Below are 71,129 nucleotides of genomic sequence, written 5' to 3'. Positions count from 1 at the left end.
AGTACATTCCACAATTTAAGCTAGCTTGAGCTATTATTTACCAAGAAGAATAAGAAGAAAAAAAAAAGCCGGGTTTGGGATTCTACGCACCAAAAAAACAATATGATTATGATTCACGCCGAAGTGGAGGACTGCGGATTAATTTTGGCCGTCTGGGGTTCTTTACCCCGCACATGAATCTACCGGTGTCTCCGGCTGATCACTATCGAACGCTATAGAGCACTCTAACACGTGATACCGCATTTGGCTGATTGAAACGAAGTGCTCAAAAACGCGTTTGGCTGGTTCCATCAGTGCGATTGGATCCAGTCGAGAGTGCTCGGAGCGGCTCCGAGATCTGGCCAAGCTCCGATCCCGTGACAACCGCCACTTCTGTTTCTTGAGCGGCGACAGCAGAAGTCGTCATTTTTCTCAGATATGTGCTGCTGCAGTCGCTTATAGTTGAGAAAGTTGTCCGTGGATCCGTTTCCGTCGCTCTAGGCGTGTTTGAATGAGGCTGCAATGGTTTGGAAAGTTGCCTCTGGCTTTCACGGAGAGTGACTCCAGATCTGACTGCGTCGACTCAAAGCCTTGGAGCGATCAGCCGAAGCTACCAGGAGCACACGAGCGTTTTGCAGCGAAGCTGTCTATGACTAGGATCCCGGAAAAATTTCGCGTCCGTCGACACAAAACCCAACCCAGATTGGCCCAGGTTGGCCGACCCTGGCGGCAGTGTAGGACAAGGAGCCATGGCTAATACTCCCCGTAAGGAAGAGGCGTGAGGCGAACATACAGCACAGCTTTTGTTTCAATACGAAACGCAAAAAAAAAAGCCGTCAAACCACGTGATTGATGACGAGGCGCGCGCACTTCCGCGTTGATCAACGTACGCTGCCGCCAATCCCTCGCCGGTGGTCGTTGTTGGAGACATTAGCGTAGACATCTGAAAACCGGAAACAAAGTAGTGGTTCACCCACTTAATGATGGAAGAGTTTGGCCTCGGTTACTTCAATGATCCGAGCCATCCAACTACCGTACACGGATCATGCATCGATCGTTCCTTTATTGTATGGGCATAGGGTAATTAAGTTCGTCCAATAAAACGTGATGGGTTCTCGATTCACCTTTGACAGCTAGTGCTTAGTTTCTTCGTGGTCACTACAACGTGGCAATACAGATCTAGGGCTCAATTCACAAAACTTCTTGTTCGAAAGGCTTGTAACAGCCTAAAATTTGTTATTCGCAGTCTCTAAATAACTCCTAAACCGACGACGACGCGTGCAATCTGGTGGTTAGCGGATATTACGCAAGTCTCAGTTCGTCGCGTTGGTTATATTTTCAGTGTCCATGCGCAACCGTGGGCGACGCCCAATTTAGGAGCTCACGACGAGGAGACACGCGTTTCAAGTCATGCGTCAATTCCGGCGAAAAGTAATGACGGCGTTTTTAATAGCTAAGCCGTTTAAGCCAGCCGTAATTTAAGCCAGCCGTAGTTAAGCCAGTCGTAATTAGAAGGAGACCACGTGCATGCACACGCGGTCTCCTTCTCGCCAGCTCCCTGCCATCCCGACCCCCGCATCTCTTCTCTCCGCGGCGCGCTGAGCGAGGAGGAGAAAACAAACACATAAACAAACAAACAAACAAACAAACAAACAAACAAACAAACAAACAAACAAACAAACAAACAAACAAACAAACAAACAAACAAACAAACAAACAAACAAACAAACAACAGACAGGCGGAAGCTTGCACTAGGCCACGTAAAGCTCAAAACACAGCGAAGCTGGCCGATTGATATCGAGCCGCTTGCCTCCAACGCGTTCGGCGTCGGCAAGCAGTAGCGTTTATGGCACTGTGCCAACCTTGGTTAGCCTACCTGCGTTTGTGGCATGCCAGGAACGCTGTCGCTCATAGGCGCCGACGCGTCCAGCGCTAGTCACGCGAAATGTCGCCAACGCGTTCGGTGTCAGCAAGCGACAGCGTTCTTGGCACTGTACCAAACTTCGTTAGCCTGCCTGCGTTTGTGGCATGCCAGGAGCGCTGTAGCTCGTAGGCGCCGACGCGTCCAGCGCTAGTCACGTGAAATGTCGCGAAAGGGAAAGTGCCACCGGAAATGATCACTCGAGAATACCTTCCTACATGCGTAGTTAAGTTAAACCAAGTTAAAACCTAGCAGCAACCAAGTTAATACCTAGCAGTAGCAGCCAGTAAGTTTCGCTGTGCCTAAGCTTTGCGCGACCGAGTGCAAATTTGCCCGTTTTTTCAGTTCAGTTTTGTTATCAAAACGTCTACTTTTGCAAGCCTTTCATTACGCGTCTACTTGTATTTCTAACGTAAAATTAATGTCTTCTCTTTCGCTCTTTTTCTTTCACTTCCCCATCCCCCTGCCCCCGTGTAGGTTAGTAAATTCGGCAAAGTGTAGTTAACATCTCTGCCTTTCTTTCCATCCTTCCCTCTCTCTCTCTCTCTTTGTAGAGCGGCTAATATCGATATACGATATCTGAAACTGGACTTTTTTTACGCGGCTCAGAATTTTGTTGCGCTCGGCTTGCGGAATCTCGATATCTGGCCGGCCTTCTCCAAAGAATGGCGCTGGCAAAGCTTACTTTTGTCGTGACTCACTTCAATTGCAGCACATACAGCCTGAGTATACTATATTGCATGCTAACAAAGCGACCGCAACAGCATGTATACTTGTGTGCACAGCGCTATCAGGGACTGATTCCGGTGACAGACCTCATCGATGAACAGCACCAGTTTCGAGTCACTGTCGTATCCAAGAGTGGGCCACTGAGCCAAGCCAGAACAAGCCCATGGACTTACTATTCGGAGAGTAAGCGTGTTCAAATTTGTTTTTTATTATCCTTTGTCGACTTCTAGCAGTACTCGCGTATTGGTTTGTTTTCTTTTTTTTTCAATTCGAGGCATTAGCTGCAAGGTATACGTTGTTAAACATTAATCTAGAAAGGATGTGAAATATATGCGTGTGGCCCTGAGTAACGCAAATGCTGCACAAAGGAATTTGCGCATTTGTTGACTCTTGTATAACAGGTGCAATGCCCTGGAACTTTACGCAGGGCACAGTCACAAAAGATGACGAGTGCGTGCCATCGACACGGAAACCAGACACTTAAGACTATTTCTGTGGTGTTCAGTTGTGAAATTCTAGAATGTGCGTATTGCAAGTTAGGTGTGACTTACGCCTAGCCCCGGGCACCAACAGCAATAACCGTCGGACAAATAAAGTTTATTCCTATCCTATCCTACGTGTCTGCATTTCAGCGATTTCGTTTTCTAAAAGGGCTTCACCCTTATGTGTATTCCCCCAAGGCATTGATTAATGTTTCCGACTTACAGCTTGTCTTTTCCTGTGAGAGAGCGCTTGCGCCGCTGTCCTTCAATGAGTTGTTCCTGTTGTTTCTTCCACGAGTCTACCTTTATCGCAGATGCCGCTGCTCCGGGTGAACCACTGAACGTCTCCGTTTCCAAATCGACGCCAGATGGCCACTTCGTAGTTTCTCGGCTTACGTGGGCAACTGGCGACAAGTGTAAGCGTCAGAACGGTGATAGCACCTCTGCATTACTAAAGCTGGTCTGAAGCCAGCACGAAGCGAATGTGATGGCCAGTAGGCCTTGGATGAATCTTACTCACAAAATTATTACCAACATTGCAATGAACAAAGCAATCAATAACAAACATATGGAACAACAACAATACAGCTCTATCGTGCTGCTAGAGGGCGGGGGGGGGGGGGTGCCATTCGGTAAGAGTCCGACAGCATTGCCCCCCCTCCCCCCTCCCCCCACCCACCGCATGATCCGCAATTACTCCTGCAGTGTATTATCGATGTACCAGTTACAAGGAGGTCCCATATCAACCTTGAGCTAAGGAACATTGGTTCTGTATGTTTTCATCCAATTTACTAATTACCAATAAATCAATAAAATTTGTAAAAAAGGAATAATAATAAAAAAAACAGCGGCTTGGATTTGCGCTTGCGGAACCATGAGTCGAAACCTCTGATAGATATTTCCTGCTTTTGCGACAAGAACATTTGGCATTGACGATTGATGTACCCTATCATTCGAAAAGAGGTTTACATGATTAAAAATTTGGGTTTTATTGTGTGTCTCCTGCTTCTACACCACGAAGTGTATATTATGGAGAATATTTTTTTTTCATTAAGTGACGAGCACACTTAACTTTGCCTTTCTTTAAAACCTTATTTATCCTGGCCTTCTCTTTGTTTCATCCAGATCCTTCGTGTAACTACGCCCTTGACCTCCTACCGGACAAGTGGAATGTCCCGTCTTCCCATTTTATACTTTCGAAGGTAGGTCTTTCGGTGTCACGATCCACAGACTACTGTTTGGAAGTAGTTCGCGTGCTTCTCTAAGACTTGCGAGAAAGGAAGAAATCAAACGAAGGTGGCAAGTTCAAGCCAGTGCAGTGCTTACAGTCATCCGCACTGTCCCTGGCGTGCGTGTGTAGCCCGATGGAAAAACATGGATCGCCAAAGCGTGCTTCTCCGCCATAAGAGGCTTTGAGTGGGGATGCCCACTTTAAGAAGAAACTCTGTTTTACAGCTTACCGACTGTGTAGATGTCACCGTCGGATCGGCGGCAGCGGCATAAATGCATCTTGTGGGAAATCCTTGGCACTCAACTGTTCTCAAAGGGCTTTGTCCTAAACTTAATCATAGCGGATAGGAACAATAGTATGCGAAGAAATTCAAAGGTGAGTGGTCCTGTACTCAGGTTAACGGGCGCTTCTATTACGTTAGCAATTATATGGACACTCCAAGCGCATTTCTGCCGTCGCTGTCGTCGTCGCCGTGAGGTTCCGTATAAATTGCAAACACGGTAACATCGTCGCCGCGCGCTGTATGTGCGAGGGAAAGCTTGCGAGGGTCAGCCGACGATCGCGGCTCAATATTTCGCGCGTGAGGGACGAAGAGGTGGTGGAAGCGCGCCGTCTTCGTCGCGCGCGTGAGTAACGGGGAGGGGGGGTGAGGAAGAAAGGGGGGGGGGGCGGCGTTCTACTCCGGCGGCTGTAGTTGACGGCTGTAGCGGGCGCTGTATCCTGAAAGCGATCTGCAACGTGCACAAAGTGCGCCCCCGCGCGGGCCTCATCTTCAGAGCGATCTGCGATGTGGACAAAGTGCAACTTGTGCCGGTGGCTTCGTATGCGCTGTGCCTTCAACGTTTACATCGCGTTGAAGTGAGAGACAGCACGAAGGTCAATTCGCTCGCTGCTTCTGCCGCGCTTCCTCACTCCTGCGTTTTGACAGCGAGTTTCCGTGGTCATCGAGCGAGATGTGTTCATTTTTACCTGTGCGCGCGTTACACCGCGCTTCCGAAGTCAGCGCATGAGCATGAGTTCTCGTGACGGGTGTTCTTTTTTTTTTTCAACGTAAGCTCAGTTGCAAGTGAGCGTTTTTCTTATCGTGTCTATTTCCTTACGTACGGAGGACTTCTGCGCTCCCCTTTGCAAGAAACTTTCGTATCTCTTTAGGCGTGAAGGTACACACAAATTTACCTCTCCACAGCCATTATTACACTTGGATTAAACAAATGAAGATCATTCAAACTCGAGGTTTATTTGTCTTTCACGTCAAGTTTACCTCGCAACAGTGAAATCAAGATGACAAGTCAGACTTAAAAGTGCAATAAATATATCGTTATTTCTTTCTCGGTCCCCTGCCCTCCTCTTTCTAGAGCCTTTCTCTCTCTTTTTCTTGCAGAGTATGATGCGGGTGAATATTTTACAGCAGCAAACTCATCTGCTTTTTAATAAAGAGCTCTCTTTCTCTCCTTCTCCTAGGTGCGGTAGTTACTTTACTAGAATCGATGCCCCTGGGTCACGAGATTAATCTTCGCACCTGTATTCGGGGGCGTTTCTTCTTTGCTTCGCATCCAGCCGTACGACGTTTTTCACTACGACATGCGTGGCCTCAGCTTCGACACCAACTACACGGTGGTCCTGCGAAGCACGGACACGACGGAGAAAGTCAATGGGGGCGTGGTCACCGTGTGGTTCAAGACGCCCAGCTGCCTCGACTGCTACCAGTTCAACTTCAGCCTCTGCGGTGAGCAACTGCATGACCTCAGAGATCTCGTGGTGCGCGTTTGCACCCCCAATCTTGGAGGCTTGACGAACAGCTGCGGAGTTTTTTCACCATGTCGCTTACCGAGTAAAACCTGGTGCCACCGTTTATGGGAGTTTCTTAAGGGTCTCAGTGGTCATATTCGAATATTTTTCCCTGACAGTTCCGACTGCCCGAGGCGGAGCTTTGAGCCAATCAGCGTTGCGTATGCCACACCTCGGGCAGTCCCGGACAGCCCGGGATGACAAATTGAAGAAGCCCAGTGACACCGAGGGACGCTTGGGGCGCTATTAGTGCCAGTTTCAACTTGTTTCATTTTGTCAAGTTCCCGCCACGTTCCCATTTTGACCCAATCAGAGAAGGCATAGCCGTGATATGAGCCGATCAAATGTGACAAGATGGTGAATTTGACAATATAGCACCCTGGGGATGTGACATTCCCGGCTTGGCTTGAACCTGGTCTGGGGTTAACCGTTCGGATAACTTCGCAAGTGAAGCTTCATTGAAAATAATTCTTCGTCGTTTGTTCTCCTGTAGCAAGTGTTCAACTAACCTTGGCTCACATTTAATGTACGAGTGAATGAAGAAAGTGAAATTTGAAATTTCGTAATTCAAATCACTTGCGATTCGGCAAATAACCTGACAGGACAACATGCTCTTGACAATCAAAAGAATGCAGTTAACTGGCGCATGCGCAAAACGCTGGCTTGCGCTTAGTAAATGTGCGTTTTCTGAGCAAATTTTAAATTGCCAGAGTACCGTCGTTTCTCATGTGCCTCCGCAGAGTGGTTGTTTGGTTTGTGCGGTGATGGAGGATCATTGTTGACCATGACATTCGTGTCTGGTGGGGTCTCTACTGGGTTGCCTTTCCCTCACAGCTCCCGGACCCCCCAGTGAACTGAAGGTACTCGAAGTCCAACGTCCATCCTCCACATGGGTGGCGCCACCCAGTCGTGGCCTCCAGATCGCCTGGTCACCGCCGGCGTACGCCTCAGAGGAGAACCGCGTACTCGGCTACCAGGTGACCATCGAGGAAGAGCGCTCTATCTTCGACATACAGAATAAGCCAACGCGCAGGATCAGGCGCACCGTGGGGGCCGTAAGCGACATTTCCTTTTTTTAAACTTTAGTGAGCCTTTTAAAGCGAAAGTCTTATATCTTTGTTTCAAAGTCGCGTTGAGAGGTACAGAAAGTCATGTGACCCAAGGAAGGTCAGAAGAAAACCAAGGCATGTCCAGCCGTGTGTAAGAGATGATTAATGATTAGCAAAGTTGTGTAGTTATTGATTAGTGATTGGATTTTGGTGGATTATGGTGCATAAAGGTGGATGAAGGAGGATTAAGGTAGATTAGGGTGGATGAAGGTCATTAAGGTGGCTAAAAGAGGATTAGAGCGGATTATGGTCGATTAAGGAGGATTAGGGTGGATTAAGAAGGATTAGGGTGGATTAAGGTCGATTAAGATGGATTAAGGTGAATTATAGCAGGCTTTACAAGGCTTTCACCTTCACGTGTCTTAGGCGATAGCAAAGGACACCTGGGAATTTGTTTTTATTGCTATGATCCTTTTCTTATTATTGATTCTTCTTCCTTAATTTCTTCGTTCTTTCTGTCTTCTTTCCTTCCCTCCACCTTCCTTTTTTCGTACTTGCTTCGTTTCGTCTTTGTATTTCTCCTTCCTTTCTTAATTTCTTTATTCAGCCCTTTTCTTCTTCTGTCATTCCATTTTACTTAGTTCATCAGACAAGCTATTATTTCTTCCTTTCTTCTGCCATTCACGGTGTTATTCCTTCTTTCCTGCTTTGTTGTCATCAATCAGTAAATTATTCATTCACTCCAGTCTTTCTTTATGCTCTTTCAGTTTTTATTGCATTATTGATGCCTTATTTTATAACATTCTTTATTCATTCATTGGAGCATTTAACCTTTTCTTTCTTGAGTATATTTCATTCCGTAATCTCTGGCCATTTCCTTTCTTGATCCGGATTTCCTCTCCCTCGTTCCTCGTTTCACTAGGTTCTTTCTCTTTCGTGTTTCTTTCCTCTCATTAATTTGTGCTTGTCATTATTGATTGTATTACTTAGGTTCTTCCTTCATTCACTCCAGTATTTTTTTTCTTTAACCATTCTACTCTACTTATTTCTCTTTTGTTTTCCTTTCTTCATTAGCAACTTTCACATGGACGCGTGCTGTTATCCCTTGTTTTTGTCAGGCCTTGCAGCGTATAAATGCATGCCAGGCTTCAATTTCGCACTGTGTTGTATTTCCCTTATCTTGTTTTCTTTTTCTTTCACGCTTTAATAAATAAATTAGCATCGTGATGTATCTGCTGCGTTTATGTGCTTACTGCGTCTATTTTGTCTGCTATGACCAGGGCGAGTATATATTGAGAATTTAGAAGCCACAGCACCTAGCAAGCCGCGGTTGAATGCGATTGGCTGAAACGCTGACGGCGACGCTCGGCACCAGGACGCCCTTAGCAACCGCTGTGAGAGTAGGCCACACCGCCTAACGCTTAACCTGACCTAAGCTAACCTAACGCCTGGAAACGAAATCCGTCGCGGTGCGTGGGTCGTGCGCACCAAGCATAAAAATGGCGGCGCGTTGCTACGGTGTGACACTAGAGCGTCGCCAGCGGCGTTTCAGCCAATCGCGTTCTACCATGGTTGCTAGGTGCCGTGCCTTCTAGATTTTCAATATACGCTACCGGCGTACAGGCCCAGTCAAGCCGTTTTTCTCTGGCATTTTTTCTGTGCTCCTTATAAGTGTACCTAGAATGTGAAATAAAGACTTGATTGAGTGAATGATCTTTCTTTCATCGACTCACTTCTGTCATTCGCCATGACCAGGATATACAGCAGCTAGGCGTGTCGGAGATCCTGGATGGCGCCCTCTACCGTGTGCTGGTGCAGGCGGAGAGCCCTGCAGGTCTGGGGCAGCCAGCTGTCACCAAGTACAGCCGTGAGTGAACCATTATGCTCATCTAGCAACTTGGTTGTATGTTCGATCAGACCCACTCCTGCCAAATCACCGCATCTAGTCCACATGCTCAGAGTTAGCAAACCGCTTCATAACACAGTCACTTATTCAAAGTCCCGTCGTTCTTAAAGGACGCCATGACTGAAGCTACCTCTCTGTCTCATCATAGCCAGTACTACAGTCACTGATCGTTTCCGCAGATCGTTGCCAGCACAATATAAGTAACTACCACTCTTTGTGCCGAAATCTGTTTATTTGACATTTTCTTGGTTTTGAATTGTTTTCACGTGTAATGGACTATTACAGTGGTGAATAGTTTAGTTAATGACATTGCTGTTTGCTCGTTCTGTGTTTTTGTGCCATTTCGTTCTTTTTCTTTTGTATCTTATTACAGCCCATGCCGTTTCTAGTACATTGCATGCCCTGAGGATAAAATAATACACGCAAAGCGAATACACGCAAAGTTCTTTGAGCGGCCAATCGCGCGACAATTTTGCGTGTACTAGCGGTCTTTCACGCTCAAAAAAAAAGACACTTTTATGAAGCCCGTATTGAGCAACACAAATCTGTATCTGGAGTTTTTCATGTTTCTCTACAATTTGCTCATTTACATTTTTCATCTAATTACAATACTTCAGAAGTTGATTAAATTATTAAGACTAATTATGTAATTAGGCGGAATGCAAGAAGTAATCTGAGTATCACCAAGCAACGGCAAACAACATTATCTTGGTCCTGCCCAGTTACCGTGGCATTTGCATATTTTAAAAATCTTGGTGCATGATAGTTAGGACACCCTGTATATCCGATAGTACAGCTGGCATTGGGGTTCGGATGTACATGTCAGCATGACAGTAATTAATGCGCGTACTGCCTTTCTCACACAAGACCCCTTTTATATTCGGACATTAAGGGCAGACAGGGTACAACACCGTCTTGCTCTGGAGCATCGGGACCTGCGTGGTGTTCGTGGCTATAGCCACGGCGACCGCCTCCGGCTACGTCGTCCAGCAGCGGCGACGTCGACTAAAGGCGATCTCCCATTGGGTGCGTACGCTCACTGCCACACCTGGGTCTCGTGAAACTTCTCGCGAACGTATTGCGTAAATGTTTCTTTCTGTTCTATATTGTGTTCTTTTTGCACATCGGTTGATGTGGGGAAATTGAGGTAGGGAGTACCTTGGCTACATTTCGGCTCTCCGTTCAACAGAAATGAATGAATGAATGAATGAATGAATGAATGAATGAATGAATGAATGAATGAATGAATGAATGAATGAATGAATGAATAAATAAATAAATGATCAGTCAGTCTGTCAGTATATCAGTCAGTCAATAAATCAATGAATGGATCAATTCTATCCTCCGCAACCATAATCTGGATCGCGGACTTGCAGGAGCTGGGTGCATCGCCAGCAGCCGCTAAGAAGAGTGCCGATTCGGAGCTATCCTCGCCACGCGAGTTCCTGCAGCTGCGCAGGAGTGCCTTTCGCCTGCTGCACAGGTCCTGGGACACGTACGAGATCCCCTTCGAGACGCTCGAACTGCACGAAGAGATCGGTCGCGGCGCCTTCAGCGTCGTGCATAGGGCTCACGTCTGGGTCGGCAAGGTCCGCGAGACGGTCGCCGTCAAGATGCTCAAGGGTAGGACCCGTCTTTTCTTTTTTTTGATCATTTCGATGCGCCTCATCCTACGCTACACTACGGGCTGCCAATGAAAGCAGATGTTGCCCCTACGAAAACAAGCCGCCTTCTCTAAAAGATGCTGCCAGAAACGTTCCTTTTTGATCACTCTGGACCACTTCAACCCTCCATGTTCCTTAAACCTCTATCTAGCTTATAATAAAAATAACACGTGGTCCTTCATATCGCCTACTCATTCTATCCCCAGTGGTGATCGAGTCCCAGTTGGGGCAGTGCATGACACTTACAAAAGGAATTCAAGTATGCTATGCGAGCTGTTCAGTCCCTGTCACTTCGCAGACAAGTCATGGCGCATTATAGCTGTGACGGCTTCCGTGTCATTAAAATCTGAGTCTGTCATAATCATCGCACAGACCTGCCGACGTCCGAAGAGAGGAGGAACCTTCAGCGAGAGATCGAACTCCTCAAGCTAGTGGGCAAGCACGCGAACGTTGTCAGCATGCGAGCCTACTGCACGATGGGTCCCAGGCTGGCGCTGGTCGTCGAGTACTGCCCACTGGGCGACCTCAGGACGTATCTACTTAGGACCAGGGCACGACTCGGAAAAGAGGTAGGTGCATCTGGTGGCGGACAATTCGTGAGTGCAAACCTTTTTTTTTAATTCCGACTAATAGGAAAGTTTTGATGCCTAGTGCCCCGAAGTGTCGCGGTTCGTTCATCCATTAAGTGACTCACTTATTGCCTCCCTAATTCCCTCAGGCACATTCCCCCACTAAGCTCTTGTGATCATTGCATTGACGAAAAGCTAATCCAACAAATGCGCACCAGAAGTGTCGGTTTGTACTGTGCAACTTTTAAAGTCATTGCCAAAGCAACTTTTCTAGAAGATTTCACAACATTATGTATGTGCACATCATCTCGAAGTTTTGCGGACAACATAAAAGCGAAACATCCTATGTTACGTCAATTTACAAGTGAACTCCCAAGCTTATCAAATCTTCAACTTCGAATTCTCATTTCCTGGCCTGAAACTGTGATGCTTAGCATAAAGGAATTGCAGTCATGAACTCTGTTTGTGCCTCAACGACTGTCTAGTGTTCAATATTCCTCATTGCTCATGCAGGCTCATGATTACGGATCGGATAGTGGTGATCTAGGTTTGCTCAGTGTATCTACAACAAGCACCGATTCTGGAATTCCAGAAGGTACGTTCCAGAAATCCGTCACGGGAAGTTGTCGAAAGCAGGGTCTATTGGATTGTGTAGGAGGCTGTCAGCAGTGTTTAATTTAGTTCTGCTTATTGGATGTGTTACAGAAGTACTAGCGTAGCCAGGGGATAGAAATCTTACGAAAAACTTTAGGTTCACCACCCTTACTCTGCTGCCTTACATAATTTGGGTAGTCGCTGTTTCTTCCATCAGTTACATACTACAGGATATTTAGTTTGTTCACCAACCGGGCGCATCCCGAGTACACAACATACTGAGTATGCTTTGTTCAAAGGCTGTCGTCAAACACGACCAGATTAGTGGATACCAGATGCTAGACAAGCTCCAAGTTGAATGTTTATTCCAGGAAACCCTTGACCGAAAGGTGGTTCAATACCATGCGTTTTAAGCCATTCAGCTTTGCAATACGGTTAGTCTCGTTGAGCTGTGTCGTGCAAGCCTGTTGACTTGGTTTTGACGTTTGGGTGTGTGGATGGTTGTAATGTGGTCAGGCCCGTTTGGTCAGGCCTACGTGGTCGAGACAGGTAGATACTAAAACGAACGACTCGAAGCAGTATTTACAGCATCGAAGCAGTATTTAAAAGAAGAAAATTGGCACTTTCTTGACGCGTCGAATAAAGTTGTTTCACTCACTCACTCACCATCATTACAAAATGTGGCTGTTGACGATTTTTTTAGAGAAGCATATACTTGTCTTCAAGAACCGTAACCAGTTAATTAGCGACATTTTTTAAAAAGTGGGAATGATAGCTAGGTTTTGTGATTTCAGTGTGTCAAAACCATAAATCAAGCTAGCAGATAAAGAACTTTACTTTTTAGGAACGTGAATTGTGAATACGGTGAACATTCGCGGTGAATCCACGTATGAAGCAAGGTTTACGTCAATAAACAATCAGCCTTGTTGATTGTGCGCTGTGTATATGAAGTCAAGGTGCACTAACTTGCTCAAACTGTTGCACTAGCATAGCAGCATGAATTGACATTTCATTTTCTTCTGCGTAAAATTAAAGCAATGTAGACAAGAGCGAAAATGAAAAAAAAATATTGCAAGATAACATTCATTTGAGAACGTTGGAAGTGCGCTGCAATTAACCTTGCCTCTTGCTAACTATCAAGTCATTGCCGCATGCTCTGCATGCTAGGTTTAACAAACACAATTTGTCGAAGCGGAAATATGTGTACAGGCAAGTAGAACATGGCGGGCTTTATAAATGGCAGCGGTAGAGTGGTAACAGTAAATCAAATGTCCCGTGAATCCGAATTAGCCACACAGTGATCTAGAGCATGGTCCACAAGAATGATAAACTTAGGCAAAGTATTGGCGTCAATTTGATGGGCATTTCAGTTATCAGTGTTCAGAGTTCCCACAGGTTGTACATTTCTTTTTTTTTTTTTTCAGATCTCGGAGAAGTGCCGTCACTGCTGCATCTTCTGTCGCTAGCACGGCAAGTCGCCCAAGGAATGGTGAGAGATTTGAGAGCGAGCCAAAGTTGTGTATCAGTCGCATTGGGAAAGACGTGCTAAAAGAGTGGCCCTAAAAAGATTAAGCTTGTAGAGCTGATAGCTCAGGTTATAGAGGGATTTCTCCGAAAACGCTGTGGTGCAGAGTTTGATCCCCAAATCACGAGGAATCTATCCTCAACTGCGAAGATTTATTTCTGAAGATACTGTTCCGTTCTGACTCCATAGCTTCGCGGTTTACCTTCAGGGTAGGTGCCAACATTCCCTTCACTTCCCCTTCGCCTAACTTCGGTGAGGAGTAGAAGACTAGAGTCATGCTCTTCCACGCCATCTCTCAAATCTATTCATTTACATATCTATCTGAGACTGAGAAGGCTTAGGAGTGAGGATCAACGGTGAATATCTCAGCAACCTGCGGTTTGCAGATGACATTGTCCTATTCAGCAACAATGGGGACGAATTACAACAAGTAATTGAGGACCTTAATCGAGAAAGTGTAAAAGTGGAGTAGAAGATTAATATGCAGAAGACAACAGCCTGGTAAGGGAACAAGAATTCAGAATCGCCAGTCAGCCTCTAGAATCTGTAAAGGAGTACGTTTATCTAGGTCAATTACTGACAGGGGACCCTGATCATGATAAGGAAATTTACAGAAGAATAAAATTGGGTTGGAGTGCATACGGCAGGAATTGCCAAATCCTGACTGGGAACTGTCGTTGAAAAGTGTACAATCATTGCATTCTACCGGTGCTAATAAATGGGGCAGAAACTTGGAGGTTAACAAAGAAGCTCGAGAACAAGTTAAGGGCCACACAAAGAGCGATGGAACGAAAAATGTTAGGCCTAACGTTAAGAGACAGGAAAAGAGCGGTGTGGATCAAAGAACAAACGGGGATAGCCAATATTCTAGTGGACATTAAGCGGAAAGAATGGAGCTGGGCAGGTCATGTAATGCGTAGGATAGATAACCGGTGGACCATTAGAGTTACAGAATGCATACCAAGAGAAGGGAAGCGCAGTCGAGGACGGCAGAAAACTAGGTGGGTGAAGTTAGGAAATTTGCTGGCGCAAGTTGGAATCAGCTAGCGCAAGACAAGGTTAATTAGAGATCACAGGGAGACGCCTTCGTCCTGCAGTGGACATATAGGCTGATGATGATGATTACATATGTATGTATGTATGTATGTATGTATGTATGTATGTATGTATGTATGTATGTATGTATGTATGTATGTATGTATGTATGTATGTATGTATGTATGTATGTATGTATGTATGTATGTATGTATGTATGTATGTATGTATGTATGTATGTATGTATGTATGTATGTATGTATGTATGTATGTATGTATGTATGTATGTATGTACTCTACCCTACTCTTTTGGGCTATTGGTAAATGAAGCTCGCCTCCGTTCTGCTCTGGATGGACTGCAGGACTTCCTGGCCTCGAAACGTGTGGTGCACCGCGACCTGGCCGCCCGCAATGTGCTGCTCGTAACCGAACAGCATGCCAAGATCGCCGACCTGGGCCTCTCTAGGGACATGTACGAGGAAGGCCTGTACCGCAAGCAAGGCGCCGGTCGCCTGCCGGCCCGCTGGATGGCGCTCGAGTCGCTCTCCCACATGACCTACACCACCTTGAGCGACGTGTGCGTGAGGAGTGCCTGTTGCCGCACTTTCACACTCAATATCAGGCTGTTCGTCACAAGCTGAGATGTTTGGAGGTTTTAGGGTCAGTGCATCACCAGCTAAAACTATTCGCCAACAGTGTTATGGGTGTCAAAGAAAGGTCACTCCCCGTCCAGAATCGGATGCCTCTCGTCGTACTAGTGTCACGGCGGCGGTAATCTGAGCATGCTAAGTTGGTTTTTACACCGTGCAAATGTTTTCTAAGACGTCTAAAAAATTCAATATTATTTCATTAGTGCACTTTAGGTAGTATATACTGACACCCGTTCACATCCCCCCTTTTTTTTCACCCACAGGGTTCTTGACGCCTGTTAGTTCATGTGGTTGCTTATGGTCTTTCTTTTATGTTCGTCAAAACCAATTAAGCGGGCAGCTCAGTCTTCCAGATGAGAGCGCACCACAATAAAAAAATAAAAAAAAATTAAAAGAAAGCCGGTCGCAAAGTCATTATTTGGGCGCAAATTCTAACTAATCAACCAATTCGCTGACTGACTATCTGATACACTAATTGATAACTAATTCTGTAAGTACTGGTTTCATCTGTATTTATCTAACCACCGATTTCGACTTTAACAACACTGATTCGAATTTCATTATCAATTGTGGATTTCACCGATCATACATGGCAGTATGCGAACCCAAAGCACAAGCCAGAACAGAAATGATTGGCTAATTTCGTATTCATTTCTCAAATAGCACGTGTCAGTGCACGCGTCATTGATTCGTTATTTACATTTCTTTATCTTGGCACGTTTTGCTGAATAAATAGCAAGAAGTTTGCGTTCGGCTTGATTCTTTAAACCTGTGTAGAAGTGAGCTTTTGTAAAAAAGGAAAAGGCGGGAAAGGGAAACTTGTCATCCATGCTACGGTAGCCCAAAATTACAAAGGAAACGACAGTAGCTTCATGCTACATACTGTCGTTTCCTTTGTGATCATCATGCAGCTGACAGTATACGTTCGAGGTACTGTAGAGTAGATGACAATGTTACATTTCGCGAAGATCTATAAACCTTGAAAATTTACGCAGAAACGATGTGCAAAAAAAAAAAAAAAAAAAAATCGCCGACTATTACGATACTCCCTATGCGAAATTTGAGTGCAGCTCTATACGTGCTTTCATTTCGCGATATATTCAGGCAAACCATTTGAGAGAAACATGTTGCAGAGTCGGCAATCGTCGTATATCTGATCTGTGGGTCAAGCGCGTCGGCTTTTATACATGACTCATCGAAGGTTCCAGTGTAATTACTGGCGCCGCTTGGCTTCCGCAACGTACTACACAGTTCGCGTCGCGCATACAATCAGATTACAAAACAATCGCAAACCAGCACAGTCGAAACAAGCGCGAACGAGACCACACCAAGCTAACCAAACTAGCGCGAGCGAGAGGCTGACGCGAGCAGACGATAGTACGAAACTAGCGGTCCAGCTGAGATCAGATACGAGTACGCATCGAGCTGTCGGGCGGGTTCGCACGAAACCAGTTTCCCGCGCGCACGTCACCGAAGGAGCCGCTCTCGTTGGTCTCCGCCGTTCGCGGCTCGCGTCATTCTTTCATCTTTCGTTGTTGTGGTAGTTCGCTCGATTACGCCGCCGCCACCGGTTGCTGCGGGAAGGGGCCATTAAGAGCGGCACTCTGAAAGTAAAATAAATAAATAAATAATAATAATCAGGCCTGCTTGCATCATTTTCGGCGACGGCAGTTCGGTGACCTCTTCCTCCTGTTGTCTAGGTGGTCCTTCGGCGTGCTCATGTGGGAAGTGGCTAGTCTGGGTGCCGTGCCTTACCCTGGCGTCGCCAACCACCAGCTGTTGGACTTTCTGACAACAGGCCATCGCTTAGAGAAGCCGGCCAATTGTCCACAGGAAACGTAAGAACGTGTGTTTTTGGTTTTGGGGTGTCTCTTGTTCACAGCTCGTTCGTTCGATGAAAGTTGACGACGATGAGGGTCATCAAGACCATTAAATTAAATTAGGAAGGTCTTACGCGCCAAAATCACGATCTAGTTATTAGGCACACCGTATTGGGGTACAGGGGAATAATTCTGACAACCTGGGTTTGTTACCTGACCCGAATCTAAGCACACAAGCGTTTTTGGATTTCGCCCTATCATTCCTGCATTTCGTCCCCACGGGTAAGGTTGCCTATTGTGTGCAAGTATAACCTCAAGCCAATTCCGCCGATAGAGTTGACAGTTCGAAAACTTTTGTTCAGTTTGCCGCGTGTTTAGCTGAACTTTTGGCTAGACGAAACAAATGTCCAAAGTCCCATGATACTCGTCTTTAATGGTGCATACATTAGAATTGCAATGTACAGATGCAATGTTCGTGGAAGGCGCAAATTCTGACTGCTTAAACGAATCACTAGACAACGCGTCTAAATCATTACTTTTTCGACCACCGTTCATGACTTCACTTAAAAAATTGCTTTACAATCTGAGACGAATTTCTTCGCGCGAGCGCATTTTCATTGCAGCCGACGCACAGAACGCGACAAACCGTCAACATTGAACTGTATTGAAGCACGCAGTGGAGAACAGAGATGTAAGAGCCAGAAAAAAAATAATAAACCCGCAAAGGTAGGAAAAAGAGGCAAAAGTTTCTTTAGAATATTTTTCAGCACAGAAAAAATGTATAATTGAAAAAAAAAACATAAACATGAAAAATAAAATTTTCGCATACAGTTATCTGCTGTGCAGCATACAATTCTAAAAGCGACGATGACAACAAACACAGCACAGTTTTCAAGTGTGTTCCTTGTACGCTTTAGTTTCGTTGCAAAACGTAGCGTAGCTTTCAAACGTAGCGGAACACAGGACGCCCTCTGAGCCATTGTATGGAAATGTTCATAACAAGCTTCGTAATAGGCTCATAAGTAAACGTGTTCGAAAACGCGTCTACGTACAAATTTCAATGTGGAAGCAGCCGCTATCGATCCTAATGCGAATGTGTCCAGCGAGAGTGGCTCGGACACTTAGTGACCTTTCCCTCAGTTATCAGATTGGCAATCTTTCGTAGAAGAGAGCTCACATGTAGAAGAGAATCACGTGTATTTAAGAATGATTATTTGTCATTGCTGGTATAATAAATATGAGCTCGAAATTCTCAAAATTTTGTGAAAAACAAACAGGAAAAAAAAACTTGTTCAGGAAAAATAAAGTGATTTTTTTTTGTTCCCGCTCAAAATTTCTGGACATATTGCATGCCTAGTCGAGAGGGCTATTAGCTGCAACTGCTGTCGACAACCTTACGAATATTCCAACTTGGCATGCTGTGTTATCTTATGATTGTGTGCTTATTTTCCGCGTGTGATCGTTCATGTTTCGCTATCGCTTTCGCGGCTTCATTCCAGGTACGACCTGATGACTTCATGCTGGAACGCCATCCCCATCTGCAGGCCAACGTTTTCAGCGATCGTGAGCAAGCTCGATGAAATCCTGGAGCAGTCGCAGGGCTACTTTAACTTCAATTCGGAGTCGGAGTAGCATGGCTATGCTGCCACTCATTGCGCTAGCAGTGCTAGCAGTCGTTTGACGGTTCCCAAGTTCAAGTTGCGCGAAGCCCGGCTTCACTACTCAAGGGATTGAAGATAATGTTCACGCACTACGGACAGTTTTGGCATCGAAGGAACTATTTGTAGTTTTGTCAGCAGCCACTACCGATAAGAAACCCTACTGCTCAGCCTTCTTCCGCCCCCCCCCCCCCTTTTTTTTTGTGGTACATCGTGATTCTTGTTTTGTATATACGTCTAAAAATTTTGTTTAGATTGCTTGAACGGCGCTCTTCACGAAAATAAATTAATATTTATTGCGTCATTGGTCCAGATCTTCAGATAGGTATACCCAGACGGGCACACGAGAAACATATTATGCAGCCCGAGGAATCATCATTCGCAATTGCTGCAACAGCAACTTTCCTTGCGACCTGCAGCACTGTGTTTGAGAGCTTAAGCCGCAATCGTGGCCATCTGTGTAAGCGAATCGTCACCCAGCGATGGATTACGTAGGCTTCTTTTCTTCCAGTGCACTATAGTTGAACCGGCCAGACTGTCTGGCTGGTTCAAATGGAATACTTCAAAGGCCCGCCCGGAGCAATAAAGTTTCGCTATCTTTCTCGTGATGTAAAAATAGGCGTTAAACGAGGGGGAATTGGCCGTGGTTAGTTTTGTAAAGTCGCGTGATTTCACGGAAGTTGATGGCCGTGTTGGGTTCTGGAAACTGAGGCGACTGGTGTTGAAGCGATGCCCTGGTGATTAAGCGCGCGGGCTGAGGCATCGGCAGCCTCATTACCACGTAGAACCGTATGGGCCGGAGTCCAAGATGACGATACGCGTCTCCTGATGGTCTCGGTAGTCGTATTGTCGAAGAAATTGGGCGGCGCGGCTAGCCACATTCAAGCATAGTTAGAAACTCTAAGCCGCAACTTGCCCAAGAAGTTCATTTGGAATATCTCTCTCGCGATATTGGGGGCACTGTGCTGATGCATTGTGGTATACCAAGAGCCTTCGGGACTCACTCTGACTGAATTTCGGCCCCAGTGATCAGGCAGCGCTCACTGATGGCGCAAAAAGCGTCGGCCGCCATGCGATCCGATTGTCGCGTTTGAGTGGCTCAGCTCTGTACGCAGGACGTTGCGGCAGATCGCTGTTTTTTTCGTTTGAAATTTGAATACGGGCTTCGTTCTTTCGAAACACAATTGAGAGCGTTGCAATCCAAACGCCCTAGAGCACGGTCACGTTATGTTTTTCTCCATATTCTTATTCAGAGCCCGAACAAAAGGACGACGTTAAACATAATTTCATGAAAACAACCTTTACAAGTGTTGCTAAACATGACTTAGAACATTTCAATAAGGCCTACGGCCTAAAATGAATACTCGAAATTTTGCGTAAATAAACGTAATTGGCTAACTAATCTCACTTCAATAAATAGTCACGAGTACCAGCAATATGGTGTTGGTCTCATTTGCTAAAATGCATTACTGTACATTTAAATTTAGTTCAGTAACATGAAACAATAAATGTTGCATTAAACTATTTCGTCATTCAGCGATGCGTTATAAGTCTAGACAACCTACGACAAATAAGCGGCAAATGACACGACAACAGCCCGAACGGCGAAACGGATAACACCGATTTCTGTTCTAGACAAAAACACAGGTCTGTGGTGTTGGCTGCTCAGGGCGACAGTGGAACGATCTGCCGAACTCGGAGCCATTCATGGCCAGGTTGCACCGCCGTCGTCCGTCGGGCTCCCCGCAGTAGTGGCTGCAATAGCTGACGTAGAAAGTCTGCGTGGCCGTGAGGAACTCGAGCGACTTGAGTCGCAGGGTCCGCTTGTCCCGGTTCTCCTGCGAGCTAAGCTTCATGGCGGCCAACGCCACGTCGAGGGCGAAGAGGTCAGCGATCGAGCGGCGCTCGGCGACAGACTTGGCGGCGTCCAACCTGCGAGTAGCACACGCGCCGCAGTGTATATAGCTGAGTGGCCATGACATTTCGCAGCCGAGGTGGCAGGTTCGATCCCACGGCCGCGGCGTGGGATCTGTAGGGGCTTTGGGTTCGCTGTCCAAGACTTAGGATGCCAAGCATGTCGTTGCTAACATTTTTGATAGAGAAGCTATATATACCTTTACCAACCAACGGTTCTTTCGTGTGCCCAGCAAAAAATTTCCGCCAAAGTAGGCCGATCCTGGCGATAGTGCAGAAAGGGTCCAAGCTCATTGGCACATACCAGGGACGAAAAAGAGAAAGAGAGGAAGAAAGATAGAGAGATAAAGAGAATAACAGAGAAAAAGAAAGACCGAGTGAAAGAGAGAGAGACAAAGAAAGATAGAAAATCACCACGAAGGTCAGAGAAAGAAAAAGAAAGAGAAAGAAGGAAAGAGAGAGAAAGAGAGAGAACGAAAGAAAATCACCACAGAAGTCAGAGAAACAAAGAAATAGAGAAAGAGAGAGAAAGGAAGAAGGAACTATAGAAAAAAAGAAAGAAATAGAGAGAGAGAGAGAGAAGAAAGAAAGACAGATAGAGAGAAAGAGAGAGAGAAATACAGAGAGAGAGAAAGAGAGAGAGAGAAAATCACCACGAAGGTCAGATGCACACACGACAAGCTTCGCATACCCCCATTTTCGCCCCAGAGGAAGGGCTGGTGATTTTTTAATGATGTCCCATGAGGCAGAAAAGCCGGCGTTGTCCTCAACGATCGAGTGACAGGAAAAAATTATGAGCGTCTTGTTTGTTTGTATGCCAAGATTAAAGTTGGATCACATTAGAGTACGGTCGACTTAAGGCGGAGTAAAGTGAATTAAAGTGAAGGTGTGGAGGGGGGCGGGGATTAAAGTGGATGAAGTTGGATTAAAGTGGATGAAGGTAGATTAAAGCGGATTATGGTAGATTAAGGAGGATCAAACGGGATTAAGGTGCATTAAGGTAGATTAACGTGGATAAAAGTGCATTAAGGTAGACTAAAGTGGACTATAAGTTAGATTAAGGCGAATTAAGGTGGCTTTCGCATTCTAATCACGTAAGGATACTTAAATGACTCAATTTCATTACAGTTGGCACTTTCCCACAAAACCTGGCGATTTCGGCATATTGACTTAAAGCCCATGTTTTTTTTTTTTATATTCATAGACTTGAGCCCGGCCGTTATTGCAGTTCAGGAGGAGCGGCATTTTCTCTCAATTTTGTTCGCTTTTAATTCGCAACAAGCCGATCAAAATAGAGTTTGAAACTGGGGTGAAATTTCGAGTATTTAGATTTAGGCGCAAAGTAAAAAAAAAAATCTCAGATGGCCAAAATTAATCTGGAGACTTCCACTACGGCGTGCCTCATATGGAGATTGTGAGTTTTGCATGCATAACCACAGAATTAAGTAAATGAACCTTCTATGCGATGACATCACCATAATTTAAAAAAAGGTAAAATGTTCACCAAGAGTAACACAAGTGCTACACTCGACTAGTTCCTGCCGTGCTACGACTCGGTATTTAGCGATGCGGAGCCCTCTTCAGATTGGAACCAGAGAATGGATGCCCTGGCCGAACGTTCAGCTGCTCCACGGCCGATAAGTGGAGCCACATGCGCGGAATTCTGGTAGAGTTTGGTTGCCATCCCAGCTCGACGGTGAGTGCGCCTCTCAGCGCTCTCATTGAACCAGTCGAGTGTGTGCCGAGCGCTCGATTGTGACCAGCCGAATGTAAACGGCAACACGAGATGGCGCCCCATAGAGCAGGTTTTGTAGCGCTATTAGGGGGCAGACAGAGAATTCGGGAAATGGCGAAACGAACGAAAGAATTAACAACCGCGATTACGCTCTGCGTGTTCTTATCGTATGCTTGTCGACTGTGCTCGCTCGCCATGACATTGTTGTCAACTGCCCCGTCATCAAGCTCATCGCGGGCAGCGTCGACAGCTGGCGACAGAAATCTCGAATGTCATGCAGAGGAGTCTCGCGTTCTGGGTCATGTGTCCCATCCGGCGAGTGGTAATCGAAGCGTTGTTCTCAATTAATTAATTAATTTATGGGGTTTTACGTGCCAAAACCAGTTCTGATTATGAGGCACGCCGTAGTGGGGGACTCCGGAAATTTGGACCACCTGGGGTTCTTTAACGTGCACCTAAATCTAAGTACACGGGTGTTTTCGCATTTCGCCCCCATCGAAATGCGGCCGCCGTGCGTTGTTCTCAGTTTTGGCATCAAGAACATCCACCTTTTCGCCCTTCTAGTTAAGCATCCACTCGTATTTCAAACGAAGATTTCGCGCGGAGGCTCTTCTACATCGGCACTATCTGAAACTGCGCTTTTGACGCGGCCCAAAATTTCATTGCAGATTTAGAGCGCAGCTCTTAGGTGCCCGTTCCTGCGACGAGCGTCGGCGGCGTAACCAAGCGAACGAGCACAGCGAAAGATGAAAGCGAACGCGTCTCGCAGCGGGGGATGAAAGACGCGAGGAGGAAAGCGGAGAGGAGGGTGCAGCGGAACCATGAGGCGGAAAGCGGAGGTGGGTATGGCGAAAGCGTGAAAAGAAAAGCATAGTGCGGCGACGATGGGCACGAGATGGCGCTGCAGTAGCGCGCGTCGTCTGGTAGATTTGTCGGAGGCGGCTGCTGTGCATGGCGCCCACGCGTCACCCACGCGCCGGCTCTCGCGATCTCCAGATTAGCGAGGCGGTCGCGCCACGCTTCGCTCCGTTTGCGACGCGCCCCACGAGACAGACTGTCCGCGCCAGCCAGTAATATCGCGAAATGAAAACACGTATTCAGATGCGCTCAAATTTCGTATTAGGAAGTATCGTAATCGTCGGCGAATTTTTTTTTCTTTAATAGCTACTGACCTGCAGGGGCTTTCTCCCGGCTTGCCCGGTTGCCACCACGAAGTGTTGCGGCCTGCGCTGTCCAATTCACGTCCACGCAGGTCCACCGAACGCAGTGCTTGCGTTGCCAAGTTGAACCCGAGACCTGCGTACGTCATGGCGGCCGATCCGCTTCGCCGGTATGACGGTGGGAACAGGGCGGCCAGGCTAAGGCGAAGCTCGTTCAATGCGTAAAGATAGAGCACGCTTCCCGAGGGCCAGCGATACCTGTCAGAGATCACGCGTGATTATTTATGAAAGCGCATAAGAGGCACCAAGAGCTTAAATTTGAGTACAAGGGGTGAGGATAGAAATATGCAAATACGCAAATTTTGCATTCGTATGCGGCTTCACGAAAGTGTAAACTAATTATCGCCGTGAAGACGCACTCAACACAAGAATGTGGGTGCGGAAAATGATAATACCTAAATTTTGCTTTTGTGTATGACTCCGCGGCAGTGAATTAGTTGTCTTCGTGGTGCCACTTTTGAAGGCAGTATTCACCCATAAACGCACTTCGCATTTATTGGGGAATATATTCATAATTACGGTGTGAAGATGTTTCAATGGTGCATCTCTGTGCGAAACACCAGTATGGAAAGTAAAACACCAACTCTTTCACAATGAAATTGAAGGTACACCTTGTCGGTACCTGTTCTTCGAATCAAAACTTTAAAGGATACATTTAGTTAAACCTCTTAATTCAAGCAATAATCAGAAATCTTCACCTGGACGTCATTAGGTTGTCATAATACGGCGTGGCAATCGTCGTCCTCAAGGCCTTCCTGGACTCGAGCCACGTTCCGAAGAAATTCTTGGCATCCCCAGTAAAGTTCGCGTAGATCAAGTCGAGCGATCCTCCTTGCAAGTGATGTGGCTCGGGAGGCCACAGTTGGCGCGACGAAGCCAGTGAATAGACCTTGCTCTGTGCTTCCGTCTTCGTCGATTTTGCGATTCTCGGCGAAGCCCGCACGGATCTGAGCAGCGCGAGAGACGTCCACTTGAGTGTGGCGTTCACCTTTTGCCTTTCGTACGGGTCGAACGCTCTCCGGTAGAGTGGAATCGCTTGTACGATCCCGAACGATTCCTGCACCGCAACGAAGCACTGTATGTACTCCGCGAGGCCTTCAGTACTCGGTGAAAGGAAGTCGAAATCGGCGTTGACGATCCAGGCGTATGAGTAAGCGAACATCCACCCAACAACGTTAAGGATTCTCGATGCCGGCATCGAGTCTACCAGGCCGCCGATCCTCGCAAATCGCGGCTCGTTTGTTATAAGGAGCCTGGTGTCGGCGGAAACGTTGACGGCGCCGTTCAAGTGTTTGTTGAGGAGTCTCGTCCACTCAGCCGAAGACGCGCCGTTACCGAAGACGACGGTGACGTCGCTCAGCGGGACGAGGTCGTCGAATCGTTCGTCTCCATCGTCTCCGCTGAGTAGGACCTTCCTGAAGGCTGCTTCGTCGCGGCGCAGTTCTTTGAGCGCCACGTCGTCCAGCTTCACTCGGCCACTGCTGAGAAATCCGGACAATTTCCTAGTGACGTCGTCGTAAGCGGTGTCGTTGAGCTCTTCTAATTGTTCCATGCGAAGCCCGGGAACGTCGCCGTGCTCGCTGATTATGACGACGGGGGCGCCGTCGTGCGCCCAAGCTGTCGACACGGTGACGTCGAACCACAGAGCCACCCTCCACTTGACGGCGAGGTCCAGCAGAACGTCGAGCACGTCAGATGACACGGCGTTCTGACCGGGAGCAACCGCGGAAAGCGGCCACGGTATCCACCGGTTGCGCATAAACGCCACGAAGTTCTCGTCCTCCGAGCTTCTGCCCCTATCTAGGCACTGCCTAAGAGCAGTGAAGGCCGTGGTTGACGCAGGAGGAATGGACTCACCGGCCAGGAGTGCCTACTCGATGACCATGAGCAACCGTCGTGCATATGGAAGCTGCACTACGCTGCACACGCTAGCACAACGCGAAAGACGAAGCACGTAACTGACACACTAATACAACGCGCAAGACAAAGCACGTAACTGAATCGTCACCGAGTCAAATCAGCGCGTACAGCGCGTCGTAATTGCAGCCTCCGCGATCAACTTCAGAAACATTTTCAGAGCTAATTGCGGAGGCCACGCTCCGCTGTGCTGAGTACGGTGAACGCCACCTAGGTGGCGTTGGTAGTGCTTCTTGATGCCAGCGTCCCTTCGAATGCTGGCATCGAGGCGTCGTAGTGCTGAGACCACCGAAGCGTTCACTGTCGGTGCGCGGTAAGGCCCGACCACATTCGGCGTTTTCCCGGCGTTTCCTGGCGTTTCGTGACCCGGCGCCGCTCAGCGTCGACGCTGAGGGAGGCGCCAAGCCGAAACGTCGTACTCAAGGCACACCAGAAATCTCGGCGCCGGCGCCGCCGCCGGAAGCGGATCGATGAGCGCCGACTTGGCGCCGACCAATCAGCGCATGGCTGCGGCCGCGCTGCTGGCAACTTTTGCAAGCGACTTCCGCAGCAACCATTTCGCGTGCGTGCCACCATGTGGCGCCAGTGTCTCGTCGGCGAGGTGGCGCCGTCTGAGAAAGCAGCCGCTCGTACCTTCGAGCGCGCTGCCGTGAATGTGTGTGCGTGTGTGTGTGTGTGTGCCGCAGAACTATAAACAGGGCTTAAAAACCTTAATCGGGAACATTACTCATAGTTCACTTGAATGACATTGCACACTGCTTCTGGTTAAATCTGTCTGGTCACATTGTGCGACGCTGGACTGGTGCTGTTTGCGTGCGTCTCATGTGGCTGGGTGACCTCTCCGGCGCCGTTGATGCAACGACGCCGAGAGACGCAACGGCAGGAAGCGCCGGTGAAAACGCTGAATGTGGGCCGGGCTTTAGTGTCATAATGCAGTACTTCTCTTTTCTGCTCGTAGGCGGCGGCACCGCCCCGAGCAAGAGCGCGGGTACACGGAGGAGTGTTAGATATATAAGGCGCGTCTGTGTAGCTCTCTGCAAATGCGTTTGTGGCGCAATGGGTTAAACGCTCGGCGATCTATCGTCGCGGACCGAGAGGTCGTGGGTTCGATTCCCAGATTTTGCATGTTTGTGGAACTTTTTCTTCTGGTTTCTTTCTTTGTATTATGTTCGTGTACATTGTAAGCTGACGTATTTCCGTGACGGAAATACGTCAGTGAAGTCTTGGTGGACCCCGGCATAAAACACCTTCGTGTTAAAAAGAAAAAACACTTTCCACTGTAAATGCGACTGCATTCCACGTAAGTATAGGAACTCTAGAAATAAGGTTGAATATGAGACCAACTGTTACACATAAAAAAAATCAGAGTGGCAAGTTCTAAGAGTGTAAACCGCTAGCACTGGTCGGCGGAATAAGTGGACACTCACTCACAGTCACGTACGTGCACTCACTTGTAACGACACTATCACGTTCTTACACACTACCGCACACACTCACCGCTACTCGCTCGTGTTTATACTCGCTTCAAGTTACACTCAGTTATACTAACTCATTCTCAAAGTACACTCGCGCTCCCTCGCACTCACTCTTGTACATAGTCATGTACTCTCATGGACAGTCAATCAATTTCGCTCACACTCAACATGCATTCTCTCCCGCTCAAGTACACCTCCACTCACACCCTTAGTCACTCATATCAGCCACGACTGTAAGATTAGCGTAAGTATAAAGTTGTCGCAGTTTCACCTGAAAGGCGAAGCATCAATTGCGATAGCAAACTTGTAGAGAGCTATACGGAGTAATAATATTAGCTTTATCAGCTGTATAAACTTGGACATGCAGCAGCATCGGCAACACGCAGAACTGTTGTCGACGCCATCGGCGTTTTGCCCGCGTTCGCTCAAAATGCGTGCGGCGTTCGTGACTGTTGCCGGAGCCTCTGATATAAATAGGCACTGCGTGCCGCAGCTAAACGCCGCCTCCCTTCCCTCCCCCTCCCCCACGGCCTCTCGCTCGTCGGAAGAAGGCGCGTTTGCTCTACATACATGGTGATTGTGAAGGAGAACAGAGACGCCTACTTCTGCAGCCCTTAAGCGAGCACGGCGCAGAACGCGCGTTTGTTCTCCGCCGTGCGTTCACTCCCCGTGAAAGACGCGCCCCTCGCGCCCTTTCACTCGCACATACAGCGCTCGGCGCGCGGCGACGATTTCTTCTCCAAATGACGTCATACGGAACCTCACGGCGACGGCGACGGCGCCGGCGACGCCGACGGCAGAAATCTGCTTTTGAGTGTCCATATAATTGCTATCGCAATAAAACGAGTGTGCTCATGAGTGACTATGACAACATAGGAGCGTAAGGAATTCCAATCAGACTCGCCTGTGGATCGCCGAGAGTGTACATGACTTCCCGGCTGTAGGCGTGGGCCAACGTGCCCCTGCTCCCAGATGTCCACTGGCCACCGTGGCCGCAGACGCGCGCGTAGAAGTCCACGCAAGGGTCTGCAGACTCGTCCAAGGTTGCCAGGATCGCCGTCGCGTGCTGCAGGCAGTCTTCAGTGTCGCAGACGTCGGGGGCTGTGCGCATAGGGCTCTGCACACGGCGCACCGCCAGTATGGACAGCGCGACCACAGCCAGGGCCACTACGCCGAGGGCAGCGCACACCAGAGGTCGCGACACGGCGTCCTCTTGGTGGTGACGGTGGTACGCCTTCGGAGAACAGGCGCTCGGCTGACCCTGCCGGGACAGCGATGCCCAGAACGAGAAAAAGACGGTGCGACGGTTAATCCTTTTCGATCGTTCGAATATAACTACAATGGAAGCTGTGAAGCAAATTCAGTTATCGATTAGGATTTTATTGATTTATGAAAAAAAAAGTTTACCGGCTGTTACAATACTACCAAACGCGAAATTTGAGCGCAGCTGTATGCGTGTTTTCACTTCGCGATATACTGGCTGGCGCGGGCAATGTGTCTCATGCGGCACGTTGCAAACAGAGCGAAGTGTACCGCGTCTGCCTCGCTAATCTGGAGATCGCGAGAGCCAGCGCGTGGGTGACGCGTGGGCGCGATGCACAGCAGCAGCCGCCGCCGACAAATCTACGCGATGACGTGCGCTACTCTGGCGCCATCTTGTAGCCTTCGTCGCCACTCTACGGTTTTCTTCTCACGCTTTCGCCATACCCTCCTCCACTTTCCTCCTCATGGTTCCACTGCACCCTCATCTCCGCTTTCCTCCTCGCGTCTATCATCGCCGCTGCTACCCGTGTTCGCTTTCATTTTTCGCTGTGCTCGTTCGATCGGTTACGCCGCCGCCGACGCTCGCCGCAGGAAAGGGCGCCTAAGAGATGCGCTGTAAAAGCTCTAAAGGCACTTGTGGATATCTTCGGAAAGCTTGAGCTCTGTGGAAATAAAATTCCAACCTTCAACCTAATAATGGGTTAAAGACGAAGCTGAAGCGTCCTAGAATTTTTAACACGAAAGTGTTTTATGCCGGGGTCCACCAAGACTTCACTGACGTATTTCCGTCACGGAAATACGTCATAGAACATAATACAAAGAAAGAAACCAGAAGAAAAAGTTCCACAAACATGCAAAATTTGGAAATCGAACCCACGACCTCTCGGTCCGCGACGATAGATCGCCGAGCGTTTAACCCATTGCGCCACAAACGCATTTGCAGAGAGCTACACAGACGCGCCTTATATATCTAACACTCCTCCGTGTACCCGCGCTCTTGCTCGGGGCGGTGCCGCCGCCTACGAGCAGAAAAGAGAAGTACTGCATTATGACACTAACGCGCACCGACAGTGAACGCTTCGGTGGTCTCAGCACTACGACGCCTTGATGCCAGCATTCGAAGGGACGCTGGCATCAAGAAGCACTACCAACGCCACCTAGGTGGCGTTCACCGTACTCAGCACAGCGGAGCGTGGCCTCCGCAATTAGCTCTGAAAATGTTTCTGAAGTTGATCGCGGAGGCTGCAATTACGACGCGCTGTACGCGCTGATTTGACTCGGTGACGATTCAGTTACGTGCTTTGTCTTGCGCGTTGTATTAGTGTGTCAGTTACGTGCTTCGTCTTTCGCGTTGTGCTAGCGTGTGCAGCGTAGTGCAGCTTCCATATGCACGACGGTTGCTCATGGTCATCGACGTTGGTAGTCGTGATGGAGGAGACGTGCCACCAGGCGTCAGCGTGGGTGCATCAACGCCTAAGGGCGCTTTAGCCACAAAACACCAATAGACATTATATATCAACGTGCAATAAACATTACACTACTTCTGTGAAGACACGTTTCACTTTCGTGTTCTATACCGATTCCTATATAAGAGGGATCAACCACATTTTTTCTGCACCTTCGCCACTGCGCGCCGCTGACGTTTTACACTGCCGAGGAGGCGAGTGCCATCTGGATGGTGTTTTTGGAAGTAACGTACCCGGGTGCGCGCGCTGTTTGTATGCTATAAATGATGAATATAGGTTTGTGGTTCGGTTTCCTCGTAACAGAATGTTTTCTCGTACATTCAAATTACAATTCGACGCTATCATGCCTGTAGGTTGTGGTTAAGTCGTACTTTGCGATTTTTCTGACGGATTTTACTTTAAGAAATTCAATTTTGTTCACTAACGCCTTCCGCTACGCGGAGGCCCTGCGCGATCGTGGTCCCGGTTCGGGAAGATTTTCCTGAATAGTATGTCCAGCGTCAGGATTGGTATGCCCTGACGAACAATTCAAGCGTAAGAGGCTTTTCTGAATATGAGCACAGATTTTCATTTGCTAATTCATTCGTCCATATATCTGTTCCACAGTTTGTGTGTCTTGTCTTAGTCCACAATTTCTGTATTCATTGTGCAAGTGCCGCAGCGCTTCTCTATATTTGTGACTAACTCTCTTTTAACAACGAAGCTGTTTATGGCTAGGCTCCCGTGAAAGTTTCATGCGCGAGAGCTAAAACTCCGGTATCGTGGCTCGATCCCGGTGATAGTGCAGAAAGGTCCAAACGCAGTGGCACCTACCCCTGTGGACTCCGGGTATAGTGGGCTCCGGGACCTGTAACGCGCCATTGAACTACCCTTGTCACACCTGTGACCCAAAGAGGTCCCAGAAACAAGGTCAACAAGAGATACCACGATCGGATCTTAGCCCAAAAGGCCGACCCGCTTGGACAATGTCAACGTTCGCACCGCCTTGTCTTTGTAGGCGTTCCAACCGCTTGTGTGCCTAGTTTCCTGCCGCTCGACCGGGGCGGCGGCACCATCGTGCGTATGTAAGACAAGGTGCCGTTGTCTATTTTCAATTTCACTTCTCTCGTCGTAATGGGGAGGTCCTGTGTAGTGTTCACTGCCGGCGACGATTGCATTATCGTCCCCGTTCCTGCCGTCGCTCTTCGTAGGCGCGTTGCTGCTCGGATATCCGGACTATACGCGGCCCCCACATTCTGTGTCACCTCTGTGTCGTGCGCAAAACAGCTTCACTGGTCATCCACCTTCACAAAGCGGAATGGCTCATAATTTTTGTTTGGGAACAAGGTACGCCCAAAAGGATGTAATCTTTTCTTAAAGTGCTGGTGGTCCAATTTAATAGGGAGTCACCCATTACGGTCTGCGTCATAACCAGGTGGTGTTCTAGCCTATAAAAAAAAAATCCAGATTCTTTTTTTTTTTATTGGGCGACGTTGTATAGATTCATGGTTGTGCGCCTCGCAAGACAAGCATAAACCGAGACGGCAAACGCGGCGCTGAGCTTGCAAGTAAAAGTTTATTGGAACAGAAAAAAAAAAAGAAAAAGTAGGCAGCTTGCACTAGTGGTGGAAGGCTGGAGTAAACAGCGAAGCTGGTGATCGACCTAGCTTCTTCCACGTTTTACTAGGCTTGGCTAAGTTTGGCTAGGAAATGATAAGTGCTGCTACTGTATTCCGAATCGGCTCGCCGCCGACGCAGATTCTCGCTTGGCGGCGCGACGGGCTTCAAGATGAGCGGCTTCTTCTTCGGGTGTCCGTATCTTCTTTGGTCGTCCCATGTCAAGGCTACATGTACGCGCCACAGAGTCAACGAGAATTCTGCCGCCGTCGCGGCGGCTCCGAGCTTTACCTCGCCGGTGCCGTCACAGCCAAGCTACGCCTCCACACTTGCCGGAGCGTGGCTGGTGGAAACCTGCCAATGCGTCGCCAGAGGCGCCTGCTGCAGTCACGGACACCGCGAGCGTTCGGCGCGAACGCGGGGAAACGGAGAAACGCGGACGGCGTCGGCAGCAGCTCTGCACGTTGCCTCGTTGGTGCTGCTACAATTTCTTTCTCTCTCTCGCTCTCATTTTCTCTCTCTCCTGAGCATAGCGCGCGCGGCGTGTATGCTCTCCTTCCCTCTGCTTAACGTCCCATGTCAAGGAAACATGTGCACGGCACGGAGAGGAGGCGAAGCACACGCCGCTCCGCGATGTGGTTGCTAGGCAACGCGCGGTGACGTCATCGTTCAGCGAGGTTTTTTGTACACGTTTCACGAACTGATGGTCGGCTTAAACAGCTCCGCTGCTAAAAAGAAAGCGTAGCTTGAAGCCATCACATCGCCTCGAATCGTCATTTCAGCCCACCTGTTTTGCATATTTTTTAAACGAAGGTGTTGCTAGTCTTCCCTCTGTTTTTTTACTCATTGACGTTGATTATTTGTTTGGAAATGATGCGATGACCTCAATGTATGTTATATTTTTCTTTCTTCTTCGCAATAAACCGGAGCCAGTAGTTGGAGAGGCACAGCAACAATAGCACCAGCACTATTGTCCCTCAGCTTTTGCTCCAGAAGGAATAATGCAGGACAATAAGTTGATCAAAAATCCAAAGGCTAGCACGCCCATGCAGAATTACATACAAGCCAGTATCCATCAAACACGTTAGGGTGGCTAGCGCTAACAAAATTGAACGCGCACTTTGGTCACAACTTGTTACACTGGCGCCGGATATCACGACACAAGTACTCTGTAGAAAGCCAATTACAATCGAGTTCAAAGAAACTTACGACCATGGCGTCATCCATGGAGATAGCCTTGAGGGGTGAGCGAGAAGCTGGCTTGGTGGGGACGACCATGCCCAGGGAGATGCTACGGTCTATCGAGGCACGCTGGCTGAGGGGCTCGCGAGGGTCAACGTACGGCATCTCCGCAATGTCCTCTATTCCCTGAAGCGTTTCTTCTATGGCACCCAGAATGTCTTTCTGCAAAAAAAGAAAAAAAGAGAGAAAAAGAAACAAAAAAAATGTGGTTGATCCCTCTTATATAGGAATCGGTATAGAACACGAAAGTGAAACGTGTCTTCACAGAAGTAGTGTAATGTTTATTGCACATTGATATATAATGTCTATTGGTGTTTTGTGGCTAAAGCGCCCTTAGGCGTTGATGCACCCACGCTGACGCCTGGTGGCACGTCTCCTCCATCACGACTACCAACGTCGATGACCATGAGCAACCGTCGTGCATATGGAAGCTGCACTACGCTGCACACGCTAGCACAACGCGAAAGACGAAGCACGTAACTGACACACTAATACAACGCGCAAGACAAAGCACGTAACTGAATCGTCACCGAGTCAAATCAGCGCGTACAGCGCGTCGTAATTGCAGCCTCCGCGATCAACTTCAGAAACATTTTCAGAGCTAATTGCGGAGGCCACGCTCCGCTGTGCTGAGTACGGTGAACGCCACCTAGGTGGCGTTGGTAGTGCTTCTTGATGCCAGCGTCCCTTCGAATGCTGGCATCGAGGCGTCGTAGTGCTGAGACCACCGAAGCGTTCACTGTCGGTGCGCGTTAGTGTCATAATGCAGTACTTCTCTTTTCTGCTCGTAGGCGGCGGCACCGCCCCGAGCAAGAGCGCGGGTACACGGAGGAGTGTTAGATATATAAGGCGCGTCTGTGTAGCTCTCTGCAAATGCGTTTGTGGCGCAATGGGTTAAACGCTCGGCGATCTATCGTCGCGGACCGAGAGGTCGTGGGTTCGATTTCCAAATTTTGCATGTTTGTGGAACTTTTTCTTCTGGTTTCTTTTTTGTATTATGTTCTATGACGTATTTTCGTGACGGAAATACGTCAGTTAAGTCTTGGTGGACCCCGGCATAAAACACTTTCGTGTTAAAAAGTCACAGGCCTGCGCGGCAGACGCAGCACGGGTTACGCTGTGATTGCAGTCACAGCGTAAGCTCGTTGAGCGGCGCAAGAGTAGCTCCAATTTCTGCACCACGCACAACAAGGTCTTCACGGCAAAGTGTCTTCGCCTCGATTTTGACGAGAACGATCTGAACTGTCCGACTGGCGTCGAAAGCAAGCTGCGTCTTGTAATGCTCTCTGCACAGCAGTCTGCTGAGCCCGATGATGCCTGGTTGTAGCCGCACACGTAGCTCTATGATTCGCTTCTTGCGTCCTTGCGAGGAGACCTTGCGTCCTTGCGAGGAGACGCCATAACGTGTACCGAAGAGGTACCCAGAATACGTGGCGCACATCTGACATCGGGATAGCGCTGATTGCACGCCTCGTCTCAATCGCATCCCGTCTGAATCGCATCTAGTCGCACGCGGCGGTTGCAGGCACGTTAACTAGATGGCGCCACCATACTGGCAGAGGCTCGGGTCGCCTGCGCGGCTGCATATAGGGCGCGTATAAAGGAAATTTTTCTTCTGCCTGGTAGCAAGTGCTTGCGTCGCTCAGTGGTAAAGTATCGACTACCACGCAGTGGGCCTGGGTTCGATCCCGGTGGAGAGCGGGTGGTTTTTTTTCGCATTTCCGGTGATAGCGGTTACGGGGCCGTGGCGGCATCATCGCGACCAGAAACGGCTATTGGAATGAGCCCATAACAGCTTACGCAGTAAAAGGTGACGTGGTAATTTAAACTGCTTCTATCGTTGGTTATACTGAGCCCTCGAAAGCGTTCTCTCTCGTCTTTCTTCGCGGTTGGACAAGTACGCGATCGATGGCCGGTCCTGTGCGTTGTCGAACACATGAGAGCACTAATTTCAGGCGTCGAGGGACACATACAAACGATACAAGCTCGAAGGTCTTTCCATGGCCCCTCAAGTTTCTTCAATGCCTAATATTGTCTAACTGACAAACAACTCGTTCGTGTGCAACGCCAGCCCTTATAGTTACATCCGATAAATACAAAGACGCATAATTTTCTCGATTGTTATAGAAATTTTAGTTAAAAAGTCAGCTACAGTCTTTTGTCTGCTCTTCGTTTAAGTCCAAGTTTGAGTGGCGCTGTGACACTGTGAATGCCGATGATGGGGAAAATTAATCCGGAGGGCAGCCATTTCACTACACCATCTCTCACAACCCGTGCGCTTTTTTTTCCCGATTTTATATTGAAATATGTGATGTCATGCGGTGCACCCGAGCTGACGTTCGGGCGCGAAATTCAAAATGGAAAAAAAAAAAACTATGCGCTTCTTGTTCCTGGCTTGCGACCAATCTTTTCCCCCAAATAAACAAAAGTGGGTTCTTTAAAAACTGTGTACCAGTAGTATCAACTAAACTGCTCGTCTTTAGCGTCCATTTAACAGCGTGACAGTCGCGCTGTCTCGAACGTGCTGAAACCTGGCAGATGGCGCAGTCTTTCTCCAGTGGGCATCAATGCTTGGGTTTCCAGAGGTACATGACTGATAATCGTGCCGTAAATGGAGCGCACAACTGTGGCCTGACGCTATAGCGCTGTACCACACAGAATTACCATTCGGCAGCGGAAAGGTTGATTTTATTTTTATCGTCATGAGAGTGTTCATATAGTGCTACAAGATAAACTTATTGCTTTGGTCCTATATAAACTTATCCCTCTTAGTTGCCGAACTTTTTATCTCAACCAGTCACCCCTTCGCGCAACCTCCATCTGATTATGCGCTTTCTTCGATTGTATTTTCACATGACACTCATTATAGATTACACAAATACACTGTCGATTACCTGCTTTAACAATAGCATTACCTGCCCAAAACCACTCATCCTTATTCGCAAATTGAATACATCGCTTAATCATTTGGTCGCGTTTCATATTTTGCCCACACGACTAACTTGTTTGTATTTCATTATACCCCCACCATTTTGCCAACTAACGTTCGTTGCGTGGTCTCTTGTATTCTTTCAAACGTTCTTTACGATACGCTATCTTTGTCGTCGGCGTTTCGGTTACTGATGGCTTCCGATGGCCAAACACTGTCACCCGTATATATATATATATATATATATATATATATATATATATATATATATATATATATTGCCGGCAACAATTGTTCACCGGATTATCACCAATCGTGGGAGAGCTAGGCCCAAAACACGCCTACTGTAGTGGAATTTTTTAAAGCGAAGCTTTCTATGTCTCACTCATTCGTCCGTGAGCGCCGAAACCCACTGCAGGAAAGCCAATTTACACAATATAACTATCTGCGCACACAATCGTAGAACACTACAGTTTACCTTCGCAATTGTGCAGATAAGAACAATGGGAACTGCAACGCCACGCTACCCGGACGAACTGTATATATCTGCATTGCATTACGCGCGTCACGCAATGCATTCCCGGCCGTCACCATGGGTAGGCCGCGGGTACAGCGCACGGCAGAAGAGGCTGCCGTACGCGAACGTAAGCGCGATCATGCCCGTAAGGCCGATCCCGTGTATCGGCAACGGTGGAGCCTCTGACCGTCTATCACAGCGATCGCAAGGCAATACTATGCAAGTGTAGAGTCGTCCGTGAAAGTGCGAGTTTGTGCGTGTAATCAACGGCTGCATGATCTAAAATAAAGGCTATGCAACTTAATGAAATGCGTCTCCATTCAACTTCAACGTTCAAAAAAATACAAACATAAGCAAGCAATCAAATCACGTAAGCATCGCATCGGGTCGCTCAGCATTATTTGGGTTCGTTGCGTGGTCGTTGGCTTTAGACTGACTTTGATTCATGGGGTGCATGGTTGAAAGCTTCGCGTTCAACCATCTTTCTTTAAAAGGGGGCTTTGATTTTTTGTAATGTTGTGACAGATTATACATATTTACCGAAAGAGTCTTGTCTGATCAGATTGCGCACGAGACGCGAATAGTGTCGTGCTTTCACGAATGTGTGCGAGCACAAGTGATTATATATGTATACTCTGGGATGTACAGTGTTCCGAGTATAAATAGTGAATGTACTCCCGTCCGTCAGATTCGATGACGGACGACTGCATCAACCGTTCTCATGTAGGGATTAGAGTGTTCTCTTTCTGGGCACGAGTTTGCCCAATGAAGAGCTAAGTTCATACCTCAAACAGGGGCCCTATAACGCAAGAGTATTCCAAAATGTTTTTATTACAATATCCTGACATCAAACTTACGTAGCCTCCGACGGAAGCGTGGTTTGAACAAGATCATGAAGGTATCTGCTCGCTTATAGGAAGTCCCATTTGTATGCTTTCAAAGCGAATATCATTGCCTTACATGGCAGGTTCTTGTTATATAATTGGCTAACCAGAGGTCAGGAGAACGCAGAAGTCGAGAGAGTTTAGGTGGTGCCGTGCTAAAGCAGTTAAAACAGATAAACTGATGAGGAGGGTAATTCCAGCGACTGCGATTGGTCCGCTTCCCCTTGCTTAGCTTTCGGTATCTGGTAGAAAATCGCGGTGGCGTACAACGGAAGGTCAAAAATGCAGCTTAAACAGATCCTGAGCGAAGAAAATTTGGCATAGCGATGTCGTGTAAATGCTGAAAGAATTCTACAACGTTATACTGCCACGAGAAAATGTTTGTTATGCTGCGCAAATAAATCCCTTCTCCCAGGCAGCTCCGAGTAGCCAGTGCCAGAGCGATCGGCGGGCAGCCATCTTCTATTCATTTCGGAACGGGGCAGTCTCCGGCTATTACGAAAAAAAAAGTAAATTTTATTCGGCATATTAACGCATACACGTCACTTTGACGCGATGAGATTTCGCGGTTTTGTGACGTCACGTGACAGACAAGTGAAGTGGGCGCAGCCCGAAAACTTTAGGCCAGTTGCGGAGGGCCGATGGTGAAAAAGGCGTTGAATCGAAAATAATTATTTTTCTTTTGTTCGGTCTAATCATGCCTTATCAGTGTGTATACACGTCATGTCAGATGAGGTGCTTTCGCGGCTTTGCTAACGTCGCGTGACAGTCAAGCGAAGTGGAGGTGGCCCGAAATGCTTTTGACTAATCGCGGAGGATTGAGTGCAAAAAATAGAATAGAAAAGTTTGGAATAGCTTTACGCGATAGGGCCCCAGAATAGGGAAACAGTGTACGTGTGACAACAGTGATTATATTCTGGGTTTTCTTTCCATGCTCGCTATTTTATTATCATTCGTCGGTTAATTTAGAAGCAGGCTTATTTTGGTGACACTGACTCCGGAGATGATCTTGAGTGGAGAGTGGACCGCGGGCTTGGTTGGTATCACCACGCCCGAGGAGATGCTTCGGTCGATCGATGCGCGCTTGCTCAGCGGCTCCCTGGGGTCGACGGGCCACTCCACGGCGATGTCAACACCGGTAGCGTCTTTCTATAAACAGACAAAGAAAAAGAGTTCAGCGATTTGAACATTCTGATTTCGAATTTCGGATAGAACGGGATAAATTAGCTTTATATTCATTACAATAATGAGACCAATGTTTGACGTGTTATCAGGTACGGTAGGGGTTTCTTGACAAGGCGAATAAAATGACGCAAACAAAAAAAAATGTTTGCAACAAGCATTAGACGTTTCGGCTTCAAGGAAGCCTCGTCCACAGACACTAACGTTCAAAAAAAAAAAAATGGCGAGTTTAATGGCACATTCAACTCGTTATTAGCGCACTACGACACGGTTGGCCCCGATGCGGAGGACTATAGACATTGGAACAAGAGGAAGCATGCTCGAGCCAAAACGTTCTGCTGCTACCCCAAGTAATTGGAGCAGCCACGCAATCGAAATTCTATCGGATCTTGGTAGCGCTCCCCCCTCGAAGGTGCGAGCGAGCCAGGGTGCACTGAACTGGAGCACGGAACTCTTAACGACCGAGTCGAATGTGTTCCGGGCACTGGTTACCGACCAGTCGTATGTAGACCACCCCACGAGTGTATTCTAGAGTGTTTGAAAGCGACCAGACGAGTGTATCATAAGTACGTTTTAGTGCCCGACCAGAGGTATGTTGATGTATGCAGGCAGAAGCTTGCCGTCGTTGCAATAACGCGTTTTTTTAGTAACCATCGCTAGCTGAATCACCAGCTGAAACGCCAGCCATTGCCAGCTAAAATTCGGCACAATGAATCTTTCGCGTGTGTACACAAGATGCCCATGCTGGGTATCAAAATATGCTTGAACTCGTCATTACGAGGAGTCATTTATTTGTAAACAAGGCTTTCGTACAGAAGGCGAAACGTCTAAAGCTCAGTAAGAAGGATGAAGGGAACGCGAGTAAAAGCTAAAATGAGCTTGATTGGCCTACGGCCGCTACATACAATATCACAGCAGGGCAGGCGTGCATAATTGCAATGCTAACAATAAAGGGCTGTCACGTGTAAACAATAAAGCCGTAATATCACTGAAAATGACGAGAAATATATGTTGAATAACCGGAGAGCATGTATATATATTTTACGCATGTGAAACATAACGACGATTCAACGCTTGCATAAAGATAAAGCAAAGAGCCAAGAAATGTTTTATATAAAATGATGTTAGGCAGTGCATCATTGCAGAAAATGCAACCAATAAAGAAATTCAGGCAGAGGTGTCACAAGTGGGACGATATGTTGTTGCAGACGTTTTGGCAGTTGATGTGATTTCGATCTTAAGGTACTTGAATGCATTCGAATAATAGTTTTCAATGAACTCAACTTAATCTACTTTAGTATTTAGCTGTGTTGTCAAGGGTGACGTCCTAGCTTCAAGACTGCCATCAACTATAAAACAACAGGGAACGAATTACGAGCAGGCTAGAATTCTCTATAAGTTAATATCAGGTTGGAAACACTACTATTAAAATAATATTTTGGATACGCCACAGTTGCGAAAGTGTAATAAGAGAGAGAGAGTTAGGTGATTGGGGGAGAGGGTCTTAGTGTTAACAGCACAAATGGACAACGGACAAACACGAAGGAGGTAACGGGACAAGCGCTGACTTGAAACTATGTTTTATTCACGCAAAACAAGGTAACCCACGCAATATCAAACCAAGGTGCATTAATAACACCGCGTCTCTCCACCGGTACCCTCCTTGAAACTAGCTATCAAGGTACGCCAGTATCATTTTGTGACACTTTAAACAAACACTGGCTAATGTAGTCATCACGTTTGCGTTGGATGTGAGCATCTTATACTTCGTGTACTGATGCCTTTGTTTAAGGAGAATAAAACTTAAGGCGAACAAAGGCTAGAACTTGCAAATACGACAATGCGTGGAAACATGCCCGTAATTATTTTTCTTAAGCGACAAAGCATGATCAGCATGCCCTTAGCGCATCGGCCCGTCGGGTCTTCGTATACTCGGCCACAAGAAAGAGAAAAAGCGTGCACAACATAACTTTTGCATGGTACAAACTTATCAATATGCTTGACCTTACACACAGCAGTGGTATTTTCCACACCTGACATTCGCTCGCCCTTCAACGGCAGAGCAAATCGCACGCCATCTGCACTTAAAATTCCGAAAGTTAAAGTGAAGGCGTTTAAAAACGGAAGAGAAATGTGGTCACGCCTCACGCACACAAATTGCTATATGGCCTCAAGAATGTCGCGGGCTATTACGGGGTAGTAACGGTTTTTCTCCGCTCCTGGCAAACAAAGTGCAATTTACCACCTGTAGCCTCAAGAAAAGCTGAAAAGGGCAGACGTTAGTTAAGGCAAGTTGGTGTATACTTGGTCGAAACGAAGCACAACTGGGAGGAAAGCAGCGGGACAAAATACACGCTGGGGCGGCTCTAGTCCTGCGTTTTTTGTTTTTTTATTCAGTTCACCCTAGCTTTTTTTTTTTTTTCGTTCCTGTCCTGTCGCTGGGCATACCTTCAATACAATTCATAATTATGACTAACCCGAACTCGTGGTCTTGAAACAGCGCTGCCCCGATAGATTCTGTGCTTTACCGGAGTACGGCGACCCAACGGTAAACAAGAAGCACAGTGGTGGTCAGTTGGGCGAGTTGATATACGTATATTGTTGGAATTGAAGTGCACAGAAGGACACCCAATGAAGAGCTTATTGTGTCGTCTGGATATCAGTGTGCGTGCCTCTATTCGCGCTTCTATACAATGAATACACTAGGAATATTGCGTTCAAGAAATTTGCGGTGCTTAGCTTACATAGCCGACATCAGTAGAGGGCTCGGTCCTGATGGGTGAGTGAGGCGCCGGCTTGGTGGGGATGACCTCGCCGCGAGAGACGCTCAGGTCTATCGAGGCCCGTTGACTCATGGGCTCGCGAGGGTCGACGTACGGCACCTCCGCAATGTCTTCGACTCCTCGGAGCGTTTGCGCCGTGGCACCAAGAGCGCCTGTCTGAAAGGAGACAGAGGAACACATAGGACGACATACGTTCGTAGTTTAATTAAGCTAGTAAAGCTGCGTACAGAATTGTGCACGCCGAGGTAGTGCCCCAAATGCCCAGAGGCACTGATAAAAATAATCATATCTAAAATGTGTCGCGAACATCCTGAAATATTTCTGAATGGACCTGTGTTGCAAGTTTCAATATCTGTAAGATGCTTTGATATAACGAGTTGGATGGTAGACTGATGGGTATTTACTCTCGGTGTAAGTATGTCGTCATGTGTAGTGGGTTCACTTCTTTCTTGGTTTTTTAAAATGTCTTAACATTCAGTTTAGATTCCAAGTGGCTCGATAGGTGTTTTCTAAGAATGTTAGAAACGAAACAGTTGTTGTTCTCATACCTAACGTTACTGTAGAGAGTTATCGCATGGAGTCCACATTCCATAAACTTGACAAAACGCAATAAAGGATCGAAATTTCTTAGTATGTTCTGCAGCTGTATGCATTTCATGAATGTGGTGATAGAAATAGTGTCGTGACACTAAATGTTCGCTGGACAGTATTAATCAGAGCCTGCAAGGGTTGAAAATGATACGGATTTCTTTTGTTTAGTCGTGTGACTGTTCCAGTCAGTGGCTGGTGTCATGTTCCACTTCTCGAGTTAGCAGTCAGGAGGAGTTTTTTTTTTTTTTTTAACTACGACGCCCCTTTTTGGAGACCTCATAGTGGTTCCTTCTTTATAGACATGTCACAATCAGGTTAATGACAACTTTACCTTCCGTGTAACAAAACTGTCGGCCTACATTTCCTTTTTAATTGGCGAATCACAATCCTTTCCTCGAAAAATGTTCAGCTCTTTGTGCCTTCCTCGTGTTCTCCAAAAGCAGCAAAATAATGAGAGAAAGAAGGAAGTCATAAAAGGATGAAACATTCCGCTATTGTCACTACTTTTCTCTGCACTTTTCGCCTTCAAGCGTCTCTATCTGCCTAGTATCGGAGCAACCCATACCTCAACCGGGCAAAATGCGAGCACTGCAGCATTTCATCATCATCATCATCATCATCATCATCATCATCATCATCGTCATCGTCATCGTCATCGTCATCGTCATCAGCAGCAGCAGCAGCAGCAGCAGCAGCAGAAGAAGAAGAAGAAGAAGAAGAAGAAGAAGAAGAAGAAGAAGAAGAAGAAGCCTATATTTGTCCACTGCAGGACTAAGGGCTCTCCCTCCGATCTCCAATTGCCCTTGTCTTGCGCTAGCTGATTCCAACCTTCGCCTGCAATTTTCCTAACTCCATCACCCCACCTAGTTTTCTGCCGTCCTCGACTGCGCTCCCCTTCTCTTTTGGTATCCATTCTCAAACACAAGGAAGGATCCACTGGTCACCCATCCTACGCATTACATGGCCGGCCCAGCTCCATATTGTTGCTGCTGATTTCTCTCTTTTCTCTCTTATTGTCAACTAGAATATCGGATATCCCCATTTGCTCTCTGATCCACACCGCTCTCTTCCTGTCTCTTAACGTTAGGCCTAACATTTCTTGTTCTATGGTTATTCGTGCGGTCCTTAACTTGTTCTCGAGCTTCTTTGTTAACCTCCAAGTTTCTGCCCCATATATGTTCGCACCGGTAGAGTGCAATGATTGTACACTTTTCTTTTCAACGACAGTGGTAAGGTCCCAGACAGGATTTGGCGATGCCTGCCGTATGCACTTCAACCCAGTTTTATTCATCTGTAAATTTCCTTCTCGTGATCAGAGTCCCCTGTGGGTAATTGACCTAGATAAACGCAATCCTTTACATAGTCAAGAGGCTGACTGAATCCTGAATTCTTGTTCCCTTGCCAGGCTATTGAACATTATCTTTGTCTTCAGCATATTAATATTCAACCCCACTTTTGCACTTTCTCGGTTGAGGTCCTCAGTAATTTGTTGTTATTCGTCCCCATCGTTGCTGAATAGGACAATGTCAATCTGCAAAATCGAAGGTTACTGAGATATTCGGCATTGATCCTCATTCCTAGGCCTTCCCAGTCTAAGAGCTTGAATACTTCTAAGCATGCAGTGAATTGCATTGGAGATACGCATATTGTGTCTCCTTGTCTGACCGCTTTCTTGATAGGTTAACTTTCGACTTTTCTTGTGGAGAAACAACGTAGCTGTGGAATCTTTGTAGATCTTTACCAGTGCATTTACGTATGCCTCCTGTACTCCTTGATTACGCAGCATTTATTGTGAGTTAAACTCAATAAATTGGGCACAGGGCCAGAACGTCGCCACCACCGAGTCCCTAAGAGATGTAAACCATAAGCCATACAGGTTAACTCACTTTTACGCGTTCCACAATCTTGGCACTAGCATGCAGTACTATATGTACGCAGATAGAAAATTCCTACTGCTAGAGGATTTACGTATAGGAGGCCGACGGAACAAGTCCCTTTCAACGGTACTCCTCCCGACGCCCACGCTTGACTGAAGAACGCAACATGCACTGCGCAAATACGGAAAATAAGGGCATGCGACGCACGATGCTTGATTAAATGCATCAGCCAATAAGGTTCGCCCATTTCCATGACGGCACTCGCGGAGACCAATCAGAGTCTCTTGGGAACTATGTTTTAGAGCTCAAAGGCACGGAGGGCAGCTGTAATGATGGTTTTGTTGACGGAAGAGCTGGTACCTAATTCTCAGTTGGTTACTGAATATATGTGCTGTGTAAATAGTTGCTATGTAGTGACAGTATAGTTACGCTATAAGAATAACCAAGGTAGGCAACTGATGTGTGCGTTCTCCGGAATTGGAAGTGCACTCACATTTGTGACGATAGCTTCGGTAATGGCATTGAGGGGAGGGTGAGGCGGGTGCTTCGTGGGGATGATCATGCCGAGGGACACGCTCTTGTCTATCGAGGCACGTTTGCTCAGTGGCTCGCGTGGGTCGACCTGAGGCTGCTCGGCAATGTCCTCAGTTGCCTGAGGAGCGTCCTTCTTGGCACTCAGGGCATCTTCCTGGCAGTGGGAAAACAAAATAATCAACCTTAATTCACTTCGCGCTTATTTGTACCAACCTTAATATTAAACCTTAATCCACCTCAATCCACTTTTATCCACCTTAAATCACCTTAATTCTGCTTAATCAACCCTAATCCACTTTTATCCGCATCAATACAATTTTGGGAGGGGACCAGGTTGTTTTTTTTTTTTTTGGGTGTGGGTCACGGCGTCCGGCCGACGCCGTGGATGTTCACCGTGGAATTTCACAGTGCGAGCCGCAGCAGGTCCAGCGCCGGGAACGTGACATCATCATTTGGTCACGTGAGTTTTTTGCCGTCCGATGTAAACGTCGGACGCCGAATTTTTTGCTTCATGGGGCATGTAAGGTTTTCCCCTTAAAAATCATCAAGCAGCATCATGTTGTGGAAACGGCGCTGTTGCTCAGGGAAAAGAAACAGGGATGCTACAAAACCTTGGTAACATCAGAGATTGGGCTAGCGGGTTCTGTATTATTCAAAAATCAATGGCAGGGACTTTTATACGTAGTTATAACCCGAAGAGCAGGCAACGACGCAGCGCTTGTTCATGTCTGCTCTTCGGTTTGTGTCCTCGTCACAAAGTTGTGCTGCTACATTTTGATTCAAGCTACAAAACCGGCATAAGCAATCGACAAGCGCAGGATTACAACTGGTAATTATTTTCCGATGTACAGTCAGATTTGTAAATAGGAAAATAATAAACAGTTTTAACTCTGCCTTGATATCAACAGCACCAAGCGACAGTACAGTAGTTAACACCACAGTTACCAAAGGCTTATGGAGTATGTCAAACAAGCCTCTACACTTGTACATTGTCATTTAAGTGCGCTTTTTTGCTCCCATTGATTGGCCTCGCAGGTTAGGCTCGTTTTTTGACAATCATTATGTACCTAGCGCATGGCTAGGATGAAGCTCGAGGAGCAAACATAAGGGCAATCGAACATGCCACGCCTTTGTTAGTGCCTTAAGCCTGTGCGAGTTCTGGCGTTGCATTGCTAAGCACGAGTTTCCGGATTCAATCTCGGCCGCGGCCATCATATTTAGTTGCCAGTGAAGCTCGAAAATGTTCGTGTACTGAAATATAGCTGCACGTTCAAGAAACCCAGTTGGTCACAATTATTCCCGAGTCCGTCATTACGGCATGACACATTATGAGATCGTGATTTTGGGCTGCGAAACCCTACAATTTGTTTTCCGTATAAGTTCTGTTACAGGGTTACAGATATCACAAGGGCGGGGACGTGCGCTCGATGCGTGGACAGAGTTCTGGTGGGTGTGCTTAAAGCACCGAGACGTGAATAGTGCTGGGCACCTTGCGGCCTCAAGTGAAAAATAAACTTCAACTGCTTTGCATGGTCTCGGTGTCACCCTTGAGGCTGACACCGTGCTTAGCCAAGTCTGATGACCCACGTCTGTTCTAGCTTTTTCGTCGTGCTATTCTTCCGCCGTCTCAGGCTTCTCACGTTAAACTAATTGTTATTGTTCCATTTATGCCATAATTACTACCTTGACTTGAAGTCAGTGGTTTGATTCGGCTAACGCAGGACTAGAGCTTACTGGCGGCTCAATGGGATATCTGGGCCTGTATTAACGAAACATTCTTACGGAAGAATTGTTCGCAAAAAAAAAAAAATCACCCAATCCCGATGGTGGCCACATCTTTCGTGTAGACAGCTGGCCAATGGCAAAGATCACTTGCGAAATAAATGTTTTCCGGATTCGGCCGGCAGCAGTCTGTGCTGTATGAACTGGGTAGGAAAAATGAACTTCAATGCTACAATGCCCATGAATTTTGCGAGGGACAGAACGACCAGACACTCACGACGCTTGCAGCATCATCGGCAGCCACGCCGTACAAAGAGCAAGCTGGTGTCTCGGTCCGAATCACTTCGCCCTTGGACACGTGCTGGTCTAGCGATGCTCGCCTTGGCAGTGGTTCACGCGGGTCCGGGCGCGGCGTGTCTTCAACGCTGTCCTTCACGTCTGCCGTCGAATCCTTCTGCGGAGATAAGTGAAGGAAAGTGCTTGGCCTTTAAGGTGGTCCATGTGGTCCAATTTAATCCCGAGCCTTGCACTTTGGTATACTTTTGCCTAAGATCGGGTACACTGCAGTACCGCCTATTCAGGGACTGCCAGTAACCGCAGCTACCGGTATATCCTAAGCACGACAAGTTTGACAGAGGTGCACAACTTCGTATTTCGCCAGGTAAGGGGAACTACCTGCCAAAAATTACCATGTTGCCTAAATAACTGTAACTTTGATCAATAATTCTGAGATAGCGCTTCGAACTCTGACACCAACGTTTGCATCGACTGAAGGAAAGTTTACAACAATCGGAAGTACGTGACTGTGGCCTATCACTTGGAGCTGAAGTTAGGTGTATTGTTCTTGCGAACCTTGATAGCTATTCATGCTACCTTCCAACATAAGAAAAATATGACCGAAGCATTCGAGGCGGCTTGATGTTCGCCGTTATTTTCTGTAGAGAGTGCCGGTTACCTATAGAAAAGTGAAAATGGGTATATTTGTGAGGCTTAACTGTTTAAAAATACAGACCTTCACATTATGTTTGTGCTGTGTTACATGAGGTGCATATAAATAGTGTGAACTTCTTATTTAGAACCGCATTAGGCCACCAGAAAGTGAACCCAAAGAAAGCATGTGCGAAAATTAACTTTGTTTCGACTGAACTGCAGCCTTTTAGAGCCTCGATGCCATGAGATAGTGTAAAATGTGTTGTTGACTTGCTCCTAAATTTGTGTTCTACGTGACGGCTTCAGTTAAACCAATGTTTTACGTCGCCGATATGCCCGTAAGAGGCACTGGCGAACAGTGTCAGGATATCGATTGAGCGATTAGTGTGGAAGAAGAAGGCTTTAACGAGGATTTAGATTTTACGGGCATTAAGGGTTTCATGTGAAACGGCTATATAAATAGTAAAATACGGCTTCAATATTGGTGGTGTAAAGGAAGGGATATATAGGACGGCAGTCAGTATAAAGGAAGGGAGTGTAAAGGTATTCACAGATAGGTATACAATAGACATTTTTATAAGGCGACTTGGTGGCATAAATCCCCACTCCGTTTTAAAGGAGATGCGCATATCGTCATTCATCGTCGTTGTCATCGTTGTAATCAGAATTATCATCGGCATAATTATCATCATCACCATGGCTAATCTTGTACCCATCCTAGAGTGTGCTAGAATGAGCGAGTGGTTCCAGCGGCCGCCATGGCAAGCGCCGAGACACGAGAGTGATGCACAAAACGCTGAAATTGCGGCGGCGCTGCCGTCGCCTTATCGTCAAGCTCTTGCTGTTTCGGCTGCACCCATTGGCTGAGGCGATCTCGCGGGCCAGGTCGCTGTCGTCTGCTAGACGCACTGTCGTTCTTGCGCCGCTTGCCTTGTTTCGGTCGCAGTTTCTCCATTTCCTTTGCAACATGTCGGTGGGGAATAAAATCACTGTTTCCACCACCGAGTAGCAAAATTGGATACAACATTGTGAAACGCCTGCAAAAGCTCCCTGTACCTGTGGTAGGGTCTCCAACGCGGCACGCGTCCGACAGGCACACGGGGCCGCCTATACTGGTGAAGGTGACGGTGGCACTACCAATAAAAAAATTCATAGCACATCCACGGGGTGAATTATGATGAGTGGGCGAAGCTCCGGAGGTTCATGACTCTTGCGTGAAAATTCGCCCATTACATCATCATGAAAGACGTGAGAACCAGTGTGTGAGGTTATATAAGAACTTTTATTCATTTTCTTAGATGAGGTTTGTCTTCCGTTGTCCATTTTCAAATGACGGCTTTGTGGTCCGTGAAATGCAAGGAGAGCGGTTCTTGTATGGGTTGCAGTTGGACGTTCGTAAATGCAATGTCTATGCACGTCCCTCGGGTGGTCGTGGGTTTCAAGTAGTCAAAGGATGTGCACGTGAGAGCATATTTGCAAGCCATGTGTTGTATAAGCCAATTATTGAAACGCGCGTCTGCGCCTTCGGGCAGAGCTCGCTTGAGGCGCTTGGCAGCAGCTTCCCGCGCTCGCGCAGCCTCGGGATCCGCCCGCCTGTACGCGCGTTTCCTCGCCGCTTCTCGGGCTCTCACAGTTTCTGGATCCGCTTCTCGGCGTCGGCGTGCACCTTCTGCTTCGCGGGCTCGAACGTCGGGATCCGTTTCTCGGCGCCTTCGTGCAGCTTCGGCTTCGCGGGCTCTCACCTCCGGGTTCTGTCTGCGAGCGCGCGCTGCAGCCGCTTTCCGTGCCCTCCGCTCCGCCGCCTTGTCTTCATATGGCGCAGCGACTCCGAGCGAAAGAGGAAGCGCGCCAAGAGCGAGCGCATTTTATAGCTCTGACCCCTAGCGGTCTCCCATCGTCCTGCATCGAAACCTCTCGAACGACCGCTTCCATCCAATGATCTAGTGATCGCTCATCACACTATGCGCTCCCATACATCTGAATGGAGCGAGCACCGCAGCGCCATCTCGTATTTTAATGCGTCAACTATGCTGTGCTAGCGCTATCTAGTGATATCCCGTCACACTAGCCTTTACCATGTATCTCTATGGAGCGAGCGCCACTAACGCCACCTAGTGATCACTTCACGAACTAGACGAGGTGGCTACGACGGAGGAGAGACTGACCCACGGCGTAAGCAGCTTCGCCCCTAAAAACGCCCCAGTGGCGTGCCCACGCTGAACGAACCCACTCTCCCTATCTAGTACACTCTACTAATACTCAAGAAAAGTGGTGGGAGTACGGTTGCCCAAGTAGCCTAATGGTAAACGCTCACTGGCACGCTTATAGTGGAAGATATGGGTTTCAATTAAAAAGAACAGCTTCGTTGTTTGTTCGTTTCACGCGGTCGTGACTAATAAAAAAAACACCAAGCCCCTTCATGTCATCTATATTCTCACCGCTCCCTATATGCCTGTGCCCTACATCACCGGCAATCCCGACACATCACCGGCCAATCGCCAACTAGATGTTGCATTTGCGTGTGTACCATGCTGTACATGGCCTGCTTACAGGCCTCGGCATTGCCCAGTGTTCTCACCTTGTCTGGCATGTGGGTCTCCTCATACGACGCGGACACCGGCTTTTGGGAGACAGCTGCCTCCTCACTTGCACCGTAAATTTTAGATTGACTCGTAGAGCTTTCTTCGGACGTGGATGCGTGCCTCAGACTCGAGTCCATTAAGCAGCGGTCCAACGCACCTTTGATACTTTTGGTAGAAGGGCTCTCCGGGGAACCGACCTCACGGTCGCGTTTCAAACCCTCCTTCTTCAGCCCTGGGTCCATTCTTGTTTGAAGTCCGCAATGTGCTGCCTCGGAGATTTCCGGAAGCCGTCTCGCTCTTCCAGTTCCCTGCGATTAGGAAGAGGTTACTTGCCGAGCCCTCACTGGGAGCAGTGCTGCTAGATCTAGTTTTATGACCAGTCAGCGCACACTGGAAGTTTTGGCAAATTTTGAGTCCGTGTTCAAAGTGGGGCTACGTAGCAGGCGCATAAATCCCCACCGTATTACAGTCAGTGCATTTCCCTACGTCATAGACCCTTTCTGGACCAATTCAAGAGAACCAGCTATGTACTTCCACATTGTGTCGCGGTGCCGCGCAAACATAGAACGCGAGTGCAGATTCATGTTCTAAAGGAGCCAGACAAAAATTATAACTGACAAGAATCGAAAACGGTATCCTACTATACGCTGCCCATCAGTGACAATGCAGTCTCGAAATACAAACTAAATATGAATAAGCCATCTATATTACTTGAACGTTTCCTGCGTTTATGTTGAAAAACAAATGTAACATATAAGGCCCCTTTCTAATACCCGAGTTACTAAAGAAACGCGTTTTTCTTTCCATGGGTTGCATTGCTCTTGAATGTTTCAGCGACTCTAGCACGCCCCGGCACCAAGGTCACAGACACCATTGCCACATCTGAGCTGCCTTGATTACAAAACGTTTCAATTTGTTGTCAGGCTGCGGGGCGATGTATAATTATGAAATGCAATCCCTTTTTCATGCCACAGGCCAAACTCGAATAATAGTAATAATAATAAAAAAAGAGTGAGGCATTCATAGGCGTATTTTTGTCAGACTTACAGGAAAAGTTGGTGGATTCCAAAATAATGTTGATGCTGCTTTAGCAGAGTGGCAAAAATAATTCGCAGCACCCGCCATTTGATAATATCGGCGCTGTCATAAAATTACTGTTGGTGCAACTTTTCCGGCACGTTGCGGGAATAAAAAAATTCTGTTGCCGGTCAGTACTTGTGTCGTCTGCTCCCTCATCCAGTCTCTTTTGAACTGTTTTCAGTATGTACACTAACCAACTAGCCAAGCCAACGCCCTGGTTAGCTTTATCACCTGGTTTCTTATTTTTGTACTAAATATTGGACCTTACAGAACTGCGCGTTCTCTATATGTACGGGTTTTTCAACCAGCAGCTGCGTGAACTAGCAATAATATCTCTTCCGCACGCCCTCGAAATTGCAGCTCCGTCGGTACGATGTCCCCACCAAGCCTAATCGGGCAATGCATCAACTCTACTTGGTACCTTCGTCACTGCAAACAGCTGCAGCTTATACACCAAGGCGAAGACACTAAGCAACGTGGACTATGCGTACAGGAAGTTGATCTAACAAATAATTATGTTGTCGCCGACGTCACAGAAACAAAAAAACAAAATCACCGCCTCAGCCATCGGTATTGCTACCCTGGTTTCTTGTTGTGATTCACAGAGAACGCTAATGTCAGAATAAGCTAGAATTTTGGTTAGAAGAGGCACGTCGGCAGCGTATAACCTGTAGATTGAATGCCGGAGATGGCAGCAAATGAGGGAATCAGTGCCAGCATGCAACACTTCGTGATACGCGAGGTGATGCATTAAAGGAACACTAAAGATAAACACTAAATCAGTTTAGACTGATAAATTAATCTTCCGAAGCTCTCTCTCTCTTCATTATTTTGGGGGAAAACTGTTCATACCTGTAAGACAATATGAAGACTAAACTTGACGAGACACCAGCAATGCTACCGATAGACCTTTACCGATAACCCATTAACTAATTTACCGATAATACTTTACATCATCAGCCTATATTTATGTCCTGCAGTGGACATAAATATAGGCTGATGATGATGATGATGACTTTACAGATAAACCATTAACTAGGCACGAGCAGATACCGTCAAAATTTATGACGTCACAGCGAGGTGGAGCGGAGCTTCCAGAGGGAAAAGGCGACTTGAGAAGGCGTGGCCACCACCCGCCTGTCATTCTTGCGTATTTTCTGGCCTTACCGAGTGTTCCGTCACGGTAAAAGTTACTTTGTATTGTATTGATGCAACTTACTAATACAGCCATAGTACTTAGTGTCATTTTAAGAGAAACAATTCGCATGAAAATAAAGCTAGAGTACTGTACGACCAATGAAAGCAAGACACCGCATCCTGGTGCCCCTCGCATTGCCATATCGAAGAGTTGGTGCACCAGCGAAGCTGCGCTACCATGCTACAATGTTCCCTACTGCGTTTGGCGGCATGCTATACTGGAATGATCCACGAAATCGCCACGGTTATATATACCTACTCCGCTGTGAGTCACAGCGCCCACAGGCTGATACAGTTCAAATCGTTCGGTTAATGGCCAGCCTTGTGGCAGCATTCTCGGCAGCAGCGTAGTGCCGTGATGCTGACGTAGACAAACAGCATTACGTCAGCGAATGCCCGACAAATACGATGCGACAGCTCCGCGACATTTTATCTGCTCTTGTGTCTATGCAGCTTATTTTACCTCTCAAATACATTTAGCTACAAACATTTGTGCAACACAATCTCTGGTTCTACAAATAAAGCATGGCACCGCTACACGCCCACCGCACTTACCTTCAGCAAGATTTTCGAGAGGACACGTCAGCTGACCAGTCAATTAGTGGACGCTGGGGGCAGAACAAGACAGCCGGAACTACGATGGCAGTTCGACAATGTTCGTATGACTCTAAAAGCAACACTTAGTCGTACGGATATCTTCTTGTTCTGGCCTTGTCCTCTAGTTCTGACGCGTCAAACAAGACGCTAAGCTGTCACCTATTTAGCTCGAACGAGAAAAAAGAAATATGAGCTCGCGGTGCGCGTGATCTTCTTTTCTTTCGCTTCCTGATGATGATGACCTCGAACCAGGGCGCATATGATGATGATGATGATGATTATTATTATTATTATTATTATTATTATTATTATTATTATTATTATTATTATTATTATTATTATTATTATTATTATTATTATTATTATCCTTTATCATGGCTCGCACCCACTAAGGGGGATAGGCCAAGAATGGGGTGGCAGTAGGTAGCTAAAGGTAGGTAACTAAAGAGAAATCGACCAGGAATCCAGTAGCACAGGCAAAATGCCGTAATGACATCTCATCTCCAACAATATGTTCTATCACGAAACTAATGTAGATTCTATTGCATTTCTTGTTCATCTCATCCTTTCCCTAACTACTTGAGACATGAGTTGATGAAAGCTTAAACATCATTTTTAGGCACTCACTACAGTGAGGCGACCCGTCAGAGTAGTGAGTACACTATTATGACGTGTGCCCTCACCGTGTAGTTGCAAAAGTCACGGGGCCCTTTTTTATTGCATCGCATGTTATTTCCACAGAGGGGTTGGCATGTCTGCCTGGGGCGCCCAGTACCCACGAGCCCCACTCCTCTAACCCTGGGCTACGCAGCGGGTCGCTTTGCTCTCCTTGGCAGGAGCCCTCCGTGTCAGACGTGGTGGAGAAGCTTTGGGAAGAAGAACAAGTGCGGCAAAAGTCAAGCGAAAAAAATAATAATGCAGCAAAGTGAAAAAAAGAAAAAAAAACCAAGACATTGTCAGAACGCGACTCGAGCCCAAGCCCTTCTAGTTACGAGCCCAACGTATTTCAGCAACGCTACGAAACATTTTTTTTTCTTTATTGCCATTTCACAAACACAAACGCGCATCTTTCCACCGGGGGCACGGCCAACAACACTTGTCGACGGCGCCAGGAAACCAGATTGAAAGATGCGCGATTACTATGGTCCCTAGAAATATTTCTAGGGACCATACTATTACACAGGTTCTGCATCGGCTGTTGTTACCTCGTCACCATAGTTTTATGACTATTGCGAAGGGCCCCCTCACTATAATTAGTTCCTAATTATTGTGGTGGTGGTGGCGACCTAACGCGGCACGTACCCGCATTTACGCGACGGGTCAAGAAGCATAGGTCATAATCATCATCGTAAGCCTATTTGTATGTCCACTGATATGCAATTACGCCTGTCTTGCGCTTGCTGAATCCAATTTCCACCTGCAAATTCCGTAATTTCATAACCCATCCTAGTTTTCTGCCATCCTCGACTGCGTTTCCCTTCTCTTGGTCTCCATTCTGTACTCTAATGGTTCACTAGGTTAACTATCCTATGCATTACATGGGCTGCCCAGCTCCATTTCTTTCTGTCAATCTCAACTATAGAATATGTGCTATGCCCGTTTGCTCTCCGATCCACACCGCTCTCTTCCTGTCTCTTAACGTTAGTCCTAAGATTTTTCGTTCCATCGCTCTTTGTGCGGTCCTTAACGTGTTCTCGAGCTTCTTTGTTAACCTCCAAGTTTCTGCCCCATATCTTAGCACCGGTAGAATGCAATGATTGTAGACTTTTCTTTTCACCGACAGTGGCAAGTTCCCAGTCAGAAATTGGCAAATGTCTGCCGTATGCACTCCACCCCAATTTTATTCTTCTGTAAATTTTCTTCTCATGATCAGGATCCCCTGTGAGTAATTGAACTAGGTAAACGTACTTCTTTACAGACTCTAGATGCTGACTGGCGATCCTAATTCTTGTTCGTTTGCCAGGCTTTTGAACACTATTTTTGTCTTCTGCATATTAATCATAATCATTGACGGTTATTCTTTCACCTTAAACTTGCGTGCATATTATTTTGTCTTCATAACATCGAGGATGCACTTGCAGTAGATTTTTTATTTCACCCGCCGTGGTGGCTTAGCGGCTATGGTGTTACGCTGCCAAGTACGAGGTCGGGGGATCGAATCCCGGCCGCGGCGGCCGCACTTCGATAGAGGTGACATAGAGTTACGCCCGTGTCCCGTGCATTGGGGGCACGTTAAAGATCCCCTGATGGCCAAAATTAATGCGGAGTCTCCCACAACGGTGTGCCTCAAAATCATATTGTGGTTCTGGCACGTAAGACCCCATAATTATGTATATATACATACCAAATTATCACCGATTTGTAAATATATTTTCCTCTTTATAGGTCACTTGTGACAACCTAATGTTTACCATGTACAGAGCCCACAATTTCATATCGCATGTGTGTAGGTATCAAAGGTAGGGAGACGCCTTATTCCTGCAGTGGACATAAAAAATGGCTGATGATGTTGATGACATACCGAATATTTTGTCTTATGAAATGCCAGACTCTGATTAGACATACAAACAGTTGTTTTTAATACGAATGCACAAACCAATTTAAAGAGATATATAGAGAGAAAGCATGGTCTATTAAGACGTTTCTTTACTCGACATTCCACTATGCTCTTTTTCATTAACACACATACATACAAGTTGAAATTCTGGGCACTGTACATGGTAAACATTAGGATGTCACAAGTAACCTATAAAGAGGAAAATGTATTTACAAATCAATGATAAGGTAACATGTCTACATAGAAAGCGCCTGGTCAAACATTGTTGAACGCCGAACCCAAATATCGTTCCACGCTGTGAATGAAAACTGAATTGCGCTACGAGTACAACGCAGTTTCACATCTGGCTCGCTTGCGATTTCATTAAACGAGCACTCGCGCAGAGACAGAACATGTGATCAATCTTACAGTGGCTTGTATTCTCGCGCGCAGATGAGCTAAAAATAAATTACCCCAGAAATAAACTCTATACCCATTCCCATTGAATGATCCCGTCACCGTCTCTTCTATGAAGCGGTGCACCCAAGTCCAGCAGTTTACCATAACTTGTTGGGACGTTGCTGTTACGCTTCACTTCAAAGTTAGTCACAAGGCTGGGGAGGGAGATGTCGAACGGGAATGTTTTTTTAACCTGTCGCTTTCTTGTGGTGGCGCTTGTGGCCTTTCCTCTGCGGCTTTCGTTTAGCTTCCTTTTGTCGCTTCGCCTCTGGAATCGGGTCAGATTTAGGTTCCTGTTCTATCGAAGGAACCTGCGGTCTATCTTCGACCCCGACACCGAGCGGTTCCGCTGCTGCCACCGTTGACTGTGGAATGTTCCTTGCGGCTATGACTGCGTCCTCGTTAGCACACTGATCCTCGTCAAGATTCGGCTTTGTCACCGACACATCGGGAGGTCTCTTTATGGCGGCTGACTCGCCAAGAGACCGTGCGCTGGAGAAAGGCAAGGCCCGCTTTGCGGTTTTCGGAGAACCCTCTGCGCTGACCGGCTTCTCCTCTGCGTTTGGAACTGGAGCGTTTTCAGAGGAAGCCAGCTTTGCAGCCGACTCCACAGACTTGGACGACTTTGCAGCAGACTCCACAGACCTGGACGATTTTCTTGAGGAGGAGGAGCCTTCTTGCCCGACGCTTTTTCTCCTAGGCCCGTCACATTCAGGAAGCACGCCTAGTGCTTCGCCGGGTGCATCTCGCTCGCCTTGTTTGACGGTGGCTCCTCCTGTCGGCCCCCTCAGAAAGGTCGCGTCATCCTCAACTGGGATCAATGCCATAGTGGGCTTGTAATGCACCAAATTTCGGCACGCAGCAGCTTTCTGCAAAAATTAGAAATAAAAATAAACGACATATATATTCATATATGACGCTTGTGAGAACGAACGAGTAGGTCTTCTCGCTCGCTAGTCGGCTAAAATATGGATAATCTAGGTTGCGCAAAATTACTTTGCTGCGACTTCGCCCCCCAAAATTTCACCGCCTATTACCGTACTCCCTAATGTGAAATTCGAGCATAGCTTTATACATGTTTCCAATCTGTATCGTGCGGCACGTTCAGTAAGGTGTGGCGCGGCTGTCTCGCTAATCAAGAGATCGCGAGAGACCGGTCGTGGCTGACGCGTGGGCACAATTCACAGCAGCCGCTGCAGACAGACCTCCGCTCATGCAGCGCTTTGCCGAACAGTCGACGCGTAGAGTGCCTCGATGCGCGCGCCCCGGCGAACGGAGCGGAGGTGAGCGAGCGCATCGAGGCACACTCACGCTTTCTCCATATCCTCCGCCTCCGCTTTCCCCTCGCGCTCTCTTCGCTCTCACCGCTTTCGATCGCCCGCTGCGCTCCGCGTTCGCTCTCATCTTTCGCTGTGCTCGTTCGCTCGGTTATGAGGTACAACGACGACGTTCGCCGCAGGAACTGGCGCCCAAGAGGTGCGCTCTAAAAAATGATACGCTCACCCTCTCTGCTAAATGCCTCTGTCTGCGACGCCTTGCCCGAAGATTGTGCCGCCCGTCCGCAACATTCTTTGCAGCGGAACCCGGTCTGGCTGCCACACGTTGTTCCGGACCACCTACGGCACCCATCTCTCCTCGCTGCTGTCCGACTTTTGACTGCGGTTCATCAGCTTTCAGTGGTGCGGCCTCCCCTTCTTGTTGTTCGCTAATCAAAGCCCCTTCCATTGTCTCCGGTACTGCGGAAGGCTGTGGTGCACCCGATGCTCGGGTGTGTACGCCGCTCTCCAATACACGCTGATTGGAATCGGCAGCTAGCTGCGTGTTGAGGAGCACCATCTTCTCAGTGGTCTGCCGGGACTTTTTGGAAACGATGCCGGCGTGCGGCTGCTCTGCAGCGCTCCTCTCCTGAATTTCGACCCATTCTATCAACATACCACGTTGAGGAGCTTGCGGTGGAGCAACGTTTGCAGGCTTTTCGATTCCTTGAGTGGCGGATTGCTCAGACAAAAGCTTATCTCTGCTTTCTTTCGGGTTTTCGTGGCGCACCGGTTCCGGGCGCCGATCGCTTTTGCTCGGTCTGTGTGCACCATCGGTCCGGACGGCGCTGAAGGGAGCTTGTCAGGCAGTGCATTTGGGGCTGTCGCAGAGGAGGTAGTGTCTTCAACGGCAGGATGTTCGTGAGCGGGTTTATGCAGTGCGCCTCGATCTCCGGGACCAAAATGGTTTTTACGAACGTCGTTGAGGACTGCTCCGGCTGGATGAGTCTGCGCGTTGTTGTCCAAGGAAAATATTAGCAAGCGGGCTTAACCGTGGTTCAAGGTGAAACCACGCAGGGAGCATTCAGGTTCTTATGAAGCAATACGACCTATTATGCATTCAAGTTCTTATGAAAATTGCGTCTGCCATTAGTTAAGGTTCACAGAAAAAAAGATACGCGCCCTTCTTCGAGGATCAAACCTGGAAACGCCAACTTCTTGCGGCAGTCGTTCTACTAAACGGGTTACCAATAGACTAGAAGCTGGTAGCCCCAGGGTGAAATAATTGACAACCCGAGTGTAGGGCACAGACAGTTACGAATTGAATTCTGCAGAAACCGGTCATAAGAAGATATATGCACGAAAAGGAAACATTTTTTTTTCAGCTGCGAAGCTTCCTTTTGGTGCAAGTGTGCGGAATTTGCTTGGTAACTTATGTCGTCCTTCATTCAGATGAAGGACAATCTTCTCTTTCACAAATGAATATGGCTCCGCCTTGCAGGCTCCTGCTGAATTCATTCGACGACTATAGTTGAGGGTATAATGTTTTGCACATCCGTCTAAATGAATGTGCAAATATTAATTTTAGTTAATTGCATTGTTCGAAGTATCTACGCGTTAGTTATTATTATGATGTTATTAAACTATGCCTGATACTGTTGTAGCATGTCATGTTTATGACTGTGACTAATGTTTGCCGTCATAATATTCGTTTGTGTATTTCGTATTGTTCTGGTTCTATTCAAAAATATTGTCTCATTGCTCTGCTGCACTCGTATATGTAGGTGTCAGCTAGCCGAGCTGATTTATATCACCTATTTTTTTTATTTCTTTACATCATGCTTATAGCATTTAGCAACTAGATAACATCTAATGAGCTCAATTGCATTACAATATCACCTCTTTGGACGTGTTGCTCTCTTCGGGTCCAAATTTCTGTGGCAACTCGGAAGGCACAGGAATAACATCTCTGGGTATCTGTGAGCTCTCCCTGAAGGACAGGTTGCTGGACGAGATCGCCGGAGGCACGGTGAACGAGCGTCCTGCCTGGGGATCCTCGGCCTCCGAAACCAGAGGCATCGCTACCTGTTAGGCATGGATGAATGAATATTCAAGAGCCATATGGAGAGAAACTATCGAAACAAAAGATGGATTAGGTGTGCCTGTTGACTCACCTAGCATAGAACTAGTTTCTTTTTGGAATTTTTGTTAAGACTAATTGTGGTTCAGCGTAGGAAAACACCAGGACAAAAGAAGGCACATTGAACGCACGGGTGCTTCCTTTGTGCTCTTGTTGCCCTGCGCTCAACCACCTTTAGTCAAAATGCACCAACAAGACCGGCATTTTTTATAAAGGTTAAGGTTGTCGCCGTTGATTACGGAACCCACAAGGTTCGCATTACGCCTGCGATGCACTACCAGTTGTGCTACAGCGACGGTGAACAATCCGTCCACTAACTTGGGTATTTGTGTGTGCTATATGCAGCCCCTGGGAGTGTTAGCCAGCGCCACTCAGAGCCTTAGCGGGCGGATGTGGAACACCCTGTTGTGCCCGATGGCGTCATGTAGCACGTGAACGTAGGAGAGCGTAATGAGAAGGTTGCGGGTTTCGTGTGCACGGGTGACAAGTTATCATTTAGTCTCCTTTCATTTGCAATTTTCTTAACTCTTTTCTACATTTCAAGTTCAATCACAGCTAATTATCCCTATGCTTTCCTTCTTTACAACACTTGAGGCTCAAGAACCCTCTGCTTTCGCCAGTGGATCTTTCGCCAGCCCAGCTTAGTACTTTATGTATTTTTTATTTTCGTCTTTCTATAATGAAGAGCCCTGCAGCTCGATGCCATGGAGGCCTCCCACCATAGGAGACAACCGCCTGCTCAATAAAAGTTTGTTCATCGTTTCTATTATGCAGTGTGTGTTTCCTCGATACATCGGTGGTCTTTTGTCTAGTTATATCTTTCTAGTATCTAGGTTATCTATTTCGCAAAAAGAAGTTTGTGCTTTTCTCGTTATAACGATAAAATTTGTGATTATTTACCTGTATGTTATCTTCTAGTGTGCAAAAATTATAGTAATATTGTGCCTTTAAAGTGTTTGACCAAGTGCATTTACCAATCTGAAATTTATTCCACAGCCGCGAAGCCGTCAAGCATCAAAAAAAAGAAAAAAAAGAAAAACAACCCACACAAGCCTTTTCTTCTTCAGTCTTCCAATATGTCCTTCGACAAAATTGAAATAAATATAAGTGCTACATTCGGGTGGATTGTCATCCACCTGAATGTAGCACTAAGCTACAAATAAACCCGTACGGCTCTCTCAGAAAGGAAGCTTTCGAAGTATAAAAAATTGGTCCTGGTAAGGGATTCGAACCCGGCACCAACGCCTCTCCGCGGGGCGGTCGCTCTACCATCTGAGCTAACCAGGGGTCTAACAGATCACAACACGAGGGTGAAGTAATCGACAAATCGAAGCACAAGGACACTTAATATGACAAATCAGTTCTGCGGGATCCCGCAAGGTGTACGAAGCATCATGAAAGGGAAATATTTTCATCCACCCGAATGTAGCATGAAGCCAGAAGCTACAGACTTCAATTGATATTCAAGCACATGCAATACCGGCTTCTCACCTGCTGGGACTTGCTCGTGTTCCAGTTGCCCCTCCTCCAGTTTCTCGCGCCTCGCGGACCGGCGCACCGAGCTCAGGCGTCGGGTCACGTGCACAGTGCCGGACAGTGACGCAACGCCATTGCGTGCCTGTGCATCGACGCCAGCCCTGGGTGCGCGCGCCTTGATCGGGGTGTCCGTTCCCGGCACGGCGTAGGCGCGGTCGCTGGCTACCACGAAGTCGGAAGCCATGATCTCGGTCGAGGACTTGGAACCAGAACTGTTCTTAGCGCGCTTGGATGTTTTCGGTGGCGGCTGACGAGACGCCTGCGAGGACTGAGTGACGGACGAAGTGGAAGTTAAGCAGAGTTGGAGGTCACGGGGTTCCATGTTGGCTCCGGTGGCCGCATTTTGATGGAGGCAAAACGCATAAAAAAACGTTCCTGAACTTAAATTTCTTTCCTCGTTAAGGGAAGAAGTGGGCTTTAGGGGAAAAAAAACTTAATTTTCGAGATATGGCACTGAAACCTTGTACACATATGCAATGTTATGCGCTTATTTTGAAAATGCAGTCTATTTTTGTTTATCTCCTCTGGTTCTAATTTCATGCAAGCTTACATTAAATAATCTTTTTGCGAAGATTTACGAAATATTAGTTCTTGCAAAGTTACTTTCAGATATACCGCAAATAAGTACACATACACATGAAGAAGACACGACAGAAAACGTATGTGCACTTATTGGCGCTATATCTGAAAGTAACTATGTTAGACCAACTAGCCCAACAGGCGGTCCTTCTGATGTACAGTTCCTGCAAGTTCGCTAAACAGGGCTTCAATGGCTTCCATATTATTCAAGAAATGCCGCGAGACGTTCTGTGCCTTATCTAGAACAAGATTTGCGAGACTTCAAAGTTAAGCACCAGAAAAACACTATTTCTAGTTTCTACTTCGAAGCCTCGCAGCTCGTGTTAGAGTGATATGGTTGATTTTACGGCATTCTTCAATCATACAGAAGTCGTTGATAATCTATCTAGGGAAATCTAAGCAAGAAATTATGAAATTTATTTTGGTTGTATTGACCTCGCGTACGAATACTTTGAAGTGCAATCCAAATGTTTTATTTCTGCAATGCTGAAGGTATCCTTTACGATAAACACTGTTCTTATACCTCATAATTCTGATTTGCGCGCACTAGGCTGAATGCCTGGCCTTTAGTAGAATTTTCCATGAGGTGGAAAGAGTTTTCATTTGGGATTTGTTCAGCAAACTAATCACAATTAATAAATGCTATAGTATCTAAAACTTCGACAAAAATTTATTGTCCATTAACAAATGTACTTTTCAAGCCCAGAAATAAAGGCGAACAAGTTGTGCTAGTTTAATTGCTGTGGAGCTGCCCTTGGGTATTACAGGACTAAAGCAAAGCGTTGTTTTTGTGTTTTTTTTTTCTTCTATATTTTTTTTACGTTTCTTATCAGCCCCATCATGTGGCGGTTGCGGATGATAACGGCAGCGCAGCTTCGCGCGACCGAATCGCGAAGTGCATGAAGGATAGAAAAAAGGTGCCACAAACAAAGACGACTCAAAAGAAGACAATGTCGACATACATAGTGTATGCATTTATATGCGCTGAAATTGGGGGCATGCAAGGTGATGCAATATGTTGCATAGTTCCACGGCATTTTTGTACTATTTGCATTATTTTCTTCGTTACATTGGCAGTCATCCTTTCTTTTTTTCCCGCGCCTTCTATTTCTTTTATTCATGTCGACTTCTCTCAATCGATATTTTTTTTTGTTTTTTATGTTTTAAGTTCACGTACGTCTACGTTGTCTTCTTTCGCATCGGCTTTGATTGTCACACTTTTTTTTTTTTTTTTTACAAGAAGCCAGATGGGCCGATCCGGGGGATAGTGCAGTCTATAATGCAATGTAGTTAATTGTCGCGTTGAGACCTACATTTTTATACTTTTGCGACTCGTTATACAACATTCCAACGTACAGAAACTGCCCCTTTTGTTAAGATGTTACGTGCACAGATAGCCACTTCCAGAAGCGCCAAACCCACACGAAGTCAGCCAATAAGACCTTGTCTTCGAAAACACTATAGTTCAAAAATACCAGCGCAGCTTTGGTCGGCTATCTTTTTCGTTTTACGCTGTCTCTCTCGCTGGATACCAATCAATTAAGCCTGAAATGCCCAAACATCGTTCCACATCAAGGATAATTGGAACAAATTATTGACGTTTATTTCTGGGCATTGAGAGTACATTAGTAGAAAAAAATGCAAAGAAATGTGTTTTAATTACAATTTGAGAACTGTACTAATTACTTAGTTAGCAATTGGTTAGTTAAACTGTTCACAGCTGAAACTTCACGCCAGAATACCAAAAACGCAACTGCGGGATCTCCATTAAGTTTCCCGCACTTCAATCAGCATTTTAAGGCATCAAACTTAGTGTATAGCATATCAGATACGTTGGGCATTACAGGGTTAATCACCCGCCGTGGTTGCTCAGTGGCTATGGTGTTGGGCTCCTGAGCACAAGGTCGCGGGATCGAATCCCGGCCACGGCGGCCGCATTTCGATGGGGAGTAAAATGCGAAAACACCCGTGTACTTAGATTTAGGTGCACGTTAAAGAACCCCAGGTGGTCCAAATTTCCGGAGTCGTCCACTACGGCGTGCCTCATAATCAGATCGTGGTTTTGGCACGTAAAACCTCATAATTTACAGGGTTAATCAAACCACATATGTTATCTAAGAAATGCTTGTTAAACTTCCTACTTGAAAAAGAACTAATTCCGGAAATTCAGGCTTCACGTCTCGAACGACCCAGCAGTTTGTGTAAGAGCAGTCCGGTCAACGCGATTTTTTACATTACGGGAGCTAAATTTGATTTGGGAAGGTTTACCGCAAAAAAAAAAAACACATGGGACGAAGAACGAGACAACGCGAAGTGGTTCTTTGTTACACGTGTTTTTTACGGTAGACCTTTCCAAATTACGAATCACCAACTGGCCTACCCATACACTCTTCTAAGGGAGCTAAATGTAGAACTGTGACAGCGAAAGAAATTAATGATGAGAAGAAACGTTAAATCGTCTAATAATAACTTGCCTGGACGCATGGTCGTGGCTCGGGGTTCTTCACGGCGTTCGAGTCGAACCCCTCGACCACGAGGGTCTTTCGGTAATACATGGCCAGCTCCCAGTTCAGCGGGATCCACGTGGGCAGCGGAACCAGCAAGTTCTGGATAGTCTGTCCGGGAATGGTACGAGAGAGAAGCCTTTCTCGGTGAGCCCGCACGTTTGCTTATAATGATACTCAAGAAAAACAATACGTTGGAAAAAAATGTGTGCCCCTCGTAGGGGTAATATTGTCTCGCAGCAATATTCGTCATAAATATTTTGCGAACATTTTTTTATTTAACACTCTACACTCATAAAATAATTGTCAGAAACGCTTTATTGAGTTTATTCGGCACTTTCGGGACGAGAAAGTCTCAGGTGCTTCGTGTAAGCGAAAGGATGTGCATTCAAGACTGATGACGAATAATATCTTGGGGCAAGGTAAGCAAAAACAGAATTCAAACTTTTTTATCAGTGTATATTCTTTGCCTGATACTTCTTTTAAAACACTTATATAGCAGTGCTTTGGCATTGAAATGTTTGCCAGTGGAGACATCAAAGCCAGACTTCCTTTATTGAATCCCGCGATAAAATCCCAACATCGACGGCGTCAGCGGGACGTTGATGACATACATTTTCATTTTTGCGTGTATCAGCTGTCTTCGAGCCGGAAAACATTACCAAAAGTTGTCACATAAGACTTCCTAGTGGAATGTAACCCTTCTTTATCGATCAACGTTCAGCTAGCTCGAGAGAGAGAGACGCTGCCTTAATTGGTGTCATCATGGTCAACTGGTGCTGGAATTTCGAAATGGCATCGGACCACTCGTCTTTCGTCTTTGCATATTTTTCTGACTACCACGATGACTTTAGGACTGGCGTATTTTTGTGCTACAGAACTATAAGCTTTAGACTCGTCGGGTGTAACATTACAAAGCAACGCACGTGTTATAAAAGACGCCGTTAAACGTGTTTCGCATTACGAAGCACCCATCGAAAGGCGGATTCTGATGCTTGGAATCAAACTCCTGACCTCGTGTTGGACACCAGAACGTGATAGCCAGAGTCACCACGGGGTTTCAGTTGAACAATTCCTTCCAAGAGCCTACGCGAAAGCCTGGCTTCTTTACATTAAATGCAATATGTGCCTTACATATACACTGTCGCAGATGGATATCGCTGAACTTACTTAACAAATACACAGATAAAACTCACGATAACAAGCCATCATAACGGTTAACGATGCAACAAGCTGCCCGAAGCTATCATGGAGATAGCATTTAGGTTCTTTTTGTTGTTTCCCCTTAGAGTTATGTTCTTTGAAATGTATACACTGGACTGGCGGGCCAAAGAGAAAATTCCCATGGATAAAAGATGCAAAAATTAAGACACTGCCCCCTTTAAACTAGTTGTAGCAGACCAGCGAAAACCGCATAAAAAGAGCTAATTAGGGTTTGGACTTGCTCACCACGTTTTGATCATTCAATAAGACAACGGCGAATACGGGGATGAAGCTCAGTTGAACGAGCCAGAACCATGTGATCACAGCGTAAATCCATATTGGGTAATTACCGCCCACCCAGAGCTTTGACGCCAGCTTGGCTAAAAGCAGACTCTGTAAAAGAGAAGGGGCGAGAGAGAGAGAACTTGAGTCATGGACTCAACTCGCGCAAAGCAAGAGTGCTCTGTTGGGCAAAAACTAGATGCATGCGGTACAGAAAGCACACGTTCATTTCCATCTAAATTCTTGCGGACTTTACGCAGGCGGAACGCACTATCTCCTTCCGGAACCATGCAAACAGAAGATTAAGCGTTACATTTTCTCTGGTGATATTGCCTGCAAAGAAAATTTAAATGAGTACACTTTCCAGTGGTGACCCGCAAATGTACAATACATGAACTGAATAATATATTCGTATCCACTTGCAATATACATCCAAGCACTGCCACTACGCGATCCATTAGACCGTTTAACTGGACCACAGCTTGGGGGCAATGAGTTTCTTCCTAAGTTCACTAAGGCACCAAAGTGTAGACAGTACGAAAGGAATTTCTTTCTGGATTAGTTTATACATGGTTCTCAAACAGAATCACTGACGCAGATTGGAGAGATAACAAGGGCGTTTTGTTCCTATTTGTTTCCGTCTTCATTTACACTTTCCCATAACGAACACCGCACCACCGACCAGTATAGAAGATGCCGCGTTAGCATAGAAGCAATATACCGTCGGTCACCAAAGTTTACGGGACACAGTATTTGCTAAAAGTAAAAAAAAAAAACAATTCAGGTTAGTGCATAAAATGCGACTTGCCTAGCAATTCACTAAATTTGAAGCACCGAACCTTAACCGAGCAAAAATTCATATTGTTTGTGGAACCGGTGTCTCAAACTGTTGCGGCCGCGAGAGAACGAGGTAAGTGGCAGTGCAAAAGAAGTAACGCTGACACTGCTAGCGTGCTAACGGGTTTAACGTGCACTGCTAGCAATCAAACGTTGTGACATGGGTGCATAAGTATGCGTTATGGAGAACGTGGCTGGAGTTGGCTATGGCCTTAACGGTCCCTGTAGAGAATTCTGGCTATGGCAGAAGCCCAAAGCTCCCATTGAACAGAGTGTGTATATGATACGTTCAAGGGCTATACTTACAATTACTATTACAGGTATGACGGAGGCCAAGCAAAATTTCACGAAGTCGCTGCATTCACGACCAGTCATCATTCTGCAAGCAATATCAAGTCGGCGTGCACCTGTAACAGCAACGAAGAACCACGTGATTGTGCTTAGGATACCGAATGTGAAATCATGGATTAGTTTTGCTGAACTGAAAACGTCCCGGTGCTCCTGACTGCAGGCGTTATTCTCAGAAATGCAGTAACTGCTTCAGTGTATGTGTCAGTTTCCTTTATTTCGTTTTTTTTTGGAAACCATCATAACTTTATGCAGAGACTTATAGAAATTGAATAAATCGTGTGGCAACCTACCATAGAATTGTAGCAACACGATGGACTCCAGAAAAACCACCACGAAGCGCAAGTTCTGGTCATGATTGTGAGCAATAATAGCAGCGACGTTGGCACCACCCTGAAAGACAGTTGCCGGGTTGAACGCAACATTAGAATTATGCGCTTACAATAGGCCTAAGCTCGGCCCCAAATCCGGTGCTGCCTATTCAAGTAGATGTAGAACACAGAAACGCTTTTCTGAGACAACCACTGTGCCGATTAGAATGAAATTATTTGCATTTGAGAGAGAAAATTAAATTATGGTGACTGTTGGAAGCGGAATTTCGATTTAGAGCACGAATATTTTTAACGGATTTCTAAAAGTGCTAGGTTCAAAAAAATAGAGGCACAAAGTTTTCAAATACATAGTTCTGCACCTAGATCAGATATCGCAATTCTGTAAACTGCATCCATTAGAACATCCAAAGCCGACAGATTTTTTATATCAATTTATGTGTTACGTGAAACTATCTCATTGTTTACGAGGGTATTGCAAGAGTTCTACTCACAAATTAGTGGTCTACTTGAGAGTCATGTATAATATATCACTCTTGTCCGGTTCAAATTTACTGTTAGGTGCAATTTACAGAATTGTAATATTGTTTTTTATTGCCGAGTTACAGAGTTATAAGCTTGATAGTGTTGTTTCCTAAAAATGTTTTACTTTCTCCATTTTTATTAAAAAGGTGACAACGTAACTGGAAGATTCGCAACCAACAGTCACTATATTTTAGCTTTTTCTTTTAAATGCCGCAAGCCTCATCACATGTGGTGCAGCAATTGCCGAGAAAAGCAATTTCTCCTTTCCAATGTATTTAGATAGAAGGCCCTGAGCTAAAGCATCCTCTTAAATGTACGCTCAACTTCATACCATTGAAGAAAAATCAATAAAGCGCAATAAAAGACAAAGTCTGCCGCAGTTTGAAGCCAAACCCACAATGTCTACATCAGGGATGCTCCTTTACTACTTGAGCTATGGTGAGAGCGGTCCCTTTGTCCAAACTTTTGGGTACATGAATTTACGTACGAGCATTTCGAGGTGCAAATAGATGAAAGAACAAAAAAAAAAGAGAGAGAGAAACTCTGCAGATCTAACGCACATCTTGGAATCTATGTGAAGCAAAGTTTCCGTAAAACAGTTAATCAAATTCGGAAAGACAGCCGCAGTTATCGGCAGCTACGGTCAGGAAAGTGTCGGGAGGGTTCGCAAACGAAGCTTCGCTTTTAGACACGAGCTTTACTGTATGGCTTCCGTTCCCGAACGAAAAAAAAAATGCGTGGTTCTAAAAGCGACAGGTGAACCTAAAGAGCCGGTCGAATTTCATGCCCGGCAAAAGCCACGTCCATAACATCGTCACGCGTAATCTATGCAAGAACAGCTTAGAGCCCAATGTGTTCACAAACAACAGACAAAAAGACGATCTTTTATTCGTCTTCCATGCTAGTCAAGCACGTACCGCTCAGCGCAGGATCCTCATAGATGACTACTTGCGTCAATATAACAATTTCTTGGGTTTTAGGTCATGAAGCTTCACCGTAGTCTATAAAGAACATGTCGCATGACTTGGGATAAGATATATAGGACTGCCTGGCTACAAGCGCGTTGTTAAGACGGTGTGAGTGCATCGACTGTAAAGTCGATAATGCAAGAACGCAATGTGTAACGTTACTGTGAAGTGTAGAGTTAATGCAGCTAGCGTATTGTGACACAAACTGTGATTCTGCACATCTTGCTCCGCGAGACCTTCATTAACTGTGGAATAATTGGGACATTTCACCGCACAGGGCAGTGCGCTCCTTGGTAAAACTTAAGCACGTGACGTTGTGCAAAATACGGAACAGGACATAAAGACTCACCGGACTGCAGACGACCACGCTGGTCATGAGAATGGATACGCATAAGAAGAAGTAAATCAGCGTCCGGTTCAACAAAATAAACGGCTGGGCGGGAGTGAGAACTTCGATGACGATGTCGGGTACTATGAGCTGTGGGAAGGAAACAGCATACCAATTGAGCTCTCGAAGTCATTGAATCAAATTTTACCACAAAAATCGCGAGGTGAAGATAATGTGATGCGTTTACTTAAGCCTCGATAACTGTGGTTCAGTATAGAAATCAGAACAAATATAACAACACAGATGGTTGGGCAAATCATAGTAAATGCGCTTCAGAGCAGCAGGTCAAGTGCTCGAATGAAAACTATCATTCACCTTCATAGCAATCAGCTTGAGCAGCATCACTATTTACCAAAACGCAAGCCGTCATGCAGCAGCAATTCTCGATTTACGGCACAAAGAAAGAAGCCAAACAAGGCTCTTGGCTTCATCGTACCTGCAGCGTCCGAGCCAATGTAATACCTTTCGCTGACCGGTATATTACACGAAGTATTGTGAGAAATCAAAAAAAAAAATGTCACAGTTTCGCCCTAAGGGCGAAGCAATGAATGCGATAGCAGCACAGCAATGTCATACGAAGTAAGGTGAGCGGCTTTGGTAGCAATATGAATTGTAGTAAACATGAGCTGATTAAGTAAGCAGGTGTGCTGCGGCGTAAGTAGACCGACATGAAGAGAGACTCGATGACCACGAGAAGGCGAGTGTGAAACGGTGGTGTTGATGAGAAGCGCTTACCGTGGGCAGCGCGTGCGAAGGGACACACCTGTAGTGCTGCACTGCCGATCTGGGCAGCATTGCATGTGTAGCGTGCGTTGGAAAATGTGGCCCGACTATTACTAACTGAATGAACAAGTGTGGTGTGAGCGCGCACAAACAAACATGAATAGATCACACTGAATGACTGCAGCCAACGACTGTCAAAACGCTGGCAGCGAGCGCATACGCCGCGCAGCGGGCGAAGGTACGTGCGGTCTATCGCTTCAACGGAAACTGAGCGGCGAATGCACGGCGCATAAAGGTCAGTGCCGTGTGGAGATAAGAGACGGTGCGGACGAGCGACGAGCGCGGTTGTTGGCAGAGTTGAAGTGCGCCCCCCCCCCCCCCCCCGCTCTCCCTCCGGCGCTGGCTTCCCGCTTCCTTGCTTGCGCGTGGCTGATTGAGTGCGTTCGCTCTCCGTGATAGCGCGCGTCCCCGCACGCTTCTGCTCGGGCATACGGCGCGCGGCGAAGATTTTATCTATAGGGAACCTCATGGCGACGGCGACGGCAGAAATCCGGTTGAAGTGTCCATATAATTGCTATCGCAATAAAAGTTATGTATCCGCACTCGTATAACATAAAAGAGAAGCGAGCAATACGGCATTACTGCCACCTCGAAAGAATACTCCGGTTGGTGGTGCTATTGTACGTGCAGCAATTAACCCTCGTCGATTGTACTCACAAACTTTGGGAGCATTGTTGACAGTAGCCAGAGGGCGTGGACTTGGCCCCACAGCTCCTGGTACGGCACCACGCTCATGGCTTGCGGCAGGATGCCGACGACTACGCGCGATTCTGGAAATATACAGAGAGCTGTGTAAAATAAAATCAAGCGTTCAGCGCAGTGGAAGCCGTTGTCACGACGCATCCATTCTTACATAAAGAAAAATAGGAGCCTTCTAGAGTAGAAACTTGCACTCGGGGAAGCAGACTTCCGAGTTTGGTCTATACAATGCCCTCCACCATATAAAAATTATGATCGTCGAAGTTATTATCTATTAGAAAGTGCAACACCAGGCATATTCCCTTACAGACCACTTCGGAAATCTGTAGTGAGAATGCGGGTCTTTCTGCGATACATTTATTTCAAGTAGCAGCGAAACCCTAAACTAACTAAAACTCCAAATTAGGTGTACGAGGTGACAGTGAAGGGCGGATGTCGAGGAATTTGTCAGATGCTTTGACACACTGGGGCACCTGTGATGTATTTACGCCTCAAGTTTTCTCAAGTATTTTTAATGCTGCTACCAAAAGTTTTTAGATAGCACCTTCAACAATCACACATCGATTGTACAACCTCGTCTGTTTTTATACATCGATCTAAAGAACCGTGGTAAGTGGGCAGACTTTGTCCTCGAAACGTACCTATGCCGACAAGCATGCGCACATCAGTGCCGACGGTCGACGCCAGGTGGCCAAGGAACATGAACGTGATGGCCGTCCGAAGAACCTCTGTGGCTGTGTCCGCGACTAACACAAAGTACACGTCCCTGCGTTGAGATGCGAGGTTGACGACTCTTCATAAGACCTTGCGGTCGGCTGTCGACGTCAGCATAATTATATGCATTAAGAATTCTCGGTTATTAACAGCGAAGCTGTTTAAGCCAGCCGTAATTTGTGGTTCGTGGTTCGTATCAAGAAAATGCCGCGCCGTAGCCATGGCAACCAGGAGGAGGAGGAGGAGACCGCGCGCGCACACACCAACACCCCCTAGTCTAGGAGGTGTTGGCAGGCACGTGGTCTCCTCCTCGCCAGCTACCTCCCTTCCAGACCCCGCCTCTCTTCTCTCCGTGGCGCGCTGAGTCAGGAGAAAAAAAAAAGGCTGGCCGATTGATATCGAGCGGCTTGCAACCAACGCATTCGGCGTCGCCAAGCAACAGCGTTCTTGGCACTGTGCCAACCTTGGTTAGCCTGCCTGCGTTTGAGGCATGCCAAGATCGCTGCCGTTCGCAGGCGCCAACGCGTCCGGTGCTAGTCACCCGAAATGTCGCGAAAAGGAAGGTACCACCGAAAATGATCGCTCGAGAATTCCTTCCTACATGCGTAGTTAAGTTAAACCAAGTTAAGACCTAGCAGCAACCAAATAATTACCTAGCAGTAGCTGCAAGTAAGACTTGATTGACAGTTTCGCTGTGCCTAAGCGTTGCACGACCGAGTGCAAACTTCCCTCTTTCTTTTTCGGTATACAACTAATTTTTGTAGTACCTATAGGCAAAAGTAAACAAAAGACAAGCAAAAATTAAACTTCGTTAGATTTTTCTGGTGCAAAATGTTTTCAATCTGGAGATCAGGAAGCGCTTTAACGCGTAAGTTCGTATCATGACAAATCTAACACTAAGAATCTAACACTTCACTAAGCAGTGAAGGCACAAGAGATTTTCCTTCATTTCACTGAATAACAAAAACAGAAAAAACACTTTCGTAATTACCAACTTGCAAAAATCACAGAAATAATACGAGAGTCCACATCATTGACGCAGACGAAATTGTGAATGCTCGCGTTGCTCAGCTTGTTTCGAAATTTATATATAACATCATATCATGTAACAACAACAAAAGTGCTCCTTTCCTCCACAGTGCAAGAACCCCAAGGTTGTCTCTCAGCTAGTGGCAAGCCCTCTCACCGCTGATAGACGTTCTTGAAGTT

General features: G+C 46.8%; 3 protein-coding genes across 3 annotated transcripts; 1 reads left to right on the top strand and 2 right to left on the bottom strand.

Annotated features, from left to right (window-relative positions):
• The first annotated feature begins 10,408 nt into the window (after positions 1–10,408).
• On the top strand, positions 10,409–18,685 carry LOC119452777 (tyrosine-protein kinase receptor torso). The gene is made up of 7 exons (XM_037714723.2): positions 10,409–10,709; positions 11,123–11,319; positions 11,833–11,914; positions 13,338–13,402; positions 14,836–15,050; positions 16,824–16,961; positions 18,443–18,685. The coding sequence occupies exons 1-7, from the start codon at positions 10,409–10,411 to the stop codon at positions 18,573–18,575; spliced, it is 1,131 nt and encodes a 376-aa protein (XP_037570651.2). The 3' UTR covers positions 18,576–18,685.
• A 1,511-nt stretch (positions 18,686–20,196) lies between these two features.
• On the bottom strand, positions 20,197–35,362 carry LOC119452775 (endothelin-converting enzyme 1). Its single transcript, XM_049667187.1, has 6 exons — positions 35,345–35,362; positions 32,397–32,591; positions 27,767–28,123; positions 24,169–25,340; positions 23,423–23,668; positions 20,197–20,533 (listed from the first exon to the last, which is right to left on the bottom strand). Exons 1-6 carry the CDS (start codon positions 35,360–35,362, stop codon positions 20,233–20,235), a joined length of 2,289 nt encoding a protein of 762 aa, XP_049523144.1. The 3' UTR covers positions 20,197–20,232.
• Positions 35,363–37,702: 2,340 nt separating this feature from the next.
• LOC125945438 (uncharacterized) lies at positions 37,703–49,097 on the bottom strand. The gene is made up of 5 exons (XM_049667186.1): positions 48,957–49,097; positions 45,726–45,902; positions 43,659–43,880; positions 40,686–40,880; positions 37,703–37,908 (listed from the first exon to the last, which is right to left on the bottom strand). The coding sequence occupies exons 1-5, from the start codon at positions 49,095–49,097 to the stop codon at positions 37,720–37,722; spliced, it is 924 nt and encodes a 307-aa protein (XP_049523143.1). The 3' UTR covers positions 37,703–37,719.
• Positions 49,098–71,129: the final 22,032 nt, after the last annotated feature.

Source organism: Dermacentor silvarum, chromosome 5 (genome assembly GCF_013339745.2).
Source record: "Dermacentor silvarum isolate Dsil-2018 chromosome 5, BIME_Dsil_1.4, whole genome shotgun sequence".
NCBI classification, from domain to species: domain Eukaryota; kingdom Metazoa; phylum Arthropoda; class Arachnida; order Ixodida; family Ixodidae; genus Dermacentor; species Dermacentor silvarum.
Note: the sequence above shows the minus strand (reverse complement) of the source record. Positions and strands in the feature narration are given on the sequence as shown.

What these genes read in the sequence shown, in the direction of transcription:
- LOC119452777 (XM_037714723.2), top strand. Translation starts at nt 10,409, where the DNA reads ATGAATGGATCAATTCTATCCTCCGCAACCATAATCTGGATCGCGGAC. An exon ending in GGGCACGACTCGGAAAAGAG is followed by an intron (nt 11,320 to 11,832) that starts GTAGGTGCATCT and finishes TTGCTCATGCAG; the next exon opens with GCTCATGATTACGGATCGGA. An exon ending in TACACCACCTTGAGCGACGT is followed by an intron (nt 15,051 to 16,823) that starts GTGCGTGAGGAG and finishes CCTGTTGTCTAG; the next exon opens with GTGGTCCTTCGGCGTGCTCA.
- LOC119452775 (XM_049667187.1), bottom strand. An exon ending in CCATGGATGACGCCATGGTC is followed by an intron (nt 28,124 to 32,396) that starts GTAAGTTTCTTT and finishes CTGTCCCGGCAG; the next exon opens with GGTCAGCCGAGCGCCTGTTC. An exon ending in ACACTCTCGGCGATCCACAG is followed by an intron (nt 25,341 to 27,766) that starts GCGAGTCTGATT and finishes GTCATCGAGTAG; the next exon opens with GCACTCCTGGCCGGTGAGTC.
- LOC125945438 (XM_049667186.1), bottom strand. Translation starts at nt 49,097, where the DNA reads ATGGACTCGAGTCTGAGGCACGCATCCACGTCCGAAGAAAGCTCTACG. An exon ending in CCGATGATGCTGCAAGCGTC is followed by an intron (nt 43,881 to 45,725) that starts GTGAGTGTCTGG and finishes TCCCACTGCCAG; the next exon opens with GAAGATGCCCTGAGTGCCAA. An exon ending in CACTTCCAATTCCGGAGAAC is followed by an intron (nt 40,881 to 43,658) that starts GCACACATCAGT and finishes GTCTCCTTTCAG; the next exon opens with ACAGGCGCTCTTGGTGCCAC.